The 72,089-nt window shown below is 37.0% G+C and overlaps 3 protein-coding genes across 3 annotated transcripts; all 3 read right to left on the bottom strand.

The window, feature by feature from the left end:
* Positions 1-13,738: 13,738 nt before the first annotated feature.
* Positions 13,739-40,332, bottom strand: LOC149839820 (uncharacterized). The gene is made up of 8 exons (XM_090002832.1): positions 39,841-40,332; positions 38,827-38,875; positions 38,337-38,394; positions 37,215-37,309; positions 37,014-37,117; positions 34,876-35,004; positions 22,363-24,462; positions 13,739-14,242 (listed from the first exon to the last, which is right to left on the bottom strand). Exons 1-7 carry the CDS (start codon positions 39,981-39,983, stop codon positions 22,383-22,385), a joined length of 2,658 nt encoding a protein of 885 aa, XP_089858958.1. The 5' UTR covers positions 39,984-40,332; the 3' UTR covers positions 13,739-14,242; positions 22,363-22,382.
* A 16,462-nt stretch (positions 40,333-56,794) lies between these two features.
* LOC149839819 (uncharacterized) lies at positions 56,795-58,686 on the bottom strand. The gene has a single exon (XM_090004933.1). It carries the CDS (start codon positions 58,684-58,686, stop codon positions 56,839-56,841), a length of 1,848 nt encoding a protein of 615 aa, XP_089861059.1. The 3' UTR covers positions 56,795-56,838.
* An 11,007-nt stretch (positions 58,687-69,693) lies between these two features.
* LOC149839818 (uncharacterized) lies at positions 69,694-70,940 on the bottom strand. The gene has a single exon (XM_090004246.1). The coding sequence runs from the start codon at positions 70,780-70,782 to the stop codon at positions 70,168-70,170; it is 615 nt and encodes a 204-aa protein (XP_089860372.1). The 5' UTR covers positions 70,783-70,940; the 3' UTR covers positions 69,694-70,167.
* Positions 70,941-72,089: the final 1,149 nt, after the last annotated feature.

Raw genomic sequence — 72,089 nt, 5'->3', positions numbered from 1 at the left:
TTTGAACTTAACTGCAGTGATCGGTGGAACCCAAGCTTGGACACAACAATGTGTGACAGTTGCTCTGCTAGGTGAACCCGCAACTTCGCTTTGGAGATACAACCAAGTCTGCTCATGTTCAATACTAGTCATTCCTTGGGTAGACTGACCACCACAACATGGCTACCCTGAACAACTTCACCAAAATTTGACAGACTATATATTCCAATTTTCTAACTGTAACCCGACTGCAGTCATGCAACTGTCCATGACATGCAGGGAGATTACCATACACCTTTACCTCTCCCATACTCAAAGGATCTAACATACCTGACTGGGGTTGTGCAACGCCCGATATTGGACTGTTTGTTTACATCTTTTCCGTCCGTTATTGGATCCAGAACTGATTTTGGGGTATGGATCTGCACCTGGATGGATCCATTGGATTGTGATGTTGAAGTATGTTTACATCCTGTCCATCCGTTATTAGATCCATAACTGTTTTTGGATGATGGCTCTGTGTCTGGATAGATCCATTGGATTGTGGTCAGTTAGGTAAACCTCATGGAGCAAATAGTATCTGATATTCTGAAAATAATTGCCAGTTTGTAGGCACTGATATATGTTGAACATATCGTGATATTTTTCCCATAAAACGCAGCTCCACAACTACGAAAATGTGATATTGGACTGTGTTTAGGTACTTGTTAATCCCTTATTGGATCCTAGAGACCAGGTTTTTGAAAATAATTTTGATTTTGTAGACATTGCTATAAACATGAAGATATCGTGACATTTTCTCGCAAGACCGTTCTAAGTTTTTTTTTTCATGTGTATAGGAGAGAGAGTAGGGTGGAGCCAGGATTCTAACCAAGGGTACACACAAATGCAAAGTAAAAAAATAAAAAATAATAATGATTACTAATAAATTATACTGGCATGGGAGATCCCCCGCGCTAAGGATAAAAATGTCCTAAAAAAAATAAAAAACCTGCAAAATTAATCATGGGATGAATTGCAAAATTCGTAAGGCATTTAGGAAAACATGTCAAATTTGTCATACAACACGATCATTTTCAGTTTTTCATATTCAGTATTAGATTTTCCCATCCTCTAAAGCCAAGGTCAGTTTGTAAATATCCAATTAATGATCGGATTTGGTGTTGGTCACATCTGACCTGAATTCGAACTATTTACATGCCTATTAGCTAGGGTTCAAACCCACTTGTTTACTGCTAGAAATAGTTCTTTGCATTGAAGTCTACCTAGAATAGGATCCTTTCATGTAGTGCAACTCAACCAAAAAAGTGTCAAGTCTAACATTCATGGTGACATACCAAATTTTAGAAAGCAAAGACCCACTTAAATATCGTTCTTCAATGGTGGTTTTCAATTATTTTGTACCAGGTGCCAAGTCCCCAAAAATTCTTTTGAGCAGAGGATTTGGCATCCAGCCCTTGTTCCACCAAGATGAGCGGTGGATATTGAAAATCACCATCAGTGGTAACTTTCAATATCACCTAATCCCATCTCCTTAAATATGGATAAAGTAATGACTTGGTCTGATTGATGAATGGATCCTTTAAGTGGTACATGTGTTTATCCAACCAGACTCTATGTGGTGATCATGGATCCAACTAAAAATCCAAATGGGCAAATAGGTCAAGGACTAAATGAGACTAAGTTTAGGTCCATATATAACTTTGTGGATTCTGGATCCTATCCAAAATGAGCCATTAGCATGTCTGAATTCTGAAACAGGAATTAAAAGCCTCCTACTCCTATCCTATGGGACTTGGATCTGGCTCCTATCAGGATCCAACCCACTGATGAAAGCTTAATAACAGGGGTCCCAGCATGAGTTTTATGCTGCCGGCACAATGAGCATAGGCATGGCAGGCTCAGCCAGCGCGACCAGGTCTTCGTACCGAGTGTAGTTTTTTCGGGTTATAAATTAAAAAAAAGCAGGTTCGCATCCGATTAGGGATGAACTTATGATTTGACCCACATTATGCTATTCAAGGCAGGATTTGATTAGGAACCAGAGTAGGCCTGAAAAAGATTTAGCGGATCCTATTTCATAGGGATGCAAGCAGGTCCGGAGCCCAAATGGCATGCTGGATGCTACAAAAGTGATGTTAGTTGGGGCACATCCTTTTGAGGATCCGGAAGATAAAAAAAAAAATAAATTCGTGTGACTATTGGAGTTATAGCCCCTGCAAAATTTTTTCTTTTAGCAGCCATGAAATTTTTAACAGCTCATGTTGGTAGGGCTAATTTAGTACCAAAGGGGGCTCCGCTTGTCTGGCAGGTGCAGTTACTGCGTGTCACCTTGTGTTGGGACCTAACCCCAACTTTTTCAGATTTTGATGTGTTCCTAAGTAGACATGGCATTAGAAGGTGGTTATCATGTCCTTATACCCCCACAATAGAACATCATAGCATAGTGGAGAGTAATCATAGACATGTGACTGAGAGCAGTTTATGCTTCTCTTGGCATGGTTATTGGGTAAATGCTTTCAGATATGTTGTTCATATAATAAATAGGCTGCACAACAAGCAATTTGAATGGGAAATCTCTTAATGAGTTGCTGTTGAAAAGCAATCCGTGTTATGATCCTTTGAGGGTGTTCTACACCATACACCAACTCTAAGTTGACACCCAAGTCTAAGGCATGTGTATATTGGGTATGGATCTTTATATGTTTTGATCATGTGACTAAAATGTACTATATTTCAAGGCATGTTATTTTCGACGAAAATCAAATTTTGTATGCCAACACCAAGGAACCAATTACTAGTGATTAAATTTCATGGTGGTTGAGAAGACAATACAGGTCTGATGATAAGTCTATCTTGACAACTAAGAGTCTCTTTCAAATGTTGAGAGTCAAAATGGTGCATCGGTTTTCCTTTCTGCATTCAACAGGGTGGTGAGCTTAAACCTAAAAATATTGATCATCCAATCATTGTTGGGGCTCCTGCTCGGGTTCGTATCCACGAGATGGTACTCTAAAAGACCCAAGGATTCATATTATTCGTGTTGATATATGTAGATGACATTATTATCACAGGTAATAAAAACTTGTGCAGCAACTTATATCAGATTTTGGATTTGATTTTTTCATAAAAGATATGGGAGGCTTGCGTTATTTTTTGGTAGCGGAGGTTGTTACTGGAAAAATAGGGATCACTTTGTCTCAGAGAAAATACATGTATGATCTCTTGGTCAAAATGGGCATGGACAGTTGTAAACTGCTAATCATGCCTGCAACTGTGAATGTTCAATTGTCCATGTTTGAAGAAAAACGGGTTGAAGATCTTACTCATTGTAAAAGAGTTATTGGTGCTCTTCAATAATTGACTGTTACAAGGTTAGATATATCTTAATTGGTGAACAAAGCATGTCAATGTATGCATCAACTCACTAAGGTACATTGGTCTCATGTGGAGCGAATCTTATGGTATCTTAAAGGCACTATCAATTAAAGTTGTCTGCTTTTTCCTATGTTAACTGGCCCTGAAGCCTAGATGATAGAAGATCCACTAGTGGATATCTTTTCTATTTGTGGCCTAATTTGCTTTTCTGGTGTTCAACAAATCAGTATACCATGGTGAAATCTAGTACAGAATACAAAGCTCTGGCAAGTGGTGTGTCAGAATTAGTTTGGTTAAAATAATTGCTTAAGCCTTAAGAACTTGGAGTTCAAATCTTGAATATACCAGTTCTCTGGTGCGATAATCTCGGAGCTACATGTATCTCTGTCAATCCTATCTTTCATGCTCTTACCAAGCACATAGATGTTGATTTTCATTTTATAAAAAAAAAGTAGCTGAAAAAAATATATAAATAAAGTTCATATCATCATCTCAAGATCAACTGCCGATATTCTTACCAAACAAGCTCAATCTCCAAGAAATTGGCTTGAGGGGGCAATGTTGAGAGAAAAAATGGTCCAGATCAATAACAGGATCCAAAGCGCATGAAAACGTCTAGATGAAGTCCAGATTCGTTAACTTCTAATGGAGATCAATCTAATGGAAAAGTTGTTCAGTTAAACAAGGAAACAGATTGTGCATGTATTTAAGAAAACATTGTTTCTTATTATAAGAGAGATTTTGCCCTAGTTGCATTGGAGAGATCTTGTTCAATGATATAAGGAACCTCGTCTCTCATTAAACGTTATATATATATATATATAGGGAGAGAGAGAGAGAGGAGAGAGAGTTATTTTGTCATGGGCGAACCATGTTAAACCAAGAGATATCTTACACCACAACGGTGGTTTCTCTCTGTAAGAAAAGGTTGGAAGGGCTTGGACTTCTGGATCACTTTATAAATTGTTCTTTGCCATTTATACTTATTTTAAAGAGCAAGTTTTGGTATTTGAATCTCACTTTTAGTTTTGTTTTAATAATATTTTATAAATTTCACCCCTTTTGTAAAACTAAGAGACTTTTTTTTACTACTTTTCTCCCGTTATATCCTTGTCATTCTCATCATCACCACAACTTCACCATTACCATAACTACCACCACTTCTCCACCACCCATCACCACCACCACCACCATCACTATTACTACCACTACCATCCATCACCATTGCCATCATTATTATTACCATCACCACCGTTACTATCATCATCATCACCATCATCATCACCACTATTACTATCATTACCACCACCACTATCATTGTCACTGCCACCACCACCTCAATCCACCATCACCATCTCATTACCACCACCACCACCACCATTGTCATCATCACTCTTACCACCACCATCATCACTACTAGAGACTAATCTTTTTCTCTTCATTGTAATTTAAACAGTTGGTGAACCAAACATTCAAGGTAAGATTTTTCTTTATAAAATGTGACTAAATTTCTAAAAGTAAACAATAAACAAAAATAGACCCAAACAGGGCCTTAATGCAAAGAATTTAGAAAAAATAACCATGAGAACAACCATTGGAAATGAAACAGTTAAAGAAAAACAAAGAATTTAATTGTAATTTAAACAGTTGGTGAACCAAACATTCACTTAATTAAAAGTAACCGTAAGATTTTTCTTTATAAAATGTGCCTAAATTTCTATACGTAAACAATAAACAAAAATAGACCCAAACAGGGACTTAATGCAACGAATTTAGAAAAAATAATCATGAGAACAACCATTGGAAAGGAAACAGTTAAAGAAAAGCATAGAAAGAAAAAACACAAAAGAAGACAATGGAGGACCTCGGCTCAGAGTAGGCTATGTAAAAACCTTAAAGATCTATGTCAAAACCTTTTTCCTACACCTCATAGACTTTGTTAGAATTGTTACTCATCTGCAAACACACCTTAGAATCTGTCACAAAGGCACGCGAGCACAAGGAAATGTGATGCAGGTTCTACTCGCAAGTTCAATTTTCTTTAGAAAATAGGAATGTGGACACAAAATCTTTTAATTTTTTATTTAATAAAAAACTATTTTTTGATATTTTAATGTTAAGAAATGCATTTTTATTAAAATAAAACCTTACAACATTTAAAAATAATAAAATAATATTAAAATATTATCTGCACGTGTCAGTATCTATGTCTACTCCAAGTGTGTCTGCTCGTGTAACTAAGGACACTCCACCAAAATGGCGTGTCACTGTCCTTGCTTAGAATCTGAGAGGAAGAAACAAATTAAAGCTGGAGATGCCTAATTGTAGGTTTCCTTCGAGCAAAATGATAAATAGCCTTATAATTAATGGATGGGTATGCAACAACAAACAACAACAACAACTACGCCTTCATCCCAAAACAACTGGGGTTGGCGATATGAACCAAAAAAGAAAATCATTCTAGGTCTTCCACATGAATCCTTCTCCTCCAATCATTTCTATCCAATGCCATGTCCTCGGTGAAGTTCAAAGCATTCATATCCTTTCCTATCATCTCCATCCAAATTTTCCTAGGCCTACCCCGACCTCTTTTAACTAATATATTTTCCCATTTCTTCATCCTTCTAACTGGAGCATCATTAGGCCTTCACCGAATATGTCCAAACCATCGTAAACGATTCTCTCTCATCTTATTTTCAATTGGTGCAACACCTACCTTCTAACGTATCTCCTCGTTCTGAATCTTATCTTTTATTGTATTTTCACACATCCATCTAAGCATATGCATCTCAGCTACACTCATTTTTTTAATATGATGTCTCTTGGCAGCCCAACATTTTGTACAATATAGTAAAGCGGGCCTAATTGTCGTCCTATAAAACTTTTCCTTCAATCGCAATGGCATTCTACGATCGCACAACACTCAAGTTGCACTTTTCCATTTCATCCACCCAACCTTTATCCTATGATTTACAGCTCCATCAATTTCTCCATACTTTTGAATGATAGATCCCAAATATTTGAAACAATCATCCACCAGTATTTCTTGCTCACCAAGCTTCACTACACTCCCATCACTACTTCGTTGCTTACTAAACTGACATTCAATATATTCTGTCTTACTCTTACTCAACTTAAAACCTCTTGCTTCTAATGTCTGTCTCCATAATTCTAACTTAGCATTAACCCCAGCTCTAGACTCATCAATCAAAACAATATCATCAGCAAACAACATACACCACGACACATTTTCTTGAATTGATCTTGTAAGCTCATCCATCACTATAGCAAATAGGAAAGGGCTTAATGCAGATCCTTGATGTAATCCAACCGTTATAGGAAAATTGGTTGTTACCCCTCCACACTTGCGGACATTGGTTACTACTCCTTCGTACATATATTTAATTATACTAATGTACTTGAGAGAAACACCTTTCTTCATCATTGTCCACCAGAGAACATCCCTAAGTACTCTATCGTATGCCTTCTCTAAATTAATAAAAATCATATGCAAATCTTTGTTCCTCTCTCTATATCTCTCAATTAGTTGTCTAAGAAGATGTATAGCTTCCATAGTTGATCTTCTAGGCATAAAACCAAATTGATTCTCCGATATCATGACAACCTTCCTCAATCTATACTCAATCACCCTCTCCCAAAGTTTCATAGTATGACTCATGAGTTTTATACCATGATAGTTTGTGCAATCTTGTATATCACCATTATTCTTATATAGAGGCACCAAAGTACTCTTCCTCTACTCATTAGGCATCTTATTTGTTTGCCAAATCTTGTTAAAAAGATTTGTCAATCATTCTAAACCTTTCTCACCCAAGCATTTCCAAGCCTCGATAGGTATACCATCTGGGCCAACTGCCCTTCTTGATTTCATTTTCTTCAAAGCCTCTGCAATTTCTTTCTTTTGAATCTTGCGCATGAAGTCACGATTCATCTCATGAAAAGGAATGGAGAAGTCTCCAAGATTCTGAGCATGACTTCTATTAAATAGCTTATCAAAATAATCTTTCAATCTCTCCTTAATTTCCTCATTTTTGACTAAAACCTTTTGCGTTTCATTTTTTATACATCTAACTATACCCAGATCCCTCTATTTCCTATCTCTCATCTTTGCAAGCCTATAAATATCCTTCTCGCCCTCTTTGGTATCCAACTTGTCATAAACCTTCTTATATACCTTATCCCTCGAGTTTTGAACTACTTTTTTAGCTTCCTTCTTTGCTATCATATACTTCTCAAAATTCTCATTATCACGACTCTTACTTAGATTTCTATAACACTCTCTTTTAACCTTAATAGCTAATTTGACATCCTCGTTCCACCATGATGTATCCTTACCTAGCGGTGCACCGCCTTTAGACTCACCCAATACCTCCTTAGCCACCTTTCTCATGCCACCCGCTATCTTATTCCACATTGATTCTGAATCCTTCTCGAGACACCAATCAGCTTCCTTAACTACCTGCTCTACAAACATTCCTTGTTTAGCTCCTTTCAGTGCCCACCACTTAATTCTAGATCTATCCTATGTATATTCATTTTGCGGCATTTTCTAATTCTAAGATATAAAATTAAGACTCTATGTTGTGTAGCTACACTTTCTCCCGATATAACCTTACAGTCGATGCAACAACCCCTATCTCTCTTTCTAAGTAGGAAAAAATCTATCTGACTCGTATTAACCTCACTTTTAAATGTTACTAGGTGAGATTCCCTCTTCCTAAACCAAGTGTTTGCTAAGATCATATCATAGGACAAACCAAAATCTAAAATCCTTTCTCCACTTTCGTTTCTTTCTCCTATACCATAGCCTCCATGGATACTCTCAAATTCATCCCTACTAATGCTTACATGTCCATTAAGGTCACCGCCGATGAAAAGCTTTTCTCCATAAGATATCCCTTGTACTACTCCATCTAAATCTTCTCAAAATTGACGCTTAATGAAATCATCTAAACCTACTTGAAGTGCATAAACACTAATAATATTAATAATATCCGTACCTAATACTAATTTAATAAGTAAAATCCTATCACCCTTCCTACGGACCTCAACTACATTATCTATAAACTCACGACTAATAACAATCCCTACTCCATTCCTATTCTTATTTATTCCTTTATACCAAATCTTATATCCCCAAGGTTCTATCACTTTTGCTTTCTCACCTACCCATTTGGTCTCTTGTAGACATAAAATATCAATCTTTCTCCTACACATAACATCTACTAACTCTACCAACTTACCAGTTAAAGACTCTATGTTCCAAGTGGCTAACCTAATTTTATGGTCTTGAACTGTCTTCTTTACCCCCACCCATCCAACAAAGTGAGGGAACCCTTGCCTATTTGACACCACACCCGGGCGCCGGTGTGACGCGTCGCTTCTGGGCGACGACCTAGCAACCCTTGCCCATTTATCACTGCCTTTGGGCCTATAGAGTACAGCGTGTCGTTCAACACATCACTTACTCTGTTTTTATCAGTTCTCTTTCCTTGTAGAATATTACCTACTGAAAATGACAGAAAATACATACATTATGCAACACCTTTAGATGGCTCCATCAAATGAGAAGTTGTTTCACCCTTTTTTTTGAAATAAAAATCACAGTGTTCACCTGATTTATTCTGCTCTGCTCAATGACCTGTTTCAGAACCACCTTTGTCGCTCCATTAACAGGCTTAACCAAATCTGGACGGGAATCCTTGATAAATCAGTCTAGCAGCTCTAGCTAGGTATCTAGCAGTAGAAGTCCCATCAGCTAGCAAGTGCTCTCCTATCAAGCCAAGTGAAGCATGCATGAAGAGTTGGATGCTTGTTATGTTCTTCCCTGGCACAGTTGGGCCATCTTGGACTTGAACCAGAGGGAGAGAGGCCTCGCCAGTAAGTAAATCATCACACCTATTATCCAACCAATTGGGAGAGAATCAATAGAACGCTATCAATACTCCACTGTACTAAGCCTTTTAGTGAGGCAGTGTAAATACCTCAAATTTTTCAAGTTTCAAAAATTATCCTTTCTGACCTTGGGCCCCACCTTCTGAGTCATTCAGAAGAGCAATTGGGTCAATTTCTAATCATTTCTCGGATTCACTTCCTTGTTGAAGATCCGAAATCCAATTTCATTTTCTATATTAGACCCAACCTCGGATCCAGATCAGACATCCAAATCCAATTCTGAGCCCGATTCTTCTATTTTCAATCCAAATCTAAAAATCTAAAATCAATTTTCTATGTGGTCCAATCTCTATTTGGATCCGTTCCTCTCATTTTTTCTCAGTCCGAGATCCAAACTCAATCTTTACTCAAAATCTCGAATCCAGATCCGTTTTTAAAATTCAATTTTTAAAATTAATTCTTCTATTTCAAAAGCTCTCCTTTGCAAAATCCTCAAAATTCAAAATCAATATTTTTGTAAAATCTTTCAAAACTCCATCTGGATCTCGTCTCCTGAGCTACTTGCATTTTTTATAATATTTTAGATTTTCTTTCAAAAAAAAAGAAAAAATTCCAGAAAGCTTTTTAAAAATGGTTTTAGGTCAAATAAAAGAGGATTTTCGGAAAATCTTTGCAACTAACCCCCTTTTTAAAAAAAATTTAAAACTTAGAAGGGGAATTTTTGAAATTTTTAAAACTACCATCTCCTTTATAAACCAATGTAAAGGAGAAGAAAAATGGGAGGTCGATCTTTTTGAAAAAAAAAATCGAGCTCTCTCCTCTCCCCCTTTCCCTCTTCCCTTAAGATCTTTCGTTTCCCTTTTTCCCTCTTTTTTTCCTTTCTTCTTCTTCTTCTCTTCCCCCTTTCTCTTCTTATCTTCCTCTTTTCTTTTCTCACGGTTGAAAGGAGATTAATCCAGCAACAGTGCGAAGGCTACTTCTCCTCTTCATCTAATCCAGATCGGGAAGAAGATCACTCCGACGGTGGCGCAAAAGGAAAGCCACCTCTCCTCTCAACCGATCCTGCGGAGGTCAGCCCGGCAGCGACGCAAAGAGGGAGGCTCCATCTCCTATCTTCTAAAATCCACGGTAAACACTTCTCTCTTCTCTTTTCTTCTCATCTCGTATTTTCTTTCTGGAAATTTCCTTTCATCACGTAGCAGTAGTACATACATTCTTTATCTATTTCATTACAATTTTCTCTGTCAATTTATCGCATTTTTAGATTGGGCAGATTCAACATTGCAAATATCAGATTCAATCAGAGTTGATTCGATGTTGATATTTCACTGAAATCTCACGAATTCGATCCAGATATGTATCTGATCATTTCAAATGAATCGATCTACAACATCAATGTCAGACGCTGTGATCTGCTCACTCAGTACCGCATTTTCCTGCTCAATTTGTGCATCTGTATGTTTTGTTTTGAGTTGATTTTATTTCCTGTTCATTTGCTTTATCTGCACTTCACGGCATTGTATTTTCCCTCTTTCTTCGTCCGCCATTCTGCATCGCATCATCACATCATCTTCGTCGTGTTGTATCTGAAATGTGTTTCATCACTTCTGCATGTGTTAGCTGATTTGAATTCGCGGGTAATTAATTGCATCTTTCTTGTGCATCATCGTGCTTTTCGGTTTCTGCATCATTTGCACATCATCATCATCACACTTCATCCATTCTCAGCGGCATCAGATATTAATCTGCATCGATCTGGTCTTGGACTCATCTGCATCCATCTACTGCACTTTCCCCTTCTTCGCACCATCTCTTCTACTTCCTGACTAACACGTCATCATCAGTTGCATTCATAGCGTCGACATCCTCCGATCCAACATAGCACCTCAGCATCTGCATTGCATCTGTGTTTGCTGCGTTTTGCAATTTCATTTTTATCTGCATCTTATATTCCCTTTTTGCATTTTTCTTTTTCATTCACATTGCATACCATCTGCATCGTACTTCATCAATTTCACCGCATCACATAGCACCCTGTTCATGGCATTTTTGGTTGCATCGCCTGTCATTTTGTTCTGTATTTGCATCTGAATTTCATTCTCATTGATGTGTCTGCATATCATTACATCGCATATCATTTGCATCTGCGTTTTACATTGTTCTGATCCTGCATACTCTGCATTCTATTTTGTTTTGATTTTGCATGCATTTCATTGTTTTCCATCTACGGTTTACTTGTTTTGAATCTGCATTTTCATTTGCATCGACATCCGCATTGCATTTTGTCATCTGTGCATTTTAACTAGTTTCTTGTTTATCACATTTGCATCTCTGCTCATTTCTCTATTTCACTTGCATTTTGCCTTTTCCTGCATAACGTTCATTTTGCACCTGCAAGTTGCATCTATGAGTTTGACTTGCGCATACTTGCATTTGCATCTGTATCTGCATCTGCACAACATCATTTTCGTTTTGTATTACTTCATTATGCAACTCGCATCTTCATTCACTGCATCTTCAATCCCTGCATCATTTCATTCACTGCAGCAACTTCATTTGATGCATCTTTATTCCCTGCATCATTTCATTATTTTCACAACACTTCATTCACTGCATCATCTTCATACACTGCATCATTTTGCATTGCATCTTATTGTATCATATATTCATGTATTTCATCTCTTACATTTTGGTATATGCATATGTATGGCATTTTAGCATATGCATGTGCATTTCACCTTAGCATATGCATTTCACATTAGCATATACATATGCATTGCATTTAGGCATATGCATTTCATCTTAGCATACACATATGCATTTCATCCTATGCATTTTACGTATTATCCATATTATACTTTTTTCATTTTACTCTATAATTTCATTTGTTATATTCAATCTTTTATTTCTTGTCATTTAGTAGTTCTTAATCATAATTTTCATCTTCTTTCAATCTTTCATTTCTTATATTTCGCACTCTTGCTGTTTTGTATTGTTTCATGTTTTGTAAGAAAGTACGGAAGACCCTGGTTTCTCTTCTAGATTAAGAAATTTTAATATTCAATTTCAATTTGAGCTTGTAATAATTTTATTTAATGAGAATTTATATTTTTGTACATAGATTAGAATGGATGAACATGTAATTGTATTTTGAATCTTCATAATTGATTGTAGCATCTTATTTTTTTTTTCAAAAGGGCACTATGGTGAAACACGAATGATATGCACCATTCTAATAAGAGGTAAATAAACCTAAGTAGACAATTCACATTTGTGGCCATAGTCAAAATGAAAACAATACTTTAGATTTTTATCTTTTATTGAATAAAATTTGACCTAGACTTTAGGTTCTTTTCAAAAGATATCATATTTTCTAAAATTAATTTTCTTTTTCTTCCTCTATCAGAATTTAAAATATAAATTAATTTGAGATATATTTGTGGTTGTAGTCATGAATATATTAAAAATTAATTTTGTTTTAAATTCTGTAAAAATACAAAATCATCTTTTAAAATAAAATCTTTTAAATTTCTTTTATTAAAATACATTCATCATAAAATTACATCATTTCATTATTTCTCATTTTCAAATTATTTTAATATCTCAAATTTCAAAATATTCCGAGTGATTTTTGAAACTCATTTTCAAAAACTTATTTTCAAAATAAACTTAAATTCATTTTCAAAATCCTGAATTTCAATTTCAATTTCAAATTCAAATTCAAAAATCTAATTTCAAATTCTAATTTCAATTTCGAAATCCAATTTCAAAGTTTACTTTTAAATTCCAAATTTTAACTTCTAAATTCACATTTCAAATTCCAACTTCAATTCCAAATTTCAATTTCAAAATCTAAACTTAAATTTCAATTTTCAAACTTTAAATTCAATTTCAATATTAATATCAATTCAAATTCAAATTCAAATTCAAATTCAAATTCAATTTTTATATCAATTTCTATTTTCGTTTTCCATTTTAAGTTTCAAATTTCAATTTTCATTTCGAGTTTTGCTTCAAATAGTTTTCTAAAGTCATTTCCAAACATTTTCAAAGTGTCTTTTCAAACTCAATTTCGAAATTCACTTGAAATTATAATTTTGAAATATTTTCTAAATATTTTCAAATCAAAATGATTTTAAAGCATGCATCATATTTTAAACCTTCACTTTTCAAAGGTCATAATACAAGCATGATTCAATAATCATTCAGGATTTTAGAATAATCGCTTAGTCAAATTTAGGCAAAACAAAAGACATTGATTCAATCATTGGTTCGATTACCCTTGGTAAAGGCGCCAGAAATGATCGAACCTCATACCGACAAACGAGTCCCTATTTTCCATCTTTTAAAAAAACAGAGGCGAGTTATTTTCTAAAAAGATTCTTCACTAAAAAATGTTTGAAATGCAAAAGGATCCCGCTCAAGGAAATTTTTTGCATGGATAGCAAGCAGGTATCAAACAACAGAAGTTATCCCAATGTGTATTAAGTAATCAACCCAGTTTAGAAGTTCCCTCTGTCATAACTAATATTGCCTTTTACACTTCACACAAACATGGTTACGAACAATGGGCACATTTTGAATACAATGGAAAAGGAATTATAGCCTAGAATACAATGTTGTGAAATAGCTAATAAGTTTACGTGATAGGAAAGCAAAGCACTTGTAGGCTCGTTCCGAAGAAAAGTCTACACTCGTAGCTCGTAGGCCTTCCCATTGACAGCTGGCTGCTAGGGGAAGACCGAAATCTAGGCATGAAGTTGACCCTTATTCCTTGGCGTGAACCTTAGCTTTAATCTTTCCGCATGACAGAAATATACAGGTCAACCTTGCTCCCATTAGACTCAACAAGTACAGGATTGGCACCATTATTGTCTTTCCAATCCTCTTCTCCTCTTCCTTTCAAGCTATCTTCATTTAGTAATTTACAATGTCAGCATCGTACTTACATCTCGCTCTCCACAGCTACCTGCAAGTCAAGAATGCATCAATAATATAAAGCTACTATATATAAAGTACCAAAGGGAAAGTTCACATTCGAGAATCAGATATGTGATACTTTTCACACTAAAATATGTCACAGATTTTAATCCAAGAGCAACAAGCAACGTCGACTCAAAGTTATATCCAGTTCAACTGATTAAACAAAAGCATACTGAGTTATTAGGACATAAAAGTTCCCAAAGAAAAAGCAAATGACCTCAAGTTTGAGACAGGTGTACCTTTATGCAGGCAAGAAACTCACAATTGAGAAAGGAAAGTGGATAATAAGATGAATGAACGATAAAGAGAAGTCCTGATTAATCACAGGATGATATTCATGATTCATCTAGTTTTTTTATAACCCAATAAATGATACAGCACATATTGGAACAACTCAGCTTTCCCCTGAAGTATAATATTCCAGACGAGAAAACACGTACAACAAGTTCCAGTAGATCATTGATCATGCAGCCAAGAGAAGGAAAAGAAAGACTATATATACTTTAGCAACCACGCATAATCAGGAAAACAAGAAGAAGATGCACCACTAGTTTTGGGGAAACAGATTATTAAAACATGAAAGAGAAAGAACAATACAAAATTCTAGCTATGAGGTGTCTCCATTCTTTCTAGAAGAATCCTTATGGCAGCCAACGCCGTAACAAGTCAAGGAAAATGCATTGGGGAAAGGTTTGATATATATATATATATATATATATATATATATATATATATATATATATATATATATATATATATTGTTCTAGAAGAATCCTAGGACTTCAAACTATGTCACATGGACTCACCTAATAGGCGTGAAGAATCCTTGCAAACAATCAAGTTTTCAAATAACTTGATACTTCAAATACTCAATACACAAAATAAATGCACAGTGTTTATAAGCTTTAGACCACAAAAGAAGTGCAATAAATGCAGTGTTTATAAGCTTTACACCAAAGAAAGTGCAATAAATGCACAGTGTTTATAAGCTTAAGGAGACAACTCCTTACTCTAATCCATGCATACAATGGGCTCACATAGCCCTTATTTATAAGCAAACTTAAAAGAGTCGTTGGGCTATTCCCAACAGCTCTGGGAATCAGCCCAAAGTCTATATTTTTAAAACTGTGTACACAGTCAATGGCTGACTGTTGTACACTGTACACAGTCAACCACTGACTGTGTACAAAAACATTATAAAAAAAAACAAAAATAAGAAATGAAAAAAAAAATTACAAAAATAAAAAAATAAAAAAGAAGAATTACAATCATATTTAAAAACATGAATATGCGCAAAATGTAAAAATGACTAAAATACCCCTACAACCAATACAATAAAGAAATATATATTTTATATATTCAAGTCGATGAATACATATACATATATAAAATATATATATGTATATGTATCTTCTTTTATATATAGAAAATATATATAGAAAATACATTGTCTTATAAATTACAATTTAACACCCCCCTCAAACTTAGGGCAAGATGACCGAAAGTTTGCCAAGGAGGAAATTGAACCGCGGAGCACACAAAGCTTTGGTGAAGAAATCTGCCAACTGATATTCTGAAGTTACATATGGAAGATCTATAACTCCTTTCAGATACCCTTCCCAAACATAATGACAGTCCATCTCAATGTGTTTAGTCCGCTCATGAAAAGTATGATTTTTGGCAATGTATATTGCACTCTTGTTATTCCAGCATAGCTTGGTGGAGCCTTCTATTGAGATCCCCATGTCTTCTAATAGCTGATGAATCCATACAATTTCCATGGTAGTAGTCGTCATGACACGATATTCAGCTTCTGTTGAGGATAGAGACACTTTTTGCTGCTTCTTACATCTCCATGAAATCAGCGAGTCTCCTAAAAACACACAAAAACCAGTGGTGGAGTGACGGTTATTTGGGTCACCTCCCCAGTCAGAGTCGGTATAAGCAATTAATTTTAATTCAGAAGAAGAGGATAAGAATACTTCATTGTTTAGTGTGCCTTTTATGTATCTCACAATCCGCAAGATGGCACTCATGTGAACTGATGTTGGTGCATGTTGGAACTGACTTGCAGTATGAACTGCATGAGAGATATCTGGTCTAGTAATACTCAGATACATCAAAGATCCCACAAGCTGTCTGTAGGGGGTGAGATCGGAGAGAGGAATACCATCATCAATCTTCATTTTGGCTCCTACTATAGCAGGAGTTTCACAAACCTTATCATCTGTAATACCTGACCGGTCAATAATCTCAGAGGCAAACTTAGTTTGAGATAAAAAATACCCTCTATGAGAGTAAGCAACTTCAATACCAAAAAAATAAGTTAGAAATCCTAAATCAGACATTTCAAACCTATCCTTCAAAATTGATTTTATGCTTTTAACCCCTTTAGAATCACTTCCGGTTATAAGCATATCATCCACATATAAGAGCAGAATGACAATCCCTACATTTGTTTTTCTAACAAATAAGGGAGTGACAGTGAAACAGAAAGAAAAACCATTTTCTAACATTACGGAGTTAAATCTATCATACCAAGCCTTAGGGGCTTATTTTAAACCATAAAGTGCTTTTCGAAGACGAAACACTTTCCCTTTGGGAGTCTCCATTCCTGGTGGAGCATTCATATATATCTCTTTATTCAGATCACTATTTAAGAAGACGTTTTTAACATCCATTTGTTGATTGAGGCAACAGTAATGAGACATCGGACAGTGACCATTCGAGCCACAGGGGCAAAAGTTTCTTCATAGTCAATCTCGTATTCTTGACTATATCCCTTTGCAACTAATCGAGCCTTATATCTCTCAAGAGATCCATCGCTCTTAGTTTTTACCTTAAATACCCATCTACACCCTATTGCTTTCTTACCCTTAGGAAGATCTTGGAACTCCCCTCACATTCCATTGTTTTCAGCCATTCATCATTCTTTTTGGCTTCTTTGAAGTTTTTGGGTTCTATATAGGAATGAATGGCACTAAGGCAGACTCTATGTTTAAGAGTAAACGAATCATATGAAATAAACCTAGAAGGCATCTTTCTACTTCTCTCAGTTCTTCGTAGGTTTTCATCATTTGTTGAATTGGACCCACTAGGTTCACTGGATTTTTCAATTGCACTCCTAAAACTGTTTTTATCTCTATGGGTATATGTTATAGGATCTCTCAATGCTCCTTCACTTCTATGTTGGGAGATAGGTGGATGGGAAGAGCCATCTTCTTTATCATTGACGTCATTATGAATGAAATCGTCATCACTATCATCATGTGCTAACATTTCAAATAAAAAGGAGTAATCCATGTTTTCTTCAAAGGGTTCACTCCTTTCAAAACCATTAACATTTTCTAGAAAACTCACATTTCTGGAAACATATAGCTTGTCATTCTCAATATCATAACAACGAAACCCTTTTGGGGTTTCAGAATATCCAAGAAAAGCACAGGCAATAGCTTTTGGCGAAAGCTTATCATTCTTGTCAGTAAGAACAAAACATTTGCAACCAAAAATTCTCAACCGACTATAGTCGGGTTCTTTGGTATACAATTTTTCAAAAGGCGAGATATTGTTCAAGTTTTTAGAAGGTAGCCGATTTATCAGATAGACAGATGCTAAAGCCGCTTCAGCCCAAAAACCTTTTGGGATGTTTTGAGAAACAAGTAATGTTTGAGTTGTCTCTATTATATGTCTATATTTCCTTTCGGCTAACCCATTTTGTTGAGGGGTTTTGGGACAAGATCTTTGGTGAAGAATACCATGACTTTCAAGATAATTTTTGAATTCACTTGAAAGGTATTCTCTACCAGAGTCAGTTCTAAAAATTTTTAGATTCCCATTAAATTGATTTTTAATCATCATATGATAGGTTTTAAAAATTGAGAAAACTTCATATTTGTGTTTAAGAAAATAAATCAAACAATATCTCGTGTAGTCATCAACAAAAATGACATAATATGCAAAGCCTCCTTTTGATAGGACGGGTGTCGGTCCCCATACATCCGAATGGATAATTTCAAAAGGTCTTGTTGTAAACATAGATCTTTCACAAAAAGGCAATTTTTTCATTTTCCCAAAAATACATTCATTACAAGTTAAATCACTTTTACATAGACTTTTAACAAAAGGTAAATGAGAAATTTTTGCAATATTTGGATGTCCAAGTCTCTTGTGTCACACATTAATATCCTTTTGTTGGACAACATTACAAAACAGGTTCTTTGGAATTTGAAGGGAATCAACATAGTATAGATCGCCCTTCCTAGAGCCTTCCCCAATCAATCTCCCGGACCGACGATCCTGTATCCAACATTTGTTAGATGAGAACTTTATATCACACCCATGATCTGAGAGATGAGAAACAGAAAGCAAATTTAAGTTTAATTTGGGTATAAATCTAATTTTTGGAATAAAGAACCCTTGTTTTTCAAAATTTTCTATTCCTCTTACTTCAAGAGATGTTTCATCCACAGTTGAAACAAAAGATGGAGAGGGATTTTTTGAGTATTCGGAAAAAGAACTAAAACTTGGGGTCATGTGAAAAGAAGCACCCGAATCTAAAAGCCAAGAGGTCTTACCGAAAGGAGAAGAGGTTGACATGGCGGCTCCGGAAATAGCCCATTTTAAAAGAGGTTGAAGTGCATCCATGATTTGTTGCAATGAAAGAGCTCCATTTGAAGATGACGAGCACTCTTCCCTTTGAGGTTGGGATGTAGTAGCCATGGCAAATAACTTTTTCCACTTTGGGCAAATAGGCTTGATATGCCCCAGTTCCTTACAAAAATGACATAAAAGCTTGTTATAATCCTTCTTCCCTCCTTGACCACTTGAGTTTTGATTCTTGAAGTGAGGAGGCTTGTAGGTCCTTAAGTTGCTCCCCGGTCTTGAGACGGCATTAACTCCTTCATTTTTTTCATTATAGGAAGGTGTAGCTAGAACACTTGGGTTGTTCTTGCTTATACTCATACGAGTCTATTCCTCACTTAGTTTAGTAATTACATCTTCAAGAGAGGGGAAAGTGAAGGCGGATAAAAGAGAAGATCGGATTTGTTCGAATTCAGGCCTAAGCCCATTCAAAAAATTAAAAAATCTATCTTCTTCCAATTGTTTATGACGAAGCTCTATGGCTTCTCCACTCCACTTGGGTTCGAGCATAGCAAGCTCATCCCAAATAGAAGAGAGTTCGACAAAATACTCCCTTATAGTCATCTCTCCTTGACGAAGAGTTAGAGCTCTCTTTTGGAGGTAATATTTATGAGACAGGTCCCTAGAGGTGTACATCTTCTCAAGGTACTCCCACACTTGAGAAGTCTTCTTAAACTTGATAATATTGGCGTTAATTCTTGTTTCTATGGATGAGAAAATCCATGAGAGGATTTTAAAATTCCTCATCTCCCATTCTTCATGCTTTTTGGTATAGTCTTCAAGAGCCTTGGCTCTTTCTTCGCCTTCAAGGATTTTTATTTCTCCTTTCTCCATCAAGGTTATCTTTGGCTCCGGTTCGGGAATCGAGCCTTGAACATAACCCCAAAGCCCTTTTCCTTTAATGTGAGCCTCCATGTTTCCGGCCCAGACGTGATAGTTGGACCCATTGAGTTTGAAGCCGAGAGAAAAAATGAGAGTCTTTTTCACCCATTAGAGAGGAGAGATGATGAAAAAGAATACGTACCACAAAAGATTTTTAGACCTTTCTTGATAAAAGAGTCTTCTAAAATATTGGATGAACAAGCGAATCCACTTCAATCACCAAAAAAATCGAGGGCATGCTTTTCGAGGCACCCAAGAATTCTTGCAAACAATCAAGTTTTCAAATAACTTGATACTTCAAATACTCAATACACAAAATAAATGCACAATGTTTATAAGCTTTACACAACAAAAAAATCGAGGGCATGCTTTTCGAGGCACCCAAGAATCCTTGCAAACAATCAAGTTTTCAAATAACTTGATACTTCAAATACTCAATACACAAAATAAATGCACAATGTTTATAAGCTTTACACAACAAAAAAAGTGCAATAAATGCACAGTGTTTATATGCTTTACACCAAAGAAAGTGCAATAAATGCACAGTGTTTATAAGCTTAAGGAGACAACTCCTTACTCTAATACATGCATACAATGGGCTCACATAGCCCTTATTTATAAGCAAACTTAAGAGACCTCTTATTAGAGACGTTGGGAATCAGCCCAACGTCTATATTTTTAAAACTGTGTACACAGTCAATGGCTGACTGTTGTACACTGTACACAGTCAGCCACTGACTGTGTACAAAAACATTATAAAAAAAACAAAAATAAGAAATGAAAAAAAAATTACAAAAATAAAAAAGAAGAATTACAATCATATTCAAAAACATGAATATGCGCAAAATGTAAAAATGACTAAAATACCCCTACAGCCAATACAATAAAGAAATATATATTTTATATATACAAGTAGATGAATACATATACATATATGAAATATATATATGTATATGTATCTTCTTTTATATATATAAAATATATATAGAAAATACATTGTCTTATAAATTACAATTTAACAATAGGCTGCCATACCCGCATCGATGCGGGTGTGGCACCCAGTATGGCAAAACGCGAGTTTTTCCGCACAGGGTGCGGGTTGGGTTATTTTGTTCAAAATGGACTCTGTCAACTTTGACCAAGTCCATTTTGGTCCATTAAAAAAATTTAAGTGGGGTGCGGGGGTTTAGGGCATGACTCATCCTCCCCCCCCCCCTCCCCTCCTCTTCCGACGGCGGCGACAACGACAACCTCCTCTTTCGATGGCAGCGACGTCCTCCTCTTTCGATGACGACGAAGGTACATCTCTCTCTCTTCTTCTTCCTTCGCCTCCTCTCTTTCTTCTCTTCTTTCTGCCTTTCTTCTTCCTTCTCCGCGTCCTCCTATCTTTCTTCTTCCTTCTCTTCTTCACTCCCCCGCCTCCTCTCTCTCTGTCTTCTTCCTCCTCCTCCTCCTCCTCCTCCTCTCTTTCTTCTTCTTCCTTCTCCTCCTTCCTCCTCTCCTTGTTGGCGCAAGAGCCAAACCCAAGCCTGCTGGGTTCGGCTATGGTGAACCCAGGCCTGGGTTCAACAGAACTGAACCCAAGCTTGGGTTGAGTTTTGAGTTCGGTCAGTTTTTTTTATGAATTTTATTTTAATAAAATTTTTATTATATATACCCCTGCACCCAAGTTTTTTTAAAGTGCCGCATCACCACACCCACACCCATATCTGCACCCACACCTATGTGACATAGAGTTCAACTGAAGAAGTAGCTTGTCTTCATACAGTTCTGCCATCTCTCTTGATCTCTTCCTGTACAGTTCTAGCATTCTTGGTTTCAACAATCTATCAGGCTGAAATCAGACACTAATATCCAAGTTAAAGCCCCTATGAGAAAACTCAAAGAAAGAGGAGCTTTTGGTTCTTCCATAGTTCAAGGACCTATTTCCATCATCTGATCCCACTGTTTGTTAACATTGTAAAAAAGTGATCCATTCATGAAGAATAACTTAGATAACCCTGCCTCAGTCCTCTTTTCATGTAAATTATGAAATTTACAGGCATCTAGTATAGTTACGTCAAAAACTCCATAAATTGGAGGCTTCCATGTTCATGGGAATTAGAACCATAAAGATCAGGGTAGTTTCTTTCTTATTTAGTTAGTAACCTCACTGTCCTAATTAGCACCACACAAAGGACAAGCTCCTCCCTGGTTTATTTGTTCTGCATAAATCATTTTTAGTAAGATAGCATGACTACAAATCCAACTATCTCACTCGTTCCCACTTATGTCTTTGTTCTTAATATTGGAATAAAATAGTTTTATGCTCAGAAGAACAAAGTTGAGCTCATCCTTAGGAGAACAGCATCGAAAGCTTATGGAGTGATACTACAAATGTTCATAGATACAAATGAATAATTTAACAAATACTTGATAATTAATAATAGGTTCGACAGATAGACATACCAATGCAGAAGATAATTCATTGCACCTGGTACTAATATAGAATACTAATTAGCTCAAAATAAATTATCTTAGCTACACGTTGCATTCTGGAATTGATCAGGTTAGCACTTCTATAGTCAGGTTGGAAATATTTACCTTTTGATCCTTCCAGAAGATCATTTGACTTCTTTACGAATATCTTCGAGGTTTGAATTCCAGCCAGCTCCGCATAGAGTCCCATTTCCCATAAAGCTAAGAAATATAGCATTTCGTTTATGATTCCCTTCACCTGAAATGAGTTTCTTTTCCACAGCACTGGCTAGCGCTCTACGCTTCATTCTTGATAAATATGGTGGAGAGACAACAATAGAGCTTCTACCAGGAACACCAACTTCATCATCTGCATCTACACTATCTATAGAGCATGCGCTTTCATTCACCAATGTTGCTACATGAGCATCATTTCTGAGATGGCTCATTTCACTAGGGGTAAGTATGCTGCTCTGCATGTTATTGCACCCAGATATTTTCTCATTCCATTTTGATTCCACAGACAAATGTGGCTGTCTCAGCCTTTTTCTTAAAATAGAAGGCATGTTTGTAAAAGTTTTGGCTGCCTCCTTCAATATAGATTCTGGGCTTCGTGGAACCAAATCAACACCTTTAATAATTGAAGTCGTAACACCATAAATGGGTGGGGAAACCATTTGCTGACCGTAAGCCCGCTGAATCAAAGGAGTAAAGAGATTGAAACCTGTAGGCATCTCGCAACTTGTCGACCGGGGAGACTTGTAACAAGAAAAAGTACATGGAAACTCAGCATGATCTGCAGATTCAGCCACTTTATTGGCTCCATTATCACTTGGGCATGGGAAACTAGAGGATGGAATCTCAGTATGAGATGTTGATTCAGAAATTCTGCAAGTTGGATTTACTTCACCATTTATCAAACATGACAATCTAGAGACTGGAATAACAGCATGATGTGTTGATTCCAAAATTTTACTGGCTTGATTGGTGCTACCATTTTGCAGATATGATAAACTAGAGGATGGAACCTCAACATGATTGTTTGATTCAGAAGTCTTGGTTTCTGCACATGGCAAAGTAGATAATAGAATTGTAGCATGATTTGCTACTGCAGAATCACTGTTAGTTTGATTGATCTCAACACTTCTGAGATACTTCCCTGACTTGTTTCTTAAGCTTGATTTCTTGTAGCAGAGACCAAATTTAGACTTCTGAGGCCCTGGCTCAGGTAAACAGGATTGTTGGCTTCCCTCTGTAACACCTGCAAAGGTATCTTTGCCAAGAAAAGCTGCCGTACATTGTTCTGACTTGTGATCAGAAAACGTTGAAGTAGAACACTCCAACTTGTGTTTGCTTTCGTTCTCTGACCTAACTACATTTGCAGATTGGTCAGCAGGTTGAATGATGAAAGATACTTCCTGACCCAAACAGCAAGTCTCTGTGTTTGAAGATTGCTTGCTTTCACACTTTGACCCAGTTACATTTGCAGATTCGTCAGAAGGTTGAATGATGATAGATACTTCAGGACCCAAACAGCAACTCTCTGTGTTTGAAGATTGCTTGCTTTCACACTCTGACCCAGTTACATTTGCAGATTTGTCAGAAGGTTGAATGACGACAGATACTGCCTGATCTACATGGAAACTCTCTGTGTTTGATTTTGTTGTTAAATCCTCATTAGCCAATACGGATACATCCTTTGAACCACTAATGGAACTTGAACCAGGTGCAGATAGTGGATTTTTGTCTAGTTCTCCACTGGCAGGCCTTGCTACATACTTGGAACAATCATTCACGCCTAAAACACTAGCCGATACAGGTTTTGTATGTAATTCTTCCAAAGCTGATAGCACTGTGTTGCTCGATTCATTACGTCCATCTAATATCACGGCTGACATTGGCTTCGTGCCAAAAACTTCACCAGCTGGTCTTGCTATAAACCCACTATGCACACCTGATATGAGAACTGGTGGAGGTTTTGAGTTTAATACTTCACCAAGTAATCTTGATACATCCTTAGGCCCATTATGTATACCTGAAAAGGAAGCTGATAGGGGTTTTATGTTTAGGGGTTCTGTGTTTAACTCCTCACTGGCCAGTCTTGCTACATCCTTGGACTCATTATATGCACCTGAAGTTGAAACTGACAGGGATTCCCCAGCTAGGTATGTATCAATCTTTTTCTTCCAGGAAGTGTTCCAGTGATTCTTGATCGAGTTGTCAGTCCTGGATAAACAAAGACGTTAGCGAAACAAAAGAGGATCCAAAATGGTCAGTGAAAACATAAAAGTATAATGTGAATGGCATCTTTCAGACTCATATACGTGTCTATAGGTCAAAGACATACATGCTTGTGCCTAACATTTGCTCATATCACAAGAAGTTTGATCTACCAGATAACATACAACATGATACATGACAAAAACTTGTGCCCATTCCTTTACCAAATATATTACTACACATGCTATGAACCACAGCTGGAATATGCGATCACAGACATCCTCAGCAAGTCATATGCCTGGCTAGTTTTCTAAAGCTGCAATGTTAATGTAATGCCCGAAATGGAATAAACAAATTAACAAATAAAATTTTCCATATTTTTGTTCACTGTGAAAAAACACATGCTACCTATTCCACAGAAACATGCCTCCTACCAGTTTCTGCAGAAATAACACTCCTGCAATTGTCCATGCTGCCCCAGCCATAATCTGACTCGGAAGAATGGTCACAAAGCTACAGGATTTGCTCGTTTCACAATTCCCTGCCTGCCATCCAAGCATTAGAATGCTGCCACATTGTCTTTATCTAGATGACAAGCTTTTTCATATTTTATGGATGATTTTGTAAGAGCAAGCTCAATCTATCTGGTGAAATTAGAAGATGAAGTCTGTTCCATATATCATGTCTTTCACAAGAATTTTGGTATTAATTTCTCTTTGGTAATTCAAGAGAAAATAGCATTCATTATCTACATGAGTACTATGTCACATAGGTGAAGGTGTGGGTACGGGTGCGGATGCGGCGATGCAGCACTTTAAAAAAACTTGGGTGTGGGGGTGCGGGGAGGGTATATATATAATGTTTAACAGTTTTAAGTTAGCACTATGTGTATGTGTGGGCATATATATATATATATAATATAGATAAAAATGGACTTGATTAGGGTTAACTGAATCTACTTTTGGATAGAAATGGACCTCAGTGTGGTGGACTTCACCTAACACAAAGGAAGCTGTGTCCAAGTGTCACACCCACCTGGGTGTAGGTGCGACACAGGTGCGGTGCCCTGTTAGAAGAGTCCGTGTGACATAGCATGAGTACCACCAAATGTTTGACACTAAAGCTTAAAGCTGATGTCCTTACACCCCATTGTAGAACATGTGTGACACGTGTCATCACTTTCAGCAAATGGCCCAAAATAATAATGGACTGGAAGTGCTCTTTCTGCTGCCTTTCTCATCAATAAAATGGCCTCTGGCATTCATGGTGGTGTCTCCAAATTTGTCCTCAATCTACTATATCTAATGTTCTTGAAAACTCTGGTTGCATCACACCAAGTCCCACAGTCCCCCTCAACACAAACCTATCTTAGATAAACAAGGTATGCATTTATCAAGTACTTACTCTCTCAGATAAGGTATAAGAGTTGTGGCCCTACTAGCAAAAGCAAGGGAGTTTTACATTTTCCCCAACCACTCCAATCAAACCCCTTGAGTTCTCCTAAGAGATATTTCCTCAACAGAATTGAATAGAAAGTAAACAATGTATGCACAACAGTTTTAATGATTTTATTGTCATGTAGCCAAGTGATTTGAAAATGGTAAACCATCAATCCAAGTAAAAAAATCTGTAGAGAGGTTGTTGGAAGTTGGAACTGCCATATGGAAATTGTAAGTATATATTAGCCAAACATTGAAAGGAGGACGTTTGTGAAATTAATCCAAGAGGATATAAATATCAATGAAAGTAAATTTCAAGGGTAAGCCTGTGAATTCTTCTTGGTGAGACCTTTTTCTGTATATTTGTTTTCCTTTGATGAATGCTCCTCTTTTATTAAAAAAAGTGAGAAAACATTGCTACAAAGAAGCTAAATGTAGTGTAGAAGACTTCCAAGGCTTCAATCACCACCATCGGGATCAAGCTTGGAGTGATTGAGAAAAAAGGTGAAAGTCTATTATCAGTATACTCTTTAAGGAGAAAACATGTAATCATGCCTCTTACACTCACAAGCAGAAACTCAAAATTCAATATAATCTGAATTTCTTGATACCCCTGCTGTTCTTGGTTGCAAAGCTCCAAATGGTAAAAATTCTTCAATTTCATCCTTTATTGCTCTAAAAAAGACCAAAGATTGTGCATCTCTATTCTCCCATACTTTTTCATTTTGTGCAAGTTTCATCCAAGTCTAAAAGGACATTTATTAATAACAACTCTATCCTTATTGACACCATAAAAGAAGTTATGAAGACTCTTTAAGTGGAACAAACTCATGATGAATCGGACAAGGACCACACAAAAGAACAAGACATGGAAGTTGGCATGCCTACTACCAAAAAAGAAACCAGCTGAATGAAAGCAAATACCTAAGTTAAAATTCAATCTCGAAGCTTCCGTTAAAGATAGAGAAAGCGAGCTGGGTAATGAACGGACAACATGGTAAAACATATACACAAATTACAAAGATACTTTGTTCCCCATAGGGAATCTTATTAATTTCTTGTTTTTCAATGTTTTTTTCTTGAGGACCATGAGATAAGGTCTACACGGCATCATCACCAGCCTTACAGGAGAAAGCAGAAATGAAAAAAATGTAGAATTTTGAACTTACTTATGGACACTAGAATACTAGGACATGAGATGGAAGAGACTCCAAGAAAATAAATCATACATATATATATATATGTATTTATATGTATATGTATTTATATGTATATGTATGTAAGTATGTATGTATGCATGTATGTTTGTATGTCTGTATGCATATAAAATATGTTTGTATGTGGCAGCAGCCAGCACTAGCACCAACATTAGCATGGGTGCACTGAGCATTTTTTAGAAGCACCATGTTACATGGCTTCATAATGATCTGTGTTAGATTCCTCATTTGTCTTGGTGTAGATGCACACTAGAGTTTCATAATTTTGTGTTGACCATAAATCAGATTAGCTTTGAGAAAAGAACTTTGAAATTATCTTCTAACTGGCTATCAATTTCAATATGCTTCGATCTCTCATGAATGCATATGATCAAATGCTCTGTGAAATGCAGCATTAGTTTATCAACACAACTTGCCAGGGAACCTGAGATTTGGTTTAAACTATTAAGAGAAAACTTGAACTAAACCATGGCCTTTCACACATATCTATGTAGACCCTCTGCTCAGCCATGTCTCCAAAAAGCTACATTTCTTCTTGAATAGTATAATAGCTTAATGATCTACCTTTATAATAGACCTGGTCCTATTGACAACAGTATACAATCAAGTATCAAAAGGATGGTGATAAAATGTGATTCATTTTTTCCAGATCTAGTCCTATTTAGAAGTGTTCCAAGATCTTGTGTATAGCTTCCACACAAGACAAGTGTAATGCAAGCATAAATTGGCTAACCACATTGACCTCTTAGGCTGTATTTGAGAGCTCGGATCTCAGATCCGAGGATCTGACGTGGCATGGGTTAGCGCTGATGTGGAGTGGGCCTCATGCCAAGATCCGAGTTCGTCAAACACGCTATATGAAATCCTCACTTTTCAAGGATCTCATATGCTGGGTGTAGGTCAGGTTAGAGATCCTCGGTTTTGGGAACTGCAGGTCCCAAAAGCACCCTTAGGCTTATGGTCTAGTAATGCAAGGTCATTAGATTAAAAACAATAAGATGCCTAATGCTAGTAAGTGAGAATATGACCTACATTATTTCCATAATAATGTGAGATCAGATTTTTCTCCTTTTTCTCTTCTCCTTTCTCCATTCTATTATCTTTGTTACTCTTCTTAATTGTTTGCAAAGAAACATAAAAAAAAAGACAAGCAACTTGCTCCAAGACTTGCCGACAAGTAAAACACACAAATATCTCTGATAACATGGCAGAACTTGTAAGGAATGGCATGTTTATGTCATGATGTTATTTGTCTAGTATTAAAGGGTTTATTACTCATTTGTTGTGCTTTATGTGATTAAGTCATATTGTATTTCTATTGAGGGTAGACTTATCTTTTGTTTAACCCTAATGTAAAATATAAATAGTGGCTGAATGAGAATTGAACCCACGACAGAAAACGTGGGGTATATTACTCATTCGTTGTGCTTTATGTGATTAAGTCATATTGTATTTCTATTGAGGGTAGACTTGTCTTTTGTTTAACCCTAATGTAAAATATAAATAGCGGCTGAATGAGAATTGAACCCACAACAGAAAACGTGGGGATTGATTGCACTTTCTTCATCTTCCTTCTCCCTTCTCTCTCACCTCATCTTTGGACCAGGTGGCACAAATTTTGATGGTATCAGAGCAATGTCTTATTTGGGTTCAAGCTCTCAATACTTTTTCTTTTATCCTTTCCTCTTCTTTCCTCTTTTCCTCCCTATCTTGCCTATTTTCTTCTCTCTTCTGCTCTTCCTTTTCTCTTCTTGGTTTTCTTCTTTCGGTCTGTTTTAAACTGTTAACAGATCTGTGTTTTGCTTTAGACAGATCTGATCTTAATGGTATTGGGATCAGATCTGATCTGTGTCATTGATTCAAGGCTTTGTTACTTACCTCGATCATGTTCCCCATCTACTGAATTGTTACATTGATTTCCTTTGTGCCACAGTTATATATACTTATGTGCTCCTTAAATTGCAAAGGTTTTTCTGTTCACCAGATCTGAAATATTTGTCCTGAAATATGAATATATTGCTCTTGATTATCCTCTGTACCATGAATACATTGTCCACGTGATTATTGAAAGTTGGGTGCTGTGATTGTTATCGATAGCATCTACATACTGCTCTCATCTCCTTATCTGATTCAGGCAAAAAAAAAACCGACGCCTGTTTTGAGCAGTTGCTTTGTCGGATTTGGTCATTGATTTCTTGATCTAGATATCATTGTTTCTTTTTTTCTATGGCAGCAAATATGTCTAACCTGTCAATTCATCGTTCCTTTCTCAGCTTGTGCCTGAAAAACTGATGCCTTCCATTTTTTTAATATGGAAGCGTCAAATCACCCCATTCATTGAGAGCTTGGATTTGATGAGACATCTGGACAACTTTGATCTGATTCCCCGAGTTAATTTCAGAGACGAAAGAGGAAGGAGAGAGTGCTAAGACAGTCTCCACAGGCAATATGGCATATCACAGTTGGATTCAGCAGGATAAAATGTTAGTTGACTATCTCTTGTCTATGCTTTAGCAGGAAATTCTTGTCGGACTCGATGACGGATTGGCAGCTAAGGAGTTGTGGGACAAGCTTCATCAGTCTTATTCACAAGTTCTAAAATCCAGAGCAATGCAGTTGAAGAATTTCAAAACACAAAAAGAAGGGATTCCTTGATAATGGAGTCCATGAATAGAATGAAAAGCATTGTTGATGAACTGACACTCATTGGTAGACCAATTTCAGAGGGAGATCATGTTCGGCAAATCCTAGCAGGCTTGGGCTTAGAATATACTATGCTGGTTGTTTCCTTGCAATATCAGAAAAAGTTTCCTTCATATGAATCTTTTTGTACTACGGTGTTGCACTACAAAGCATCACACATTCAGAAAGCAAAGGGTGAGCATCCAGATAATACTCATGAAGTGCTTAATATGAAAACAGGTGCGGGACGTGAGCGAAATTGGAAAAATAAATGAAGAGGAAGAGGTCGGGGAAGGAATAATTGGACAGGTGGAAGACGCATTCTTCCTCTCCCCCCAAAGTGTGATGCCAAAAGCTCCACGGGCTGGTCAAAACAACAATCAGCAAAGGAATACATTTCAGTGTCAGCTTTGCAAGAAAAGAGGGCATACTGCAGCCAGCGCAAAGAAAGTGGATAAAAAACAGGAGAATCGCTCGTAACAAGGAAAACAACCAATTAGTACAGTAAATCAAGAAAGGGATAAATTTTATGGCAAGATTTTTCAGAGGAGATGGACAAAACATGAGCAGATCGGAAAGCATGAGCAGTTGGTTAACACAAATGAACAACTCTACAGGTAATGATGTTTCAACAATTGATATACATGTTGTCACCTAAGTCACACGGACTCGGCTATAAGGTCGACGCACCCGCGTCGACACGCCCCGACACGGGTGCGGACACGGGTGCGGCTTCGGACACGGTCAACCAAGTGTCGGACTCGGTCAATGCACTGGGCCGAGTCCGTCCACATTTTAGACTCGGTCAACTTTGACCGAGTCTATTTTTGTCCAATTTTAGTGCAAAAGACGTATAAAAACTAAAAATAAATCGATCTTTATATATATATATATATATATATATATATATATATATATATATATATATATATATAGCCGAGTCTTATTATTGTTATATATATAGTTGTGTCCCCTAATGGGCACAACTTTGACCGAGTCTTATTATTGTTATATATATATATATATATATATTTTAAAAAATATATATATACATATATATAGCCGTGTCCTATTTGCGATAGTGATGGATGAGCTTACGAGATCAATTCAAGAAAATGTACCGTGGTGTATGTTGTTTGCTGATGATATTGTTTTGATTGATGAGTCTAGAGCTGGGGTTAATGCTAAGTTAGAATTATGGAGACAAACATTGGAAGCTAGAGGTTTTAAGTTGAGTAAGAGTAAGACTGAATATATGGAATGTCGGTTTAGTAAGCAACGAAGTAGTGATGGGAGTGTAGTGAAGCTTGGTGAGCAAGATATACCGGTGAATGATTATTTCAAATATTTGGGATCCATCATTCAAAAGTATGGAGAAATTGATGGAGATGTAAATCATAGGATAAAGGTTGGGTGGATGAAATGGAAAAGTGCTACTGGAGTGCTGTGCGATCGTAGAATGCCATTGCGGTTGAAGGGAAAGTTTTATAGGACGACTATTAGACCCGATTTACTATATGGTACGGAATGTTGGGCTGCCAAGAGACATCATATTCAAAAAATGAGTGTAGCTGAGATGCGGATGCTTAGATGGATGTGTGGAAATACAATAAAAGATAAGATTCGGAACGAAGAGATACGTAAGAAGGTAGGTGTTGCACCCATTGAGAATAAGATGCGAGAGAATCGTTTACGGTGGTTTGGACATATTCGGCGAAGGCCTAATGATGCTCCAGTTAGAAGGTTGGAGAAATGGGAAAATATATTAGTTAAAAGAGGTAGGGGTAGGCCTAGGAAGACTTGGATGGAGATGATAGGAAAGGATATGAATGCTTTGAACCTCACCGAGGACATGGCGTTGGATAGAAATGATTGGAGGAAAAGGATTCATGTGGAAGACCCAAAATGAATTTCTTTTTTGGTTCATATCGCTGACCCCAATTGTTTTGGGATGAAGGCGTAGTTGTTGTTGTTTGTTGTTGTATATATAGCCGTGTCCCCGTGTCAAAAAAATTTGAAATTGCTCCGCACCCGTACCTGTACCTGCACCCATGTGACATAGGTTGTCACTCAAATTAAGGAGCAGATCCCTCTACGCAGGTCGACCAAACCAAAACACCCGATCGATAGATGGGTTTCTAATCATGCTTTCAGCTTTGAATATCAAACATTCTTCGATGAAATTCAGTAAGAACAAGAACTAGTGTCATATAGCCAATCAAGCAAGAATCACTAGTGGATCGAAGCAATGAATGAAGAAATGAGTGCTTTGCACTATTGTAATACCAGGAAAATTGTTGACAGGCAAGTGGGCAAGAATGTAGTAGGACGCAAGTGGGTGTATTAGATTAAATATAAAGCTTATGGAAGTGTGAAAATATATAAAGTGTGTTTGGTTGCTAAGGGTTATACTCAGGAGTATGAATTGGATTATGATGAGACCTTTAGTCTTGCTATCAAAACGGGGACTATTAGGCTCATCATGTTCTTCGCCATGTTACACAATTGAGAGCTATATCAAATAGATGTCAAGAAAACCTTCTTGCATGGAGATCTCAAGGAAGAAGTATATATGGAGCAGCCACCTTAACCAAAAATTGTGTAGATTAAAGAGGTCTTTATATGGTCTAAAGCATGCACCCAAAGAATGGTTCCAAAGGTTCTCTGATGAAATCTGAAGATCTGGATTCTAGCGCAGTCAAGTAGATTATTATTTATTCACCAGTACTGGTAGTCATGGCATTATTATTCTAGTGATATATGCAGATGATATTGTCATTACTGGAAGGTCTGGAACCTCCCTTGAACATATAAATCGATTAAAGGATCACATGTAGAAAAAATTTCAAATGAAAGATTTGGGAGTCTTGGAGTAGATGTTGATCATGACAAAGAAAGGATGTTTTTGTCTCAACAAAAATATGCCATTGATTTACTTAAAAGAAGTGGGATGAAAGATTGCAAACCTGTATCCACACCAGCCCCGATTGGTTCAAAGTTGATGATGGATGAAGGAAGACCATCCAAGATTATATAGAAGTATAGTCGAGGAGCTTCAGTATTTGACTTTTACAAGCTCGGATATCTCTTATGCAGTGAATCAAGTGTCTCAATATATGCACAATTTTAGAGAATCTCACATGGAGGCGATGAAGCACATCCTGAGGTATGTTACATTGAAAGATGGTTTAAGGTATTTCAGGGAGTGACAATCCTTTAATTGTTGTAGGCTTTACCGATGCTAACTGGACAGGTGATCTTGATACGAGAAGGTTCATATCTGGATATTGTCTGTTTCTTGCAAAAAAAAAATTGATATCATGTAGTAGTAAGAAAAAGAGGATTATTGCCCATTCAAGCATAGAGGCTGAGTATCGATCGATGGCAACATTGGCTGCAAAAGTTACTTGGATTAGGTGTTAAAATGTATAGTATATATTCATAAGTATATGTACTATGTACATGTATATATATAGCTTTTTAGTTTCTTTTTCTTTTTAATTTTAGTCCATGTTGGACTAGTATATATACATATCTGGATATTGTCTGTTTCTTGCAAAAAAAATTGATATCATGTAGTAGTAAGAAAAAGAGGATTATTGCCCGTTCAAGCATAGAGGCTGAGTATCGATCCATGGCAACATTGGCTGCAAAAGTTACTTGGATTAGGTGTTAAAATGTATAGTATATATACATAAGTATATGTACTATGTACATGTATATATATATATAGCTTTTTAGTTTCTTTTTCTTTTTAATTTTAGTCCATGTTGGACTAGTCAACACAAGGTTGACTAGTTAAAAAGAATCGTTGGGGGTGGTCCAACGGCTCTAAATAGAGTCGTTAGACCAGCTCCAACGTCTCTATAGAAATCCCACTTTGTGTATATATAGGGGTGAAACCCCTCTCTTTTTGTAATGCTTCTTGCATGAGTGTGACTTCAATAAAATATTGTTTTTATAATTTGTGAGCCTCTTTTGTTTGCCCCTTTGTGGGTTTTGTGAGTGAACCTATTTTGTGGTTCTTTGTGTGTTCACTTTGGTGATTTGGTGGATCGTATTGTGGCGCTTTTGCGTGTCCACCTTGGTAATTTGGTGAACTTTGTTGGAGGCTCACATTTTCTTTCATTAGGCACTTGTTGTCATGACATAAAGTATAAGTCTGTGATATACTATGATAATCAAAGTGCCATCAAGATATCCATGAATCCAATACATCATGGGAAAACAAAACACATTCAGACTGATCAACATTTCATAAGGGAAAAGACAAGATCCGTCGATTGAAGCATGTTTTGTGGGATCGGAAAATCAAGTGGCTAATATTTTTACAAAAGGATTGTCAAAGGCGTGATTTTGGTTTATGAAAGGCAAGTTGTCCATGATAAAGAAGATATGTACAGCTTGACGGAGGTTGTAAGGAATGACATGTTTATGTCATGATGTTATTTGTCTAGTATTGAAGGGTATATTAGTCATTTGTTATGATTTATGTAATTAAGTCATTGTATTTCTGTTGAGGGTAGACTTGTCTTTTGTCTAGCCCTAATGTAAAATAGAAATAGTGGCTGAATGGGAATTGAACCAGCAGCATAAAACGTGGGGATTGACGGCACTTTCTTCATCTTCCTTCTCCCTTCTCTCTCACATCATCTTTGGACCAGGTGTGGCACAATCTTTGAGAACATATTTGATTTATTAAATAATTAGGGACCTAAAAAACTTATACAGTTGAGAAATTAAGGTAACACCATAAGAATAAGAAACGTTACAATAACAAACCACCTTAATGTCTAAGGCAACAAAACGCGGATGAAAGGAATAAGCTTATCCCAAAGATAATTAAAATTTCAATTCTAGGCCCAAAACTGTAAATTTGAAGGTACATCAGCAATCCATAGCCACTTGTATGCCCTTAAAAGAAGCAAGCAAAGGATATTATTCACATGAGAACTTCCAAAACCAAAATATAGTTTCATACTGGTGCAAACAAAACTCCGTTACTCTATTAAAGCACAAACAGCATAAGGTGAATTCATGAATAGTTCATCAATAATTTCATGTTGCAAATCTGACAGTACCTTCCAGGAATAACCCTTGCTATTTCAGCCCATTTATTTCCATGTATTCTATGGGCATGAATAAGTGCTAGCTCTTCTTCCTTGGTCCACGCATCCTTCTTTATAACAGGGTTCAAATGGTTATGCCACCTAAAATATAAATAAAGTACTGGCTCAATGCAATACAGCATTTTAAAAGGAGAAACCAACACGTGAAGCTATACAGTTATTGGATGTAGAAAGATTTAGTCATGAACAATTAAAAAAGACTTTCATATAGAATGATGTAATTGTGATACAATCTCAACCTGAAGAATTTCAACTACAGGAAATGGCTTTAAATTTCTATTGGTAGGCAAAATTCAATAGGTAGCCACTATGGAATAAAATGTCTAGCCTTATTATCTTATTATTATTATTATACATTGATGGAAGGTATTTTAGTTACTTAGACCATCTTTCAGAGGTAGCCACTATGGAATAAGATGTCTAGCCTTATTATTATTATTATTATTATTATTATTATTATTATACATTGATGGAAGGCATTTTAGTTACTTAGACCATCTTTCAGTTTAATTCTTCTTACAAGGTACCTTACTCGGGAAGGCAATAAAGATTTATATCATGTTCGCTTAAGTCAAGACACATGCCAGCAGTACCAGTGCCTATTTTGAATCCATCTATCTGATCTATAGTTTATTTGAAACCCATTTATCAGATCTATAGTTTGGATCAACTCATCCAACAAGGGTCTAGTCTCATGTATGTCAGAATCAACCTACCTCTACAGAGTGGTGAATCAATTCATCCAGCAATATTCTAATCTAGTATATGTCTGAATCAAACTACTTTGTTGTTTGTGAAAAAGGTACATAAACAAAGAGGAAAGAGGAATATCTGAATTTTCTGTGCAGCATTATCAAAAGGCATGACCTTGTAGGAGTGGTTTTCCTATTAGCAAGTAGAAATATTCCAATTTTCCTTTTCTTTTTCAGTAAAATAGTTTTTTTGACCTATTTTGTGCAAATTTGAAGATTCAGTTTTCCACACATATGTATACGTACCAGATTGGTTTTCCATAAATATCACTATTCTGTAAAAAAATATCTATGGGTTGAACTATTTCCCATTTCTACTACATCTTTATTACAGGTTGATGATTCTTATATTAGGCTTTCTTAACCTATTTCCTGTTTAACACATTGGCTTATTCAAAATTGCAGTACTTGTCTCATGCAAGGGAAGTTAGAAAGTGGATCCTTTAAAATATACTTGTATAGAGAGACCCTAATTAAGGTCATGTGCTGCAATCAGATTATTGCTCTTATGTTGCATCATAACAGTGAGTTCTCATCCAGCATCACCAAGGTGAGTACAAGGGCAAACAAATAAATACAGAAGAAAGATTATCCAACTTAATAAAGTTCCTTTTTCCTTTTCTTTGACAAGCAAGCTGAGGGATAATCCCTGGGCTAGGAGACCTAACAATCCAGCTATCTCACTCAACCCCATCTAAACAAAGTTTTATAAGGTAAGGTGTAGGAACCTCCACCTGATCGATGCAATACTGCCCATTCTTTGACAGAATTTTTTATTGCACTACTGAGTCGCTAAATATTTCTTTCATAACGCAAGAATGCCGGGTATATATATATAAGGAATATATGTACCATAATTTTTTTATAAATTTGTTAACAATGACATAGAAATTCAAAGTTATTTAATGGAACTTGAAAATTGCTTCTCCCCTGATATTATTGTATGAAAAATGATGTCCACATCTGAATCAGTAAATATGCATTCCAAAAGCAAAAGACATATCCCAAAATCTCTCTCCTATCTATCATTTTTGAAATTATTGATAGATAAGCCCCTTTTCTAACTCCCTCCATCTTCAATTTTGTCTAATGTTACATTTTAGTTTTTTTTAATTTCTTCCATTTCTATTTTTTTAGATATAATGGTTTAAATGAAATGTACGTTAAGCAACAAATAAAAATGGATATAAGACATGCCTGACCTACAGGAGGGTGGGCACTTATACTAGTGATAATAGAATGAAAGGAAAAAAGTTTATATAAATATATGAAATGAAAATAAATCCATCCTAAGTCCACAACAATATAAGAATGTGTTTGCAGGTCCAGCTGCATTACCTCTCCCGACATTGCTTTCCTATACGACCTGGCAAGGATTGGGCTATCACAGACCATTTAGCTGGCCCAAACTTTGCAACCAGTTTGATTATTATATCATCTTCCTGTGTACAAAATAAAAGATAGGAATAACTCACATTCAAAAACATAAAATTCAGATACATATATCAACATCAAAAGATTGTTTGGCTAGTGTATAACCTCCTTGGTCCATGGCCCCTTCACTAACTCAGGGTTAAGAACCTTCTGCCATCGATGAAGACATTGCACTTCTGTCCTACCAGTGAAAAACTCAGCTGCATACCCGCAAAATATGTACATGTCAGTCCCCAGTTTAATAAATTCTACAGAGACATAAGAACAGGGAAGAAATGGGTTTCTTAAGCCATTAAAAGTTTTTTACAAAATTTGACATGAAGCTAAACTTAAACATTCAAAGCTTCAAGAGTGAAAAATAATGCATTCACCAAGCATGGCCAATGGCTTGCTTTTCTGACCAAAAAAAGAACACTAAATCATTAGAACTGTTGGAATAAATATCACACTTTTGTTTAGATAAATGTTTGACTCTTGGAGCTCAAATCATACATGCAAATTTCCTACATAATTTGAAAAAATCCAGTAGCTCAAGTCAGGACAAGATCCAAACTCCAAACCCATCTGTTTTACCGTATTCACTATGTCCCTGTATAACAAATCTTAGCCAAGACTTATCATAGACTAGAAAATTTGAACATTTTAGACAGCAAATATGGACCTAGTCCAAACAGGAATGTGAATATGTCTCTAACTCACCCAGTTTTCGGCATGTTCCAGTCAAAACAAACCAAAAGACAGGTGACCTCTCGCTTGTAGCCTTGTCCAATGTAAACAAAATAACTACAAAGAGACGAGTGAGAAGAGAAATATGCCAATTGATTTGAGAAATTGATTAAGGAAAAAACTCAGCTGAATTGATGATGGGGAGTACATAATAGAAACTCAATGTTTTTCCCTCAATGTTACCATCATAGGCATGTAAAATAATCAAATATAGTAAGAAATATAGTTTTAAAATTTTGAGACTGAATACACACATAGATGAATGCATTCATGCATGCAGAGCCTGCACACACACACACACTCTTAAGGAACATACTAGTTAAGTGCACATTATGATGATAATGGATATTAACAAGCCATCAAGTTCATATGTCAAAATATAGCAGAAAGTTTCTTTCATGAACATGGAACATGTGGTCTACTAATTCACGCATACCAATAAAAACTTAACAAGCAAGAAGTAAAAATTAAGCTACAACCACAATGGGGAGGAGATTGAACCTATTTTTTTCCAATTTTTTCCATTGAAATCTCTGACGGCATGGCACAATGTTTCATCCTGTAGCATCAGCAAGATGTGAGTGAACCGAACATATTATTAATTGATGAACATTATAAATATTTACTTTGAAAGTGAATCATAGCCACACTAATGCTGCAGAATTTCATTTAAATTGGGAAGTAACAGCATTTTATCTTTATTGAAGATGCTAGGCTTGCCACATATCCAGTGGCACGTTCTTCAAATTCATCATGCAGGTTTGAGGAAACAGAAAATTACTATGTTGCTAGTAGAAAAATATAGAAATAAGCATTAAAACCATTTAAAATTAAAATGTAATTGCTAAGAGAAGAATACACCAGTAACCATTGATACCACTTGACACATGAAAGCTTACCATTGAATGTGAAACATAAAATTGAGAAATAAAAGATACTGTCCATAGAGAATTATACGAGTAATAGTTAAAGAGACCACAATTGTTCTTACCTCTTGTGGTGTCCAACCACCCTTTGCTCTCCGAATTGGTCCACTTCTCCTGAATTAAAATTTCAATGGACATTAGTAAAAACTACATAAATCAGCTAACATCCTCAATCCAATAAAGCAAACTAGACCAACCAATTGCACTAGATGACAAGGTCATCATCCAACAAAAAATTACAAAAGAAGATGGAAGAAAAAGTTGCACAATGGAGATGGAATGATGAACGTAGCTCAAACTGCAAACAGAACAGAATTTGACATCATGGATTGAACTTGAAAAAGGGTAATTTATGTTTGCAATACAAATGGTATCATAATAAATAGTTCCAAACCATTAGATAGCACATTTGTCAGAAGTTCTAAATTTTCAGCTGGCTACTTGAGACAACACAGCTATATTATATCCAGAATCTAAAGAACCAAATAGTCACTACAATGTTAAGCAATATGGGATACGAGAGAAATAATCAACAAATCAATGAAACACCGGCTGTTTTGGATCAAACAAGAGAAAATAAAAATCAACGCAAAACTAACTTTCATTAGATGCTACTAGAAGAAGTGGTCCTTCTAATCAGTGGCTAATGATGCAAGAGTCAATACATAACTGCAACTATTACTACCACCAGATTTTTCATCATACCGAACCCTAATCAGCTATTAAAGTTCGAATTGCATTCCATGATGAACCATGATCTTCCTAACAACCGTCGACATAAATATAAACCCAAAATATTGTGCATACTACAAAAACTCTAATCAGCTATCACAGAAAAGCAATTCCACACCCATATTTAAGCACCCCTATCCGATGCCCACAACTTCACACGGTCACACCAAAATCAATTTACAGAACATCAAAAAAGTAACGGACGGAATAATTAACCAATCCAAATCCATGAACCCACCCCCCACCCCCAAAAAAAACAACAAATAAAACAGAAATAACACTCATAAGCTAGAAGAACACCGATCCGAAAAGAGCGAAATCCGAACGAGCGGAAACGAATCCTATACCGATGAGACGAAGACGCGGCTACGGGGCTCGAGCACCTATCGGAATCCGACGACACTGATACGGCAACGGGCTGCTTGTTCTTGACGCAGTCGAGCTCCTTCTCCGGCATCGCCATCGCCCCTCCCATGAGCTCTCCTACCATCCCCGCGCCCCCAAAAAAGGAAACTCGCCGCCTCCTAAAAACCTCAGAAACCCATCGAACCCTCCAAATCGGGAACGAAACCAATCTCGAACGCCGAAACACCGCTGGATTCAGATCTTCTCCATCCGAAACTCCACAAATCCCGCCCCAAACGATACGCAGGAAGAAAGAGAGAAAGGTAACCAGGGAAAAACCCTAACCCTAGAACGAGAGAAGAGAATCACCACCGTCGGGACCTCTCATGGAGCGCGAAAATGGCGGGAGAGAGGAAAGGGAAACCCTAGACAGAGAGAGAGAGAGAGAGAGAGAGAGAGGAGGGCCGTTGTGGGTTTTTTTACGAAAGAGGAACGTCTATCGCTAACGACGCCGTTAGAAGACGTTTGATCCGCCGCCTTGGGATCTTAACGGCTAGTGACGGTTTCCGTCGTGGAAAGTTTGAAACCTCAAACGGCACTCTCTGTCACGATGCACACACGCACGAACCTGAGGCGGTTGAGGGCAGTCGTGAGTCTGCGGACGATCCTGACCGTCCATTGTAGTCTCACCCTCCCGGGATAGCAACGGTTGGGGGTTTGCTTCTTTTCTCCCCTCTCGGTCAAGGACAGGAATGGCCGTTGACTTCTCTCTCTCTCATGCCCTTGACCTTGGATCTGGGTGTAAATGGGTCCGATTCGTTCTCAATATGGGCATTATTGGATCCTGATTAATTGGATATGGAATAATCAGATTCGGAATCGACTGTGAAAAACGAGTACAGAATCCATGCTTGGTTTGCTACTTGAGCTAATCGGATATGCATTCTTGATTCAGTTCAGATGTAAACCGGATCCCGATTGGAGTTCAAAAAGGACCATCAAGTGTATGCAGTTTCTTGTACTGAATCTGACTGAATGGATTTGGATTCAGTCAGATATCCGACGGAATTTGAGCCAATGACACCCCTAACTGTTGAAGTGAAACCTTGGAAACCCCAATCTGTTTGATTCTTTTATTGATGCATACTCATCAAGGGCATATACGGGTTTGGGTATTGGATATTGAAATGACCAAGATCCATTTGGCTGGATTTGGTAAATGTATGTTCTTCTGTTATATATGGATGGTTACATATGGCAATGCGATATAGGATCCAAATAAGGTGAAAAAAAGGAAAAAGGAAAATCTCGATGCATTCAATCGAGATGACATGATGTTAATTTAAATCCAAATCCGGTAGATAACTAAGCAGATCCTTATCCGGTAATGGGCCTATCAAGCTGAGCACTTCAAACCCAACATGGACTCACTAACCCTAGATCCGAAACCAAATTGTATGGTCCAAAACTGCCCCATGTAGTCATAATGTGCATTAGCTTGCTTCCAATTAATGGTCCTATGGGAATCTTCCAAGCTCCTCACCAACGGCTTTAAGGAAATGTCAACAATTGAAGTTTCTTTTTATATATAAATGAACTGCATTTACGTGAGTCACATGCTCTCATAATGAGGACTTTATTTACACCGTTAGGTCTTTGTTAATCTAAAGGCCTATGTTCCTCACCATTTTGTGGGTGGCATACTATAAACGTTTCAAATGATGTAAAATATTTTGATGAAATTTTCATAAAATTATGTTAATGGTTTTGTATGTTAATATTTTGGGAATGTTATTTTTAAACATATCATGACATCAAAACAATTTTAGGCTAAATAACTCACTGATGCATTTTCAATTGGGTCGTCAATGCAGATTTAACGTAATACCAAAGAATGATCAATGATCATATTTAATCTGCCAACGTAGACTCATTATCTTCTTTTTATGACAGGAACTTCGAAAACCCTACGAACACACCCGTGTGCCAGTGGGGTTTGAACTGGTGCCTTCATCTTAATTAGTACCTTCACAACCACCCCACTGGCCACGCTGGCGACCCTCACGGTGGTAAGCTAGACTCATTATCAAGGGAACTAGATATGACACTAAAACAATATCTTAATTAGGTGACTCAAAACTTATCCTAATTACCAACGGGGGGCTCCGTGTGGTTGGCTGGCAGGAGCTGTCAGTGAATGACTCCTTGTGGTGGGACACTGCATGTTCAAAACTCAGTGGTGTGTTAAATGGTAACTGGTGGGGGTCTGCTTAATCCCAGCTTGCCTTTAAAAAAAACTTATCCTAATTAGGTTTGTAAGTTGGCTGGGTAGACCTGATTTAGCATAAGGACCTTTCACACCAGCCTGGATCGCCTGAGTGGTGGCGGGCTTGGGGAGAAGGTGCTGACTCTGTTGTCCCAGGTTCGACTCACACCAGGTGTGCGAGTGCCTTTCAGTGGTGGGCTTTGTAAGGGCTTGGGTGTTGGTGATCCTACCCGGAGATTACTAGCTTTGATGGAGGACTTCATCAACATCAACAACAAAAAAAAAAACATAAAGGACCTTTCATGCATATATACATACTATGTGAGAAGAGAAGCAAATTTGGCAAATTTAGAATACATGGAACAAGGGATTGCCATCTGTGTGCTGAGGATCAGATCATTTTCTTTCCTTGTTTCAATGAATCTGAATGACAGGAGGGGATGCAATTTATAGTAGGAGGATCATATATTACCAAATTTATACTGCCTTGAATTCAATAATTGTACTGCCATAAATCTTTTAGAATTTTCCAAAATGCTCTCTTCTTGCTTCATACAATGAACCTAAGTAGTGACTCAAACATACATGAAATGATCAGTTCAAGTTAGGAGCTACCAAATTTACGTTGCCCTGACCATTGTATGTGAAAAGATCAGGTGCAATATGATTGTACAAATATTTGTGCATTAAGCACCTGATCACCCTCCATCTTGGGGACAGGCCTGTCAGTTGTGGAGCCCAAGGCCTGATGGAGGGTGATCAGGTGCTTAATGCACAAATTTCATGCAATGTGATTGCACCTGATCCGGATTCCCATTGTATGGGATTGCATGGTTGACACTCTACAGTCTTTCTTGGTGCAACAATACTAGACCATGAGTCAAGAATGTCCAAAGCAAGGCTCACATTACATTCAGGTGAGAGAAACTTTCAGCCTTTCTTGGTTCATTCTAAAGCACCAGGAAAGATCTGAACATTTGGCCAGGTCATAAGTAGAGTATTTTCGCCTGATGATCCGAATCTCTATCTTGCGATCAGAGAGGAAACCCTAAGGGGATCTCATCTTTGATTCTTACTAGTTTTTTCTCTCTTTCTCGCTCTTGGAACCCGTATCCATTGTGCATGCATACAGACCTGAGCCGAAGACCTATTAAGATCCATAGGATCAAGCCCAGCTAGTGACAGAGATGGCAAGCATTCCACCTCTCCAAGCACATTGACAATGGATCTGTTATCCATAGATGTCTTGGTTAGCCTATATCCCTCTATTGGGAAATGCAAGACAATAAAAAAGAAAGTTCAATGATATTTGCTTGTCTCTATCCATACTATAAAGTTCAAACTAAAGTATTGGCTGTAAATATGGTCAGGTTCATGCTCAACCTGTTGTCTCACTTGAGCTTGAGAAGCTGTATATTTGCACGGTATATGAAATTGGTGTAGCCAAACCACATAATTTCTCGCATCATTAAACTCATTCTAAAATTCAAGGTAGTTTATGTGAATATCTTGAATTATGAACCCACAATGATCCATGACCCGATCCAAAAATATTTTGGTGACCGCACAATAAGATTTCCAATGGGGGTTTGTGGTGATGGTAATGGCCGTGAGACCGGAGCCCATCATAAACCCCTTCGGGCCTGTCTAGTTTTGTAATTTTCTCTTTTTGTACCTGTTAGGGTTTTATGTCCTTAGTTCATTTGATAGCCGTCTCCTTTTTTTAGAGTTGGGTATGAGAGTTTCGGGTGTATTGGGGATTAGAGTTTTGAGAGCTTTGTATCTCGCATTTGCTAGTGGATTTTTTGCTCCTCTTTCACCCATGGATGTAGGCTTTATCTTACTCTTTTCTTATCTTTATCATGTGGTGTGTTTTGTTTCTGTAGTGGTTTGCAGAACAGTAATTGTGTGATATTTTGAATATTCTAGATTCAAAGGAACTTGCATGGTAAAGAACAGAAAATGAAACATTCATATTGACAGATATAATCGTCAAGCGGGTTGCTAGAGCAACTCAATGACACCCCAAAAATTTCCACTCTTTTCTAATTTCTTAGTACAATATAGTTTATGAAGTGCAATTTAGTAAAATTCATAAGATCAACTTATTAGAATTCAAATGAATGAAGAAAAAACACAATAAATTCTGCATTGGGTCATTAATTTTTCTATTTAATCCATGTGATAGTTGCAGAGAGGCAGACAAGGAATAGTGAGGAAATTCTTAGATGTGCATGAGAAGAGCCACTTAAAGTCAAGAGAGTTGCATCATCAAGCCCTGATTATTCATCATCATAAATGACCACATGTATTAGACATCAAAATAGAGCAGAAATTAAATATAAATTTCAAATCATTATACCATTAAAACAAGTCTTGCAAATGAAACTTAGCATCAGAGTTTTAATGCACTAGAACCTTCAACCTCCTTACATTTTTGAGAAATTATTGATTTAATCCCCTGGTTACGGAACACACATATGATATAAGAGAAATTTCCACCTGGGACCCAGACCCATACAATCTGCAGAATCCCACTTCTGCAAAGACCATGTTTTGTCATTTTCCTCCTTTGCTCTTTTTTTTTCTTAGTTAATAGATGTAGGTTCATAGGCATCAGTCAATGAGACTTCTTCCCAGTTGCAGAAAATGTTCAACACCCAGAGTCCAGAGCAGCATTAGCAAAAACGCGCCTTGAGGCGCAAAATCCATGCCTCACCTTGAGGTGCAGCCATCTGTGCCTCAAGGCGCAAGCCTGAGGTGTGAGGTGCAAAAAAATAAAAAATAAAATTTGTACAACAAGATTTCTGAGACATAATCAACAGGAATGCACAATTACTTAAATTGGCAAAATAATTCATAGGATTTCCAACTATCTATACAAAGAAGCTAATGCATAGAAAGAAAACAGAGCGTGCAAGAACTGAATGCTCTATTCTGTCTGTGGGTATACTCTCGCTCCCACTTGTAGCATTCTTTTTTTGCACTATATTTTGTCTCAAGTGGAGATGACTTTCTCTCATGCCTTAAGAGGATTCCAAACACAATTCTTTTCTGAACTTAGGAGATTAGTTGCCATGTGATCACAAATATCCAGGTCTAGCACAATTATTAATTAACATTGTGCAGTGGGTAAAATCAAACAATAAAACAAGAGTCAGAACTGAAATCAGAAAGATATAAACCACCATAGAGACATGCATCTCAATGGCCTCTAGTCTCAACTAACATATAAATCAGAAAGACATAAACCATCAAAGAAACAAGCCTATGCTTGAGAAAATGATACATCATGCATATGTAAAAGATATTTCAAGAGTCCAAGTGAAATATCTTTTTTTTAGAATAATCTCATATATTTTAATTTTTGTAGGTTAATCTCATATATTTTTCAGTTATTTCAGTTACGTAATCAGTTTCTTAGTATATTTTAACTTTTGTTGGTTAATCTCATATATTTTTCAGTTATGTAATTAGTTTTTAGTTACTTTTATATGTTAATCTCATATTTTTTAGTACTTATTTGAGATTTTCTATTTCTTATTGGTTGTTATTTCATCAATAAAGCATTTCTTTATTTATTTGTATTTTTAGATTTTTTTATTATTTTTTTTAAGTTTTCAAAATTTTTTTTTGAGGCTTTCGCTTTACGCCTCGCCTCGGTTTTTGGTGGAGCACCTCGCTACGCCTCAACGCTTTTCACAACACTGGTACAGAGTTTACCAACTCTGAAATTCAAACATGCTGCCAACAATAGAAATGTTTATAAACATGCAATAGAATTTTAATAACCAAATAAATACTGCATGAAAGTAACAGTCTGCTATAATATCCCACATGGCAATTATTATTGTGCTATTCTCCTTCCAGCCACCCATACTCACTGTGGATATACCTCTGGGGAAGCTGTTGGCATTCTAAACATGAATTTACATATAAAGATACTTCATTCAAACAAAAGGAATCATTGGCAAACATTTAAAATAAAGGAAAAGGCTAAAATTTCCAAACACAAGAGAATATAAGAATAATAACAATAACAATATGGAAATATAAGCTCTCACACTGGAATTCATGATTTCTGTAGGATCATTTTGCTGCTACATAATACTAAGATGCTGCACAAGATTCAGGATGAAGAGATGGATAGCAAGAGTATTAGAATTTCCTCCACAATAAGTGTTCAATTTTTTTCTTTATTTATTAACCCATAACTTGGATCTGGCATTAAGGCCATGCTTGAGAGCCTCGGATATCAGATCCAAGGATCTGATGTGGCATGGGCAGCACTGACATGGCATGGGCCCTACATCATGATCCAATGTACTTTATTTGAGAACCACACCTTTTGAGGATTTCAGATTCACGAGCATAAAGGAGAACCACTATTCTCAGTCCTGACCTGGGGACTCATGCCATAAGTCCTCGGTTCTCAAAACCGTGGATCTTAAAGAAGATCCCTCGGTTTTGAGAACTGAGGGTCTCAAACGTGTTGTAAATGAAATCCTCTTGATGCCTACTCAGAAAGGTTCTTGATTCATGGATAAAAGATGACCCGTGAAGCATCCCCTTTTCCGTTAGGTCACCATTAGGACTCTTCAAAAATCATAGTTTTAAGTGTTTTATGCTTGATCTGAACCGTTAGATGTTTTTATCATTGCTTACTCAATAAAGAACATGTATTTGATTAAACATCTTTAAGCTCAGATCTGTATTTTAAAGAGGTAAAAACAATCAACAATTGATATTGTAGTAAAATTTGATGATAAAATATTCACATTTTTACATCAAAGCAATTTGAAACAAAGCTTGTTTCTTAATAAATAAGCAATGATAAACACAACTAATGGTTCAGATCGAGCATAAAACACCTCAAACAATGATTTTTAGAGGGTCCTAACGGTGATCAAATAAAAAAGGGGCAGGTATATATCAGAGTTACCGGAAGCGCCTATGCATTAGGAGAAGCACGCTTCCCCGATACGCGCTTCGAAAGCGCGAAACGCGGCACTTTCGAAATGCATGGGGAAGCACACACTTATATCAGGAAGCGCGTACCCCTTTAAAGGGGTACGATTTACTTGATGGACAAGTTTGCCATTTTTTTAACCTTTTTTACCAAAAAAATTAAAAGAAAGAGTTTTTTTAATAAGGGCAAAATTGAGATGTTGAAAAACTCGTTAAAAACAAAACAAGAGGGCTTTAGGGTTTTTTTTTCATGCTTCATCCGAGTTCTCCCTCTCTTTCAAGATTTGGCCATCAACCGGCGACCTCCAGAACTTCCGGCGACCTTCACCAACATCCGGTGACCTCCACCGACCGACGATGGGGATATTCAGGTACATACTCTCCTCTCTCCATCTCACGCCTACGAGATGCAAATTCACGATTTTTCACCAACCTCCTTAGCTTCTTCAGCTGCAAACTTCTCCCAGTCACGCTATCAAAGAATCCATACTGAGACGTGACCATGCTCGCTTCTTCAGCTCAGGGATGTGAGCATGCGCGCTTCAAGCTGAAAAACAAAAAGAAAAAAGAAAACCCATCAGTAGATTACCTACACACTAAAAATGAAATTAAACTCAAAGCATTATTTGGCTTCCTAACAATGAGACCATGCATGATCAACATGTCTCTGTATTCGACCATGCTTTCTCAAAAGAGGTTGTTCTATGTGGGTTTCATTAGCATAAGCAGAGTTTTGTTTAGCTGATTCAAACTGGGTTGCTGGTGATGTTATTTTCAGGTTTAGCACATGTCCAAACTGTATAGCATGAACTATTTTTCGTGTGCACATCGACTTTTAGGGATTCAGGCCTAGGTTGTTATTGTTATAATCGGACTTTTCTTTCAGGTTATTAAAACTGTGCTCACTAATCAATTGGTTGTGTGTTTAGAAAAATCACAAATTTTAGAGTGTTGTTTGATTCAAGTTTCGATGATTCTTGGTTCACGACATTTCCTAAAATTATGTTTATATTGTGTATTTAAACTATGTTTTGGATTTATAAATATAGAATTTTTTTTAATACACGTTAAACCTGAGATCGTGTTTCAATTAAGCAAACCTGGGTTTTTACATAGTAAATCCAAGTTGGAATTAACAAACAAATCTGATTTTAGATTTAACTAAATCTAAACCTAATTGATTGAATTAAATCTGGAGTTTTGAAGAAATAGAACCAGAGTTTTTAATATCAAAAATTGCATTTTTGGTTGGATATGAATAACTAAACATCCTGTTTTAAACCTACGTTTTGGTTGAATATAAGTTTTATTAAATTGAGGTCTGATCCGAAACAAAAAAAATAAATCGAGGTGTAAGTCAGTATGCTGGTGGATGTTTGGAACTTTGGACTGAATCCTGGATCTAACCCAAAACCAAATCATGCGGGGTTTGTGCTGAAAACAAAAATAAGTGGAATTTGTTTTGGTTTTTGCTGGTGCGAATCAGTTGATCATGGTCGAATACACGGACAGGTTGATCATGAAAAAAATTATAAGGATATTGTTATAATTCAAATTTCTTTTGAGAAAGCAAACGGTCGAATTTATCATCATATATGCAATAATGCAAAAATATTGTTGAACTTTTCACTGATTCCTACACTTTTATGATGCAGGTATATTTGCTTGTTCTTTGCTTCACTAACGACCATCATAAACTACAATTATGACAATTATGATGACGATGATGATTCTTTTTGCAGTTTGGAGCATGAATCGTCTAGTGTTGTTGGGAATGACAAAGCAAGAAAGGGCAAGGGGTCTTAAGATTGTCCATATCAGTTTGAGGACAAAAAAGAAAATTATTTTGATGAGGAAGATGAAGAAGAATATAACTTGGATGACTACTATGATGAAGATGACCTAGATGACGAACCACCTAGCATGCATAAAATAACAGTGTTATGGTGCCATGTATTGAAACAAAAGAAGAGTGAGAAAGGAAAGCAAGGTGAAACTCAGGTTTTTGTGTGCAGATACTACAAAAATATTTATCATGGGTTATATGCTCGAGTTTTTGCACAGCTCATGAGAGCTCCAGAGGGACAAAGTGTTGGGATTGCCTTTTGTCCTATAGTTGCAAAAAATGCAGAATTGACAAGAAAAATTAAGAGGCAAGTTCGACGAGTGAAAGTTTCATCAAGTGCATTTGAGTTGAAGAGATCAATAATTTATAAACTGAAGCCTATTAGTATGACTACATTTTCTAGTGGAAGCCGAAACACAGTTGATATTTGCAATACTTTTAAAAAGGTAGAAAAATACGATATAAATCATAAAATTATCAGGTTTTTTTGTGCAAATGGCATACCTTTCAATGTGCTTCAATCACCATATTAGGAAGAGATGATATATGCAGTTAGTAAAGTGCTTGGATATAAACCCCCATCATATGAAAAAGCTCGAACAACATTGCTTGACAGTGAGAAAGAGTGTGTTTAAAGGGAGTTAAGTAAATTTCGAGAAAAGTTTGAGGAGTTTGGAGTTTTTATTGTCTCAGACGATTGGACAAATATAAAGAACAAACACCTGATAAATATACTTGCATCAAATTGTTTTGGCTCGATGTTCTTATATGCAAACGACTTTTCTAATGTGCAACAGTCAGCTGCAAATATTGTTGAGTTTTTAAAGATGGGATTTAAACTTGTGGGGCCTTCTAATGTAGTGCAAGTGAGTATAGACAATGCAGCAAATTGCAAGTTAGCTGGTAAAGAATTGAAACAAACATATAAGTATATTTTTTGGTCACTTTGTGTTGTGCACACACTTAATTTGATCTTCAAGGATTTGGCACATGAGTTTCATTGGTTAGGAGAGACCAATCACTCGAAAGCATTAGCAATCTTTAGAAGTAATGAAAAATTAGAGCTAATAAAGATTGCAAAAACAAGGTTTGCTTCACATTATACTACTTTGAAGCGCTTGCTTGATGTGAGGGAGAGCTTGAGGCTTATAGTCATATTAGATAGATGGAGCAAGTGGAAGCAATAATGCACTGATGAGACTATAAAAAAAAGGGTTATTACAACAGAAACAACCGTTCTTGATGAAAAATATTGAGATTCTATTCGTTTAGCATTATTGATTACAAAACTCATCTACAAGATGATTAAATTTTGTGATCAGGAAGGCACTATAATTGGTGAAGGGTATGAAGGCATAGACAACATATTGGAGAAATCAAAGACAATCTATAAAAAGATTCATAAAATTGTCTCAAATAGATAGGATAGAATGAATGTGCCTCTCCATAGTCCAGCCCACATGCTTACTCCAAAATATTACGAGTGAAAGTATCTCAAGATCCCAAAACCAGGAGGGGTCAAACGAGTTTCTCTTGGTAAAATTTTTATTTCATCTATTTAATAAAGTTTAATGATTTAATTATTTTATTATTTCATTTGCATTTTCTTGTTATAGTTAATTTTTTTTTGCAAAAAAAAAAAACAATGATATCTTAGATGGTCTAATGCCCGCACTTGAAGTCATATCTACTGAAAATGAAGAGCTCTCTATACTTTATAGGTCACAACTTGTGGCTTTTGTATTAAGAAGTAGAAGATTTAGCCAGAATACAACAAGAATATATGCATTGAATCCTACAATGACGGTCCTCAATTTGTGGCATTTTTATGGTAGTGATACACCCGAGTTAAGAGCATTAGCCATTAAGGTTTTATCTTAACCTATTACCACATCTTCTACAGAAAGAGTGTGGAATACCTATAGAGAAATAGGCTCAATGAAGATCGTGCAGATACCTTGGTGTATATTCATTCCAATCTTCAATTGATTAACATGTATAATTAAAGTGTTGTAATTTTGTTTTGCTATATTATAAAATATTTATCTATCATTGATTATTTGTTAGCATTCATATTTTGTATTCTTGTTATAAAAATGTATAACAATCGCTATAAAAAAGGACCTATTCGAAAATGGGATATCAATCTGAAACTTTTATTAGAGGACATGTGTTGGAGAGATTTAAATGATAGTGCATAACGATCAAGCACTATTTCCAAATCCAAAACCAAAGATGCACAACCAAGAGCTCCATTGCCTCTGATAATCATACACACAGATGAGGTTGAAGATGATACAAATCAATCCAACAGAACTAGTAGAACTAGTGCAGATCTACAAGAGCCACCATCAGTTCTCCAAGGTCGGATTGATCGTTTCTTTAGCAGGAGACCTAAGCAAGGTATGCATTATGCATCTTGTGTTTTTTATTTTACTTTATTCTATATATGTATTTTTTATATTTTAGATTAGGGTTTTTTAACATTTTAATTTTTTAACATATTTATTATAGGAAATGAAGGAAGGAACAAAAGGCATGGACGTGATGATGCAGAAAGTTCTCGATCTATTGTTGACCTAAAGGAGAATAGAAAGATAACAAATTATTGATTGTTGACAATGAAATGAACTCTTAAATTCTTAATTATTCTTTTGATTATATAGTTGGAGTAGTCCAACTTAGAAACTTTTATGTTCCTTTTTTTGTCATGATTTTGCAATATTTTGTTGGTTTGATATGTACTTTTGTTTTGAAGCTTGCATGATAAAGTGAAGTGGATTATGTTAATTTTAAGTTTACAGTTTATAACTTTATAGCTTATAGTTTACAGTTTAGAACTTTATAACTTAAAAATTTAACCATATCTCTATATAATCTTTGAGTTTATTGATTTCTCATTTTCTATGTTGCAGAGATCACAAGATTCAAAAGAATCACAACATCAAATAACAAGTCATTTGATTCTTTCGTTGAAAAAGACACACTTTTTAATCAAATTTATTAGTTTTCTTAATGCATTATTTACTAAATGCTTGCATGCATTTGTTAAATGGTTGAAACAGAGATGCGAATTATGATTTTTCTTGATGTATTATTTTTTAAATGCTTGAAAGTTGCAACATGATGCATTTGTTAGATAATTGCAACATGTATTATTTAGTCTTAGATACTCAAGTTTTATTTTGTCAATAATAACATAAATCTTATTTTTTGATAAATTAAAAATATATAATTACATTTTTGCTTTCCTTTCGCTTCCCACTCGAATCCTAGGTCGCTTCCTTCTTCGCTTCCTAGGTCGCTTTTGAGACGCTTCCTGGTTCGCTTCTAAGTCATCCCGCGCTTCTCGTTTCCTAAAATTTTAGAAGTGCCTCGCTTTCCGCTCTCGCTTCCTCGACTGGCAACTTTGGTATATATATATATATATATATATATATATATATATATATATATTCAAAGTCCACTCGTATCTTTTCATATAGTGAGTGATTTTACAAGGAAGTTTATGTGCTTATACTTTATTACATCATATGCATAGCCCATTTTACAATTATTAGCATTTGACAAACACATTCAATTTTTGTTTGTCAGTTTAGACATGAATCTGTAAGGCATATGTTTGAAACCTATGGTGCTTGGAAGCAGAAGCAGGTGCCAATGTTGGATATGGATAAAGGGTGTCAAACATGTCAAGAAATAAGAAACACACGCATACACATGCACAAGCACAAAATGAGTACTCTCTTTCTTGGCAGTTTGAAGTTAAATATCATAATTCTCTCGTTCAATACACACTCATTTTAATAATTCTTTCTAGAATCATACATTTGGTTACAACAACAACAACAACAAAACGCCTTCATCCCAAAACAACTGGGGTCAGCGATATGAACCAAAAAAGAAATTCATTTTGGGTCTTCCACATGAATCATTTTCCTCCAATCATTTTTATCCAATGCCATGTCCTCGGTGAGGTTCAAAGCATTCATATCCTTTCCTATCATCTCCATCCAAGTCTTCCTAGGCCTACCCCGACCTCTTATAACTAATATATTTTCGCATTTCTCCAACCTTCTAACTGGAGCATCATTAGGCCTTCGCCGAATATGTCCAAACCACCGTAAACGATTCTCTCGCATCTTATTTTCAATGGGTGCAACACCTACCTTCTTACGTATCTCCTCGTTCCAAATCTTATTTTTTATTGTATTTCCACACATCCATCTAAGCATTCGCATCTCAGCTACACTCATTTTTTGAATATGATGTCTCTTGGCAGCCCAACATTCCGTACCATATAGTAAAGCGGGTCTAATAGTCGTCCTATAAAACTTTCCCTTCAACCGCAATGGCATTCTACGATCGCACAACACTCCAGTTGCACTTTTCCATTTCATCCACCCAACCTTTATCCTATGATTTACATCTCCATCAATTTCTCCATACTTTTGAATGATGGATCCCAAATATTTGAAATAATCATTCACCGGTATTTCTTGCTCACCAAGCTTCACTACACTCCCATCACTACTTCGTTGCTTACTAAACCGACATTCCATATATTCAGTCTTACTCTTACTCAACTTAAAACCTCTAGCTTCCAATGTCTGTCTCCATAATTCTAACTTAGCATTAACCCCAGCTCTAGACTCATCAATCAAAACAATATCATCAGCAAATAACATACACCACAGTACATTTTCTTGAATTGATCTCGTAAGCTCATCCATCACTATCGCAAATAGGAAAGGGCTTAAAGCAGATCCTTGATGTAACCCAACCGTTATCGGAAAATTGGTTGTCACCCCTCCACAAGTGTGGACATTGGTTACTACTCCTTCATACATATCTTTAATTATACTAATGTACTTGAGAGAAACACCTTTCTTCATCATTGTCCACCAGAGAACGTCCCTAGGTACTCTATCGTATGCCTTCTCTAAATCAATAAAAACCATATGCAAATCTTTGTTCCTCTCTCTATATCTTTCAATAAGTTGTCTAAGAAGATGTATAGCTTCCATAGTTGATCTTCCAGGCATAAAACCAAATTGATTCTCCGATATCATGACAACCTTCCTCAACCTAGACTCAATCACCCTCTCCCAAAGTTTCATAGTATGACTCATGAGTTTTATACCACGATAGTTTGTGCAATCTTGTATATCACCCTTGTTCTTATATAAAGGCACCAAAGTACTCTTCCTCCACTCATTAGGCATCTTATTTGTTCGCCAAATCAAGTTAAAAAGATTTGTCAACCATTCTAAACCTTTCTCGCCCAAGCATTTCCAAGCCTCGATAGGTATACCATCTGGGCCAACTGCCCTTCTTGATTTCATTTTCTTCAAAGCCTCTGCAATTTCTTTCTTTTGAATCTTGCGCATGAAGTCACGATTTATCTCATGAAAAGGAATGGAGCAGTCTCCAAGATCTTGAGCATGACTATCATTAAATAGCTTATCAAAATAATCTTTCCATCTCTCCTTAATCTCCTCATCTTTGACTAAAACCCTTTGCGTTTCATCTTTGATACATCTAACCATAACCAAATCCCTCAATTTTCTATCTCTCATCTTTGCAAGCCTATAAATATCCTTCTCGCCTTCTTTGGTATCCAACTTGTCATAAACCTCCTTATATACCTTAGCCCTCGTGTTTCGAACTACTTTTTTAGCTTCCTTTTTTGCTATCATATACTTCTCCAAATTCTCATTATCACGACTCTTACTTAGATTTCTAGAATCATACATTTGGTTAACATCACTAAATGATCCTTTTGGAAAGAAACCCTAAAAAATGGGCAACAACCAAGTCTACTAAGGACTTGAAAAGAAATATCTCTTGCACAAGCACATGAATCTCACAAAGTGCACTAAGGCACAAACACATAAAAATATCCGAATATTATTGAGGAATGCAATAAAAAAGCTTGAAAACAAGCTTAGAATACAAGAGGGCTTCAGCCCTTTATATATACAAATGAGTAAGGCTGATTAGCCGTTGGGCCAGCCTCCAACGACTCTAAATAGAGCCGTTGGAAGCTGGCTAACGGCTAGTCAGCCAGTCAAATCCAAAAAGAAATAAAAAGACAGAAAAGACAAAAATACAAAAATAAAAATGAACAAAATACAAATGAACCTATATACAAAATACATTTGAATATATATATATACATATATATATATATATATACATACATACATACATACACTGTCAAGCGTATACGTATGTACAAATTCTAACACCTTTTGTGACAAGAACTTCGAAAAATGCATAAATAGTACTTCCAAATTGTGGTATCTAGTGCATTGAGAAACTAGTCAAATCCTTGTCTTGGTTTGGCATTAAACTAAGCAAAGTGAGTGATAAAACTGTGTTAGCTAAAAATTCTAGTGCCTACATCTCCCATAATGAATTTCACTTTCATTGAGAAACTATTCCAATAAGTCTGAAAGAAAAAAGGAACTAGGTGGAAACATAACTTTGCAGTTACAATTACCATCCACTTTCATGCAAATTAATGAAAATTTAAAAGAGAAGAGAAAACAGACCAGCAGAAATCGGAAAATTTTGAGCAGGCAAATACATTACAAACCACCGACCATAAAGAAGCAAAGAGTCTTTTTGATTGCTGAAATGCACAGAAAATAAGGAAAGAGTTAGATGGGGTCTGTCACATGGACACGCCTGCAGGTACAGACAAGTGGTCTTTTCTGTTTAAGATGTTTCAATATGACTTGCATATAAAGGATACAGAAGGGGAGTGAAAATGAAGTAAAGTTGTGACATAGTATGGGATTTGAATTGTTATTATATGAATAAAAAGGGTTCCAATCATTATCAAGTGAAAATAAAATACATTCACTAAACCAATTGTGTCTGTTGACAATTGTTAAGCTATTGCACATCCACAACGCAAATGACTATAAATTGACAACATTGGAATGAACAAGTAACACTTGAGGAGAGTCGTCTGGATCAATCTTAGAATGTTCATCCAGGATAATTGACAATATTAAACTAACAGGCCATCTAGTAGAGTGAAATTTGATAAACTATCAATAACTCAAAAGGAAGGGTTAGTTGGAGAAATATTGCATCCTAGTCTTTGGTGCTCATTAGGAGTGAACACACCTGAAAACAGATTGGAAAGAAATCATGGAGGTAACAGGAAGGTGAGAGGTAATTAACCTATATAATACCAAATAGGATGCATTTGCACCATAGGTTTTCCATGGATCAACTTAAATCATCAGAGAACATAAGCATAATATGGTGTACTATGAATATAGAGAACACGTAGAATGGCATAAATGGAAAATAGATAACCTGCTGAGGATGTCCAGTATGCACTGTCGAACACACAAAAGCACACAAAGATAAATTCATGAATTGGATTGCCCTTGAGATGAGATAGTTTCTGTAATCAAATCGACAAATTCTCAAACACTTTTCAAGTATATTTAACCTTGATAGTATGATATCTGAACAAAGTTGACATCATAAACTAAGTCAAAAACTACATACCATATTTATTCTTAATATGTGCTCCAACTGTGTGTGGAGCCAACTGCCATTTCTCCAACCAACATGACACCGTGGCTTAGTCACAAGATCCTACCACCAATGCAAATAAGCATCTTCTTTCATTTATCAGCACTACACACAGAATTGACAACAACAACAGCAACAGTTCAAGTGCAACTCCAGATAGGCTCTGTCTGCAGAGGCAATTGTAGTGGCTGAGCACTCGATTGATTGAAAGACTTCATTCCATCTTCTCAAGCGCTCTTGCATCAAGCACATACAAATTCAGTTACGTTAATTTATGAAGGCGCATCATGCAGCCTCTCATACATGCCAATCGTCAAAGAACCTTTCTCCAGCGACTCTACATATTAAAAGTTTCACTCTTTATGAAGCAGTACCTTGTAACTTCAATTTTGCACTAGATATGGTGCCATAAACTGAACCACTAGGTTCCAAACCTTGCTTTTGCATTTCAATAAGGAGATGCTCAGCCTCCTTCAACTTGCCTTCTTGACAAAGGCTATTAATAGTCAGAATATAGCTAGCAATGTTTGGGACCATGCCAACCTCAGTCATTTCGTGCAGCAACCTTAGAGCCCTGTATGAACTGCCTTGCTTGCAGTAACCATTGATCAGCGTATTGTAGATGACATCATTCGGTTTCAACTGCTTCTCAAGCATCATATTGTACAGCTTCCAAGCATCTTTCATGTTTCCCTGGTTGCAGAGACTGTGTAATAACACATTATAAGTATAAACATCTGCCACTAAGCCCACCTTCTCCATTGAATCAAACAGCTCAAAGGCTCTATCCATGTCATTTTCCCTCGCAAAAGCATTTATTAGAATTGTATATGTAACCTTATTTGGTACTAATCCCCTTGATTGCATTTCTTCCATTAGCTTTGCAGCTTCAGCTAATTTTTCAGCTCTACAGAAACCATTAATAAGAGTGTTATAAGTTACTAAAGATGGCGGTTGACCACTCGACTTCATCCTCTTAAGAATGCTTAATGCCTTTCCAAATTCCCCCTCTCTGCACAGCCCATCAATTAGTGTGTTATACGTAACGAAACTAGGAACCAGACCACTGTTCTGCATTCTACTCATGAGCCTCTCAGCCTCGGGGACTCGACGCTGTCGACACAAACCGAATATAAGAGTATTATACGTCACAACATTTGGAACAACTCCCTCCTCCACCATCTCATCAAACAATTCAAACGCCTCTTTCAATTTACCAATCTTACAGTGTGAATGAATCAAAGAGTTATAAGTAAAAAGATTAGGCACCACTCCGAGACGCTTCATCTCCGCGTAAAACTCTAAGCCGTCGTCTTTAACTCTATTCTTCACACAACCATTGATCATGACAGTGTAAGTATACTCGTTAGGGGGAACGCCCACCTCCTCCATCTCTCGAAACAATCGTTTCGCTTCACCAATATTGCCAAACTTACACCAACCATCGATCAAAATCGTGTATATCATCACGTTAGGCTGATGACCCAATTCACCAAATTTGGAAAAAATGCTCATTGCATCCCCCATCTTCCCAACTCTACAAGAACTCCTAATCATAATCCCAAGACTAGAACTATCCGCACCCACCCACTTACGAAACTCATAAAAAATACTCAAGGCTTCAGAAAATCTACCAAACATGATAAGAACACTAAGCATGTTGTTAAAAGTACTCAACTTGGGGATCAATTCATGACCAACCATCCTAGCAAAAGTATCTAAAACTGAATCAGCCATACCCAATTGGGATTGTGCATTGATAATCATGTCAAAAAGAAGTTGGGTCAGATTGGTGTGCTCTTTCTTTGAAGGGGAGAAGTGCTTGAGGATGGAAGAGAGGGTGAGGGAGGGAGGGAACTTGCCTGAAACGATGTCGTGGATGAAGGACTGTGACTGTTGGAGGTTGTTTGAGGAAAGGAGGAGGAAGAGGAGGGTGGCTGCCGAGTGATGAGAATGGTGGAGACTGCCGTGAAGAGAAGCAGGAAGAAGGAGGAGGAGGGAGTTCTGCGGTGGGGCTTTCGCCATGAGCTGGAGCAAAGAGAGGGTCCGGCGGTAGCTTTGGGACATGGCGAACGTTGCCCATTCCCCAGTTTGGTTTTGCCCATCCCCGACGCTAAGATGGCGTTTGTTATGCTCCCACTCAAGGCAATTCTTTTTTCCTTGATCCAAAGAGCCACTTTGGACGGAAAGTGCAAGGGGATAGCTCATAGCTGTGAACCCATTTTGCCAGAAAGTGTGGGTCCCATTTATTGATTTCTCATGGACATGTTTGTTTCAACTTTTGTAAGAAAGAGGCCTTATTTCCTATGAAAGAGAGCCTCTTTAGTAAGAAAAGGCACAGACATTTGAGTTGGGCGGAGGAGGGGGTCTTTTCCGCAGAAACTATCACGGTGGGACCTACTCTCCAGTGCCAAGTTTGACAGGAGGTAAACTAGTCAAACTCCGATCAGACTCGAGCTACAGATGATTCGGACACAGTCCTGCTTGGTTAGCATCTCATGTGATTTGAAATCACATGTGATTTGAAGTCATATGATTATGTGATTTAGAATCACATGTGAGTAAATCCACCCCCAATGTGATTTAAAAACACATTTTTAAAAAAAAATCATGTTTGTTTACCCGAGAGAAAAAGGGCAAATGAGAATGCTTTCTCACAACCGTGAGAGAACGATTCTCATCTGGGCCCAACCAAACACGTCCAAGATATTTGGATTCTGATGCATAGAGGCCGACACTTCCTTCACAATAGAACTGAGAATAGCGATCAGTACGGGCATGAAAACTTAATTCTGATTAGAATATTATTTGGGTCGACTTAAACTCGACCCAATCAACGTACGGGAGGTTTGAGAAGTAACTTTGCTTGTGTTTGGGATGTTATTTTTTCCGGATATCTGACCCGACTCAGCTATTTCGAGTATTTTATATGTATTTTTAATGTAATATAAATGTTTTAAATATCATTTAAATTATACAAGCCAGCATTGTGATTCATTTTCTTGGCTCAACATAACCCGGTCTATTGGGTGCCTGAATCCAATTATTTGTTACTTGGGCAAGTTCAGGTGAGCCTTGACTGGTCAGATACCCGACAATTGACTGGACGACGAAGATTTTTGAGTTGATGACAATCATAAATGATATATAAAGGAAAAAAGATTGACCAATAGTTTTTTTTTTTTGCTTTTGGTCAGGTTTGACATTTAATGATTCGGTTTGTTATTATTTTAGTATCCTTGACATCGATTGAGTTTTACTTATCCAGCAGTCATATTAGAAGTATGACGGAAATAGGGAGGGATTTATAAGAAAATCTAACCCACTATGAATTATATAGAGAATATATATATATATAATTTAAAATAAGTTATTAAAATATAATAGTAAATTATTAAAAATTAATTAAAAATAAACTGAAAATAATAATTTCTGAAATTCAACTCTGATATTAACTTCTGAACTGTGGGCCTTTCCTATGTTTATAAGGGAAGAATTTTAGTCCTAGTAGACTCAATCTACTACTTTTGATAAACACCATTAAGAAAACAAATTTTAATTTTACTAAACTACTAAAAGGAGATATGGATCAATTATTAAGATCCAATATTCATTATAATGACTCAAATAAGAAAATATCCAAATTAAAATAATATGGATCTCAAATGATCCAATGAACCATGTAAACCCGGATATGTGTCGCTTCGCTCTTACATCAAAGTAGCTTAAAAAAGAGACAAGCTGCTCATGGTTTGGCTAGTAAAGAGCTCATTCAAATACATTTTATATAACAGTGTAATGTAAAACAAATGGTTGAAGTGCTTGGCTTATAGGCAATAAGTTTAGAGTTCAAGATCACAGCATTAAGCTATGCATTTATTTTACAAATGAATCAGTCTGAGCTTGGCTTGATAGTTTTAGATTTCAAATCCTATTGTTTTTTAAATCAGTTGGAGCTCGGCTCATTTAGTTCAAAATTTTCAGGATCTCAACCTCTGGTTGGCTAACCACAAGAATCAGTCAAGCGAGATTAAACTGGTTCAGCTCGTTTATCAGCCCTAACGACAAGCTTCATTGATACTTATTTTAGTCCATGTTCAGCTATAGTTGCTAAGCATTCATGATCTTAATCAGAGTTCAGTTTCATGTCATTATTTTCATGATAAACATGAACAATAGTTGGGGTCTGCCAAATCCCAGCTTGCCTATAAAAAAAAACAAAAAAAAAACATAAACAATAGTTTGTTTTCTTAATGGTATTTTCTTTCTGATAGATAAGCTGGGGTTTGGCAGACCCCTACCGGTTTATTCAATCAACTATACAGCAGTGGTCTTTCCACCACTTCACCACCACCCAGCTTTCTTAATGGTATGTTGCTTTCAAGATTTGGAAGAGATCCATATGCCACCAACAGGGCTCCTCTTGTCTGGCAGGGGCAGTTAGTGAATGTCACCTTGTGTTGGGAGGTTGCAAGTTCGAAACCCAATGGTATATGGTTGTATAACTGGTAGGGGTCTGCCTAACCCCAGCTTTCTTAGGGTGCATTCGCAACACACCCAAAGGGGCTCTGTGCATTGTTCCTCATAGAGCCCCTCTCCTCAGAAATGAAGTCCTACTGGCAGATCCGGTGCAATCACATTGCACACCAAAAGCGTGCAGCTGCACTTTGACTGCTCTCCATCTCTTGGTGAATCGTTTGTTAAAAAATATCTGAATCGTTTGGCTAACAATTTAGGTGAATCGGCCGATACCAATTCTCAAGTGAATCATTTTGAATCGGCTAAAAAATATTTTGTGTTAATCAAAACGTGACATATGTTAGAACTATTAAAATAATATTAAAAAATTAATTTTAAGTATTTTTATATTTATTAAAAAATAGCCCATTCAGATATGGTATCGTATGATTTTCTGCCGATACTGACTACATTGGTTTAGAGGTTCCCAAAAATTTGGTTCTTTGATGATACATTTTCTTTCACCACATGGACTTGGTTCTCTCCACATGGCCGAAAGATTCTTACCTCCTTTCACTGCATATCATTAAATATAAAAGAATTCAATTCAGTAATTGGACCCAAATCTTTGATAAGTATATGGGTTCAATACAAAATTTTAGGCCTATACCTGTTTTAAAAAACCTACTTGAACAAAGGGGTGGACATAGGGCCGGACAGGCCCAACCCGTACTGAGGCCCGAGCCAGTTACAATCGGTCCCAGGTCAGACCGGACCCTTTAAGCCTGACCAAGTTAAAGATCAGGCTGCTCCGGCACTATGAATTTTGCACATGGATCCGACCCCACTTTATTCGGACATGGGCTGTAAAGTGCAGCCCGTGTGAGCCCGACACGATTCGTGCCGGGTACTTGAAGCCCGATGGGCATCCCGGCCTGATGGTCACCCTTACCTGAACTCGATTTAGATAAGAAAATTCGTACAGATTTTTATGAAACCATGTGCTATGACTCAAATCTATAGCCTAATCAAAAGATTATCTGTATTGAAAATTAGATAACATGTGGCCAAGGCATTGCTTAATACTACTACTGGTCATGCTTCAGACTCCATCAGTATTGTTAAACTACATGCATGCTGGAGCATGACATGGTCATACATGTCAGTAAGGGTATCAACAGGCCAGGTACTAGATCTGATAGGATCAAGGTTTGGCAATAAAGAAGGAGGTTCAATTATGAGTTCGGGTTGGATCCATAAGCCCTGATTAGTATTTTTTGAAAGGCAAGCTGAGGTTAAGCAGACCCGTACCAGTTATACAAGATACCCTTGGGATTCGAACTTGCAATGTTCCAACACAAGGTGACATGCACTAGCTGCTTCTACCAGACAAGCGGAACCCCCATTGGTTAGCCCCAGATAAAGTATGGGAAAAAAAGTTTTTTGGCTGTCATTATGCATCAATCCTGATCCTTAACAATGTACAAGTTGGGCTTAGAAATATTCATCTTTTGATCTTAAACAACCAAAACTGAAACAGAATCCTTAAGCATTGGCATAAAAATGCAACGAAAAAATACAGTTCAAGCCGACCTGAAACCTGATCTCTTAATACCGGAAAAAAACCACGTCCTGGATTAATTTTTGTTAATACCGGAAAAAAACCACCTCGCTCATCGAGTTCATGGGTGTAAAACCACAAGGGGTCTATTCAAAGGTAGTAGAGCATGGCCATTTTTTTTTCTTCGACAGAGAAAGCTGGGGTTAGGCAGACCCCTCCCAGTTATACAACCATATACCATTGGGATTGATAGTCTTAGCAGGCCCCTACCAGTTATATAACCATATACCATTGGGATTCGAACTTGCAACGTGACGTGCCAAACAAGCCGAGCCCCATATATATAATTAGAAAGTAAAGAAATATATATCTTTGGTGTTGGGTAACGTGACCTTGTTCTATGCTTCACATGAGGCCTAGTCATAAATTTTAGGATATGGTTTGGTGGTGCTCAAAATCCAGAAATGCTTAATTACTTTAGATGTGAATGACCAAGTTTCCCTTTTGTCAATCAAAACTAGTGGCTTTTTTATAACGACTAAAAATTTTAACTCAAAAATATACTTAAAATGTCTTATACTTTTTTTTTTTAACTCTTTAGAATACCATAAAAATATTCATTTTTGGTTCTTGTTATTCCAGATACTCTAACTCAATATAGGACTGAATCCATTTCTTGTAACGAAACTTGAATCCAGGTTCAATCGTATATCGTGTCCAACTCAAGAATCCGAGACAGAAAAAGCTGGGGTTAAGCAGTCCCTATATATCATTGGGATTCGAACTTGCAACGTCCCAACAAGGTGTCGTGCACTAACAGCCCCCTGCGGAGCCTCCGTTGGTAACTTGTGTTTTTTTTTTCAGGTTCACAAGGAAAGTTGTGAAAATTCAGAAACTTTGGAAATTTTTGTGACATCAAAAGAAACCCTAATAGTGTTCATCCTTCAATATTCTGATTGCTCGATTGCGATGACATGACCGGTTTTACTCATTACCAAGAAATAGAATTTTCATAAGTTTTGATGTCTTTAATTCTACAGTTAAATATTTGATTTATTTTTTTTTATAGGCAGCAAAAATCTTTGAATTGAGAAAGCAAGGATCATGAGTAAAAGAGAAGCAAGTTTCGCAGTTTTTTTCATGGTGAAAACAATCAATCAATTTGGATTGATGTGAGACACTCGTAGCATTGAAAATTCTCCTCCACATAGAGTCTACTTATAGGTCACTTCCCTAATCTACGTACATATTCTTTCCATGATATGAAAATATTTCTCGAATATCTGAATTTTAGTATGAATCGGTGTTGGATCAATTTCGGATCACACAGTTTCACAATCGTCATCATGATATAAAACATGAAATATAACTGTGTAAGTATCATGAATATCAGACGACCGAAACAATAACAGGTAGCAAGCATGACAGGTTCCGCATAAAACCAAAATCCAGACAGCAGTATATGAACAAACATATACATAGAACACAATAAACATAAGAGAAGCATGCTAATACTGTGTAACAGGTTAAGGCGTACGGAAGTAATCCCCTTAGAGAAGATTTGCCCCCACATACAGTGCAAATCAGGGTCCGGCGTTCTTCCCTCAGGATACAATAGCCACGACGAACCGAACGGTGCACTCCGACGGGTCGTCCTTCGAAAACAACCTCTTCGAACCAACATTGCAGAACAACCCCTTTCGGGATAACTCAGGAGAGAAAGAGAATAACAGAGAAAAGAGAAAACTCGCAGAGCTTCAGAAACCAGAGCGTCTGTCTCTCAGCATATATTCGTAACCTCAGCCCTGACCACGTTTTTATAACCCACGAACGGTTATGAAACGTGGAATGAGCCCGTTACGGAATCCGAGGGGACGTGACCCGTTAACGGACTTCGAACGATCGGGATCCGTTACAGAATCTGAAGAGCCATAATAAGCACGAACTTCGAGAAGTCGTGACCCGTTATCATTTCCCATAACCCGTTACACAATCCAAATATCCAAAGAAACTTTAGGTAAAAAGGTATTTTGTCTTGATTGGATATGGCCCTAAAGAGCCAATTACCCGAACCCGACCTGGCCCGGCTCGGGTCGGCACGTGTGGTGGTCATCCCACTCTCTTGTTCTCAGGAACAAGTGTATGAGTTTACAAGTTGCTTATAAAGCCCATAGAAAACTCAAGCACAAGCAATATGGGACTGTTCCACCTCATCAAGACCACTTCCTCTAAACCACTCATGTTTCTTCTTTGAATTCTTTCTCCCTACCTTCTTACACCTAACAATTGGATCTAGGCATTCACAAATCTGACACGATCAGGTGTAGCCAGTAGTGTTCAGACTCAAAATGCAGATGAAGAAAATGTTTACTGAACCCAGGTCTAACTAGCCATTTTCCCTAATTAGTTTTTTTTTTTTTTTTGGGAATCCTTTCGGCTGAAACCCAAGGTTTACCTTTGCCTACCAAAAGAGTACACCCAGATTGGGCCCGTGGTAATGAACACACCAATGTTGCTAGTATCAGTATCGGCCCTGAATGGGTTTGGCCACCGATTCAGCTGTATCGGTCCGATACTGATACTCAAGTGAATTGTTATGTATCAGCCAAAAATAATAAAAAATATTGTGTTAATCATAACATGACACGTGTTAAAACTATTAAAATACTATAAATAATTTTAATTTTTAATATTTTTTACATTTATTAAAAAAATAACCGATTCAAGAGTGGAGTTTTCTCAGTTCCTGAAATAATTTTATATTTGGTTATTCTGCCATCTTAGAACTAATAGTGTAACATTACCTTTTGAAGTTTTTATTAGCGGATATCTGATGGAATCCAAATCCGAATAGTTGGACTTGTTTAAGCAATTGGGAATCCGAATCTGAATAATCAGTCTGAACTGAATCCGAGGGCAACAAATTATCCGATCTGATTACATATACAATATATCTGATTAGCTATAACTGGATTTGGATTCAGTATCACCTTTTCTCCATGTAACTCCAAAACCAAATCCAATTAGGCATGATCCAATAAGGTCGGATTCCGTAGATCCGACTTGAGTTCGATCAGTTTACTTCCCTAGTTGTTATACAAGCTACTGGATTGACATTAGTTTGCATGTCACCGTGCTCAAACCTATCAGAATTGGAGCTTTTCTGATTCAAAGTGTGAGTTGGTATGCTTCACTTAGATGGGCTTAAGTGAAACCTGAAGCCCTCTGATAAGTTAAAGTCTACAGGGTTTGAATGGGTCTGAGGCTGGTCCCAATGGTCTGACTAAAAACATGACAATCTTTTGTAATTCACTTTCTACGCAAGCACCACAGAAAAATTTAGGGTCATTACCAGGTAGAGTGATGTAAACGGGTTGGACTCGGTTCAGACTTCGGAGTCAGATTCAGGCTCAGATGCATAGTACCTATACCGAACACGGATCCTATTAGAGTACGTCCTCTGATACATCCAACAGATGCATATAATGAGGTCGGATCTTGTTGGGTCAGGCTCACATTTGGATTCAGACTCGAATGTAAGAATGATGCAACTGAATCGGAGTCCGATTAGCATTTTGGATCTGGTTTTCATTATCAAATCTGTCTAAAGAGATTCAGATTCAGTTGAATATCCGACCCGAACCCGACCCAAACTGCCCTAGTAGCAGGTGCATTTCAATAGTTAATTAGGAAATCAAAAGTTGATTAAATTTCCCTGACTTGTACATAGAATTGTATATGAGAGAAGCAAGTTGACAAGAAAGGATAAAGGGGGGGTCTTGTGTCACCTTCTTTTTAGACCATAAAGCTTTCTAGGAAGCAAAAGGGTTGGGCCCTTGCATACCACTTTGCATAATGGTGGCCACCTTTTGCCAACGTATCTCATCATCCCTCTTGCAGTTTATGTGCCTAAATTCCACACCCCAAAACACTACCAATCATGCTGCCCCTCAAAAGAAATAATATACCTCCCCATAATATGCCTTAGCTTTCTTTTCACCACGCTGTTTGTAATTTAATATGCTCTAAGATAATATAAAACTGTAAGATACCTTTAATTATAGGATTTTTTTTAAAAGTTCTTATAAACTTTGGCAGATAATAAAAAACACATCTAGTGCCTGCATTTTGTTGAATCTATTAAAACTGTATCATCATTCATTTTTTTTGTTGTATTTCTATTAAAAGTTTCATCAAATGTGAGCACTCTCATATTTTTGAACTTCTCTGCTCAAGAATTGCTTTTTGGTTTTGTTGTAGTGAATTCTATAATAATTCATACAAAATTCTATTTGTGGTATAGTCAGAATGCACTTCACTATCCATAGTAACATAGTCTTGCCTCTGCAATGCTGGTGGTGCTCCTCCGCCCTAGCTTCCAAGCCCATCTCAAGCATAGATCAAATTAAAAAAGATTTGGATCTAAAATTATATGATGAGTTCAAATCCATTTTGTTGAATCTTTCTAAACTCATTTGAGACGCTCATAGCTCTATATCCGAAAATCCTATCATGAAACTAAACTTGAGTCTATTTGACTCGGTTAAAAAAACCCTTTCGTGCATTATATCCTATCTATATCCACCCCACCTAACCTCAATCTGCTTTAGAACCTGAGCTTGTTTGGAACGCAGAATGATGAAGCAAGAGATTCAAGTTATCTTCCAATGAATTTCTTTGGAGCCAACATTTGGGGAGGGGGATAACTTAAATGTGCTTTTTAAAGTTTTTTTCAAAGAAAATGTTTTTAGGGTAAGTTAGTAACTTCATCCTATTAACTCAATTTGAATAATGATAACCCAAATTAATTTGACGGAAATGTGTTTTTGATTAATGGAAAATAAATTTAGATATCTTTTTAACAATATTAAAAACTTATATATGTTTTTTTATTATCATCAAATCTTTTCGTGTTTTTTTTTAATTTCCTTTACTTAATACTGTCACGTTTCTTGGTACCAACCTAGAATCTAACTTGGTAAATGTTGTTGGATGTGAAGATATGTGTATAGAAAATGTAAAGCTAGCGTTCCCATCTAAACCAAGTTAAACATGTAATTTTTGTAGCATGCTATGAGTTGGGATCATAGTGACAAACATTTTTCTCGGCAAAATCTAGTTTGTCAAAAACTCGTGAGAAATTGAAAAAATTTCATAAATCTTGCATTTTTTTGGCAAAATATCAGCAATAAAAAAATAAATTACATTTTTTTTATTATTAAAAATTATTAAAAAATAAAAATACATGATTTTCATGATAAATAGCCATTTAAAACATAAATATTGTGTTTAAATCATGGTATTTATGTTTTTTTCATAAATCCCACGATATTTTAAAAATCTCGCAAGAAATTGCAGTTTTAAACTTTGAGGAAATTTCTTGCGATATTATGGCGAGATTTTCATAAATATCGCTATATTTGTTAGAGAAGTTGGGATCTACTTTTGGGCAATTAAATTGATGGGTGGTTGCCATTTTGCTAGAGATTACTAGAGGAGTTTACAAAACCAGCTGCATTATTTGCTGGTACTCCCCTGATTATATTAGCTTGTGCTTTTCCTCAAATCGTCTAATTTAAGCAAGTTTGGTAAATGGCGTTGAGCTTGTGCCTTAGCTGGTACCCTTGTTGTTTACGCAATTGGGTCCAATGCTCGGATTCAGTATAGAAAAAGTGCACCAAACATGTTCCCACCAACATCTCTCTCTCTCTCTCTCTCTCTCTCTCTCTCTCTCTCTCTCTCTCAAGTATTATACCTTCCAGAAAGGCTTTTTTGGATGTCACGAATTTGTTTAAAGGGAAAAGCAAAAAAAGAACGACTCAGGAAGCCTGAGACCCCACTATACCAGTCCTTTTAATAACAGATATTACCGTCCAAATCAATTGATAAAAGCTATGTTTGACATCTTTGAATCGTATTTTCTCATGCAAGAACTTGATACTTTGAAGCGTGAAGTTTTGGCACATTGTGGGACGTTGATTTTTTAAACCCCATGAAAAACCTGTTTACATATCATAATCACATGATTCAAGACCCATTCTCTACTAAGAAAACCATGTAGATCAATCTATAGGGTCCTTCAACTCTGCATCTTTCAATTATGACACCCACTTAGGTTTTATAAGATTTAAAAATCAACAGTCTACAATTTTAAAAAAATATTCAATGCTTAAAAACCATCTTTTTTAATAAAAAAAACATGATCAAAGTGTTATTTCTTAGCATACCAACCATGTCGAACACAGCTGAGCTGCAGAGTCAGATTTGCAAAAAACATACAGAAAACCCCTATTCACTTGTAAGAGCCCGATGGTCAGGCTCAAAAGTGGTCAGACAGCTACTATATATATATATATATATATATATATATATATATATATATATATATATATATATATATATATATATATATATATATATATATACATAAGGTTGCATTTTTAATTATCAATAGTTTCTTGCATTTATTAGTACCAAATATCCATGTATAGCATTAAGTCCTTATGAACCAGGATTCATGTGGACTCAAACCCAAACCAAATTTGACTGCCCGAAGGAGCTGATTGATCGGGCAGGAGCTGCGCAAGCCCAAACCAAATTTGACTGCCCGATGGAGCTGATTGTGTCCCGGCGTGGGTGGTGCGCAAGCTCACGGGTTTGCACCAAACTCAGTTCTATATATTATGTAGTTTAATGATTTTCGATGGGTCATGTTAGAAACAGGGTGTTAGCACAAGGCCTCAAACTCTACCGACACAAGCACTCACCACGGCCAGTGCTAGTTCTGGTTGGAATGTAGAGAACTATGTGGTGTATGTGAATGAATTGTGTGATCAACAGGCCCATTTATCTAATAGAGATATTCATATTCAGATCCAACTTTATTTGGGTCAGGATGCTATCATAAACCTCTAAAGGCCACACCTTCGAAGCTAAGGCTGCCATCTCTTGTAGGACATCACGCCTATCACTTTAATCAAAATGACAAGGATTATGCAATTGAATACCGATTGTATACATCTTGATCCCCACCAATATGCATATCAGAGAAATACGCCCTTCATCTCAAAATACAGAGGTCACTTGTTGTACCCCATAGCCCTCATTCATATCCTACACAGTAGAAAAGCAAAAAGGAAAAAACCATTTGTATCTCATTGGAATTTGGAATTTCTCTTCACCCTAGAATACACACACAAATTATTACAAAAAAAAAATCATAATAAGAAATTTCTGCATACCAAAATTAGTCACCACATTAAAAAAAACTCACTAAACAACATAACTATGAGGCCCACTTGTACATACCCTCAATTTAGAGAGAGAGAGAGAGAGAGAATAAAATAAAACAAACCGAAATAATAGAATCTCTCGTACCAAAATTAATCAAAGGAAAAGCACTAAAAATAAAAGTAAACGATTGTCCCACCCGTACATCACGCCCCTCGATTTTGAAAGAGATAGATGAAATAAGAAATAAAATAAAACCAATTGATCAAAAAAGATGAGAGAGAGAGAGACAGGATGCAGAAGCTTACCACTACTCCCATTGAGAGACGGAGAGATAGAAGATGCAGAAGCTCACACTCTACCAATGAGAGAGAGAGGATGCAGAAGCACACCATTCCTACCGATGAAAGAGAGAGAAAGAGGGTGAAAAATGTGGAGAATTAGTGGGCCATGGTGGTGAGGCGGACGGAGGGGATATTGTTGTGGGCGATGCTCTTCTGGTGAGGCATGGCGAGCATGGCCGTGTGGTCCAGGAAGTCGTTGAGGGACGCCACAGACTGGACAACCCTCCTCAGCTCGTCGGCGCTGGAGAACCCTGCGCTGCCCTCCCCCCTCACGGCGTACACGTAGAAGGTGATGCACCCCTTCCTGAACTTGAACCGGGCCATCTCCAACCCCGCCACCCCGCGGATCAGCCTCCGGTTGACCTCCCCCAGCGAGATCTCGTACGGCCACGCCCGCTCCACCCCCGACCTCAGCGCCCCGGACTCGAACACGAAGATCACCACCTTGGACTTCTTGGTGCCGAGGCCCAGGGTGAGGGTGTGGAGGGCGTGGTGAGCCAGGATGGTGAAGTTTGTCGGCAGGTACGCAGCCGTGGAGGAGAAGGGAGAGTTCGTGGTGGTGGGGGTAGCGGCGAAGGAGGGGAGGAGGCGGAGGAGTTGAGGAGGAGAGGCGCGACGGATGGTGAAGTTCTTGATGAGGAGCTGGCCGCCGAAGCGGAGTCCCTTCACCTTTGAGGATGGTAGGAAGGAGTCGCCTTTCTGATCCTCCATGCTGCTGCTGTTTCTGTCTCTTCCTCTTCCTCTCTGTACAGTACTCCAGCTATACTCTAATCATGAGAAGGATAGAGAGAGAGGGGGCAGGCTTTTCTTTTTGGGTTCTGATAGAAAGAATGGGTTTCTAGTCCCCTCTTTTCTGTGTGGAAGAGGCACTTTCTGAGAGAGAGAGAGAGAGAGAGAGAGAGAGAGAGAGAGAGAGAGAGTTTTAGTCTCCTCTTTCTCTCTCTATGTGGAAGAGCCACTTTGAGAAAGATGCGAAGAAAGAGCGATGAAATAGGAAACGCATGAAAGCAAAATAAAATAACTTTGAGAGATAGAGAGAGATTAGTTTCCTAGTTTATCAAGCAAGTTGCGAGTGAAGGGCAGGCAAAATGGGGCTTTTGCAAAAGCCAAATGGGAATCGTTTCCACGAAGGTGACATACGAAAAACCTTGCTGTGATTGTGATTTTTCTTTGACGGAAATGGTCCCTTATTATTCTGTAAATGACGTTCTTACCCTTGATGCGCACCTTTTTTTTAAGGAAATATCGATTATGCCCTTTTACAATCTTGTTTTTTGTTAGGACCATGGTTACCCCCAAGTAGGGGTGGCAATTTCTGACACGACCCGCCAACCCGCCTCTTAGGCGGGTTCGGGTTGGGCTTAAGCCAACCCGTTTAATAAACGGGTCGACCCGTGTAACCCGTTTATTAAACAGGTCGGGTTCGGGTTGGGGGTATGCCAACCCGGATGACCCGTTTAATAAACGGGTTAGGCGGGTGGGTCAACCCGCCAACCCGTCTGCCCGACCCGTCAACCCGACCGCCAACCTGACCCGTCAACCCGACCCGCCAACCTGCCAACCCGATCCGTCAACCTGACCCGCGAACCTGAAAACCCGTTTACCCAACCCAACCCATTTATTAAATGGGTTGGCGGGTCCTGTCGGGTTACCCGTTTATTAAACGGGTCGGGTTCGTGTTTGCCACAGCCGACCCGTTTAATAAACGGGTCGGGTTCGGGTTGAGGTATGCTGACACGCCAACCCGACCCGCCAACCCGCCAACCCGACTCGATTGCCACCCCTACCCCCAAGGGCCTTTTTATTGGGAGAAGCGGGCTTCCCACTCTCTTATTACAGCTTCTCTTTTGTTTTTTGTATTTTTCATGTCATTATTTATTTTTTTCATTTTTCGTTTTTTTTTTTTTTGCATATTTTTCATGTTATTGTTTATTTTTTAGCTTCTTCATTTTCCATTCGTTTATTTTTTCGCTTCTCAGTCATCGCTACTCATGCATGCGGCTGGAAAGGAGGCGAGC

The sequence above is a fragment of the Nuphar pumila genome, chromosome 4 (assembly GCF_984573655.1).
Source record: "Nuphar pumila chromosome 4, dmNupPumi1.hap1.1, whole genome shotgun sequence".
In the NCBI taxonomy this organism is placed as follows: Eukaryota; Viridiplantae; Streptophyta; class Magnoliopsida; order Nymphaeales; family Nymphaeaceae; genus Nuphar; species Nuphar pumila.
The sequence above is the reverse complement of the archived record's forward strand: the minus strand, read 5'-3'. Positions and strand labels throughout refer to the sequence as shown.

Excerpts from the sequence above, each read along its gene's own strand:
- LOC149839819 (XM_090004933.1), bottom strand. The coding sequence starts at position 58,686 with ATGAGCTATCCCCTTGCACTTTCCGTCCAAAGTGGCTCTTTGGATCAA.
- LOC149839820 (XM_090002832.1), bottom strand. The coding sequence starts at position 39,983 with ATGGTAGGAGAGCTCATGGGAGGGGCGATGGCGATGCCGGAGAAGGAG. Across the intron at positions 37,118-37,214 it reads AGGGGCCATGGACCAAGGAG|GAAGATGATATAATAATCAA; the intron begins GTTATACACTAG and ends TTTTGTACACAG. Across the intron at positions 35,005-37,013 it reads GGAAAGCAATGTCGGGAGAG|GTGGCATAACCATTTGAACC; the intron begins GTAATGCAGCTG and ends TTTATATTTTAG.
- LOC149839818 (XM_090004246.1), bottom strand. The coding sequence starts at position 70,782 with ATGGAGGATCAGAAAGGCGACTCCTTCCTACCATCCTCAAAGGTGAAG.